General features: G+C 43.5%; 2 protein-coding genes and 2 long non-coding RNA genes across 5 annotated transcripts in view; 2 read left to right on the top strand and 2 right to left on the bottom strand.

Annotated features, from left to right (window-relative positions):
• LOC139817840 (uncharacterized) overlaps positions 1-7,854 on the bottom strand; it is an 8,104-nt gene extending 250 nt beyond the window's left edge. The window contains exons 1-3 of the mRNA XM_071786126.1: positions 7,752-7,854; positions 7,006-7,671; positions 5,967-6,504 (exon numbers count right to left, since the gene is read on the bottom strand). Coding sequence (XP_071642227.1) covers positions 5,967-6,504; positions 7,006-7,671; positions 7,752-7,854 — 1,307 coding nt within the window. The remainder of the gene's footprint in view (positions 1-5,966; positions 6,505-7,005; positions 7,672-7,751) is intronic.
• Positions 7,855-29,043: 21,189 nt separating this feature from the next.
• On the bottom strand, positions 29,044-29,961 carry LOC139817838 (uncharacterized). Its single transcript, XM_071786123.1, has one exon. The coding sequence runs from the start codon at positions 29,944-29,946 to the stop codon at positions 29,044-29,046; it is 903 nt and encodes a 300-aa protein (XP_071642224.1). The 5' UTR covers positions 29,947-29,961.
• Positions 29,962-35,922: 5,961 nt separating this feature from the next.
• On the top strand, positions 35,923-41,110 carry LOC139817517 (uncharacterized). Of its 2 annotated transcripts, none has more exons than XR_011733248.1 (4): positions 35,923-36,120; positions 37,865-38,048; positions 40,470-40,619; positions 40,742-41,110. It is a non-coding gene; the product is annotated as an uncharacterized lncRNA (long non-coding RNA). The 2 variants fall into 2 exon arrangements; XR_011733249.1 differs by lacking the exon at positions 40,742-41,110 and adding an exon at positions 40,694-40,704.
• Positions 41,111-45,053: 3,943 nt separating this feature from the next.
• Positions 45,054-46,427, top strand: LOC139818075 (uncharacterized). The gene is made up of 2 exons (XR_011733376.1): positions 45,054-45,709; positions 45,814-46,427. It is a non-coding gene; the product is annotated as an uncharacterized lncRNA (long non-coding RNA).
• The last annotated feature ends 25,662 nt before the right edge of the window (positions 46,428-72,089 follow it).

The following is a 72,089-nucleotide window of genomic DNA, read 5'->3' as shown; positions in this document are numbered from 1 at the left end:
TAGTCAGTAAGCTCATAATCGTAAGTTACCGTCGGTTTGAGACTCGCGCGAAACGTTGGCGGACCGCGACAGGTGTCAATACTCGCGCGACTCATGTAGGGAGCAGCATATCTGTCTCCCTTCTGATTGGTCAGCCCCCTCTCCTGCGCTAGCAAGAGAGGTTGAGAGTTACGAAGTTGGCAGAACTGAGTTACGACGACCGTTAGAATTATACTGACTCTCGTGGCTGTTGCGTGGTCTGCAATAAAGTATTATATTATCAGCAGTAATCGAGTGTGTAATTATTCCTTGATACCTCTCGTCAAGACGTCGGAGGCATAATCGACCTCCTGAGGTACTGAATTCCTACATTGGTGACCCCGACTGAAAAACATGCAACGGTTCTTGCACAAATCGCTACCGGAAGCCCGAGTCAGAGATAAATCATCGTGTGGACCAATCTTCCCCGACGAACGGACGCAGAAGTAGCGGATCGAATTACCCGCAAACGCAAGGTACATTCCTATGCCCGCGTCCCTGGCTGTTAGTTGCCCACGCTGCGGCCAGCCAGCCTTGCCGCGCCGAAACATTTTTCGGGCGGCCATTTTTCTTGCCGCGCTTTTTGCACGAGGCACGAGGCGTGCACGTGAGACCCCACCGGCGCCCGGATGGCCTCAGCGGTTCTGCCGCCTTACCACGACCATCCCCTGGTGTGCGTCTGGCCCTTCTCCGCCGCCGCCGTTACCGCTTTCTCCTGATGGTGTGCGACCGGCTTTTCTTCGCCGATGCCACGGATTGACAACGTCGCTGTCGCCTCATTGATTTGATTGCGTGAAGCCAACGACACCGGCGCCTTGGATCCCGTCGTCGTTGAGACATTTAATGCGTGAAGCCAACGTCTCCGGCGCCTTGGGTCCCAGCGTCACCGGAGCTTTGGATTCTACCCAGACTACAGTAATTAAACGAAGGATAGTAATCCGCCCCGCGCCGTCATTTCTTAACACTCGTGTCGTTTATATTGTTTATATCGTTTAACGCCCATGTCGCTTATATTATTTAACGCTCATGTTGTTTATGCTGTTTATCGTTCTCGTTTTGCTAGTAGCTTACTATAAATTTAAAACAATGTCGGACGCGGCTCTTCAAACACGCGCAGAGGCAGCGGAAGCCCAGCTAAACGCTCAGGGCCCTGATTCAGTCACCTCGGACGCGATTGATAATAATATTGTAATTCCGTGTATAGATAACCTATGGGTTCCCAAGCTCCTCCCGTTTTCACAAGTTGACCCAGAATTGTGGTTCATCCAGGCTGAGATTCTCATGAGAAATTCTAGGATCACTGCAGAGTTCACTAAAGCCGATACCGTGCTCGCTGCACTCGATGCCGAAGTAGTGGGACACGTAAGGGACATAATTGCTTTAAACCCTTCCCCAACGGATATTTATAAGCAGATTAAAGCTCGAATTATCGCGGCATATGCACCTTCGGTCGAAACAAAATTGCGAAAACTTTTAACGGGACAAGTCGGGACCGACGGAAAACCTTCGTTAATCCTCAGTCGACTGCGCAGTCTTAATGACGGGAACTTAGATGATAGTGTAATAAAATCAATTTTTTTGGACCATCTACCACCCAATCACCGCGCGATCCTGATAGCTACGGAAATTACCGACCTCAACCGTTTAGCCGAGACCGCCGACCGAATGGCTGAGAGCAATATCGGAGGCGAGTCTTACGCGTCCGCCGTAATCAAGGGGAATTCACCCCCTCCCGCAAAAACTGAGATGCAGCAACTTCGCGATATGATGGCCGATATGCTTACTTTATTTAAAAAAGAATCCGAAAAGCTGGGAAAAACATTAAATTTGCATTCGCGATCCAACTCCCGCTCCGTGAAAGATCCAAAAAACCAAAACAGCCTTTCCGTTCGGAGACGGTCGGCAAGGGCCTTCAAATTTCTAACCGTCTCCACGTCCGTGATCGTACCAGCGGCCAAATGTTCCTTGTCGATACAGGCGCAGATATCTCTCTTGTACCCGCTATCGATAGGATCAAGGGAAGGCCCTCCGAATTAAAGCTCTTCGCAGCAAATGATTCGCGTATCGACACGTTCGGGGAATCTCTTCGTGAGCTTGACCTCGGTTTAAGACGGCCAATTCGATGGAATTTTTGCATTGCCGCAGTTCCGTACCCCATCATTGGCGCTGACTTACTATCGCACTACGGGTTAATAGTAGATTTAAAACGACGACGTCTTATAGACTCCACTACTAAATTATATACCCTCGCGATTAAAAAACCAGCCCCGATACATTCGATTAATACGATTAAATCTTCCTCTGAGTTTTCTAAAATACTCAAGGAATTTCCGCAAATAACAGGAGCACTTCCCCTCGCCCCGCCGTCCAATTGTGACGTGTTTCATCATATTATCACCACTGGCCCTCCAGTCGCTTCGCGCGCTAGGCGCCTTCCTCTTGATAAACTTAAAGCCGCAAAGGCCGAGATTAGAGCTTTAGTCGAAGCAGGCATTTGCCGTCCCTCTAGCAGTCCATGGGCCAGTCCCATTCATTTAGTCCGTAAAAAAGACGGCACCTGGCGGGTGTGCGGCGATTACCGCGGTGTTAATGCAATCACGCGACCTGACAGATACCCCACCCCCCACCTGCATGACTGCTCCGTTAATCTACACGGTAAAACAATCTTTTCATCTCTCGACTTATATAAAGCCTATAATCAAATTCCAATGGCCCCCGAGGACATTGAGAAAACAGCTATCATAACCCCTTTCGGGTTATTCGAATACTTATTTATGACCTTTGGCCTTCGTAATGCCGGTCAATCCTTTCAACGTTATATAAATCGCGCCTTAGGCGATCTAGATTTTGTTTTCATTTATATGGATGATATCCTAATTGCTTCCTCTTCTCCAGAGGAGCATGCTAAACATTTACGCATTGTATTTCAAAGGCTTAAAGAGTTTCACCTCCGCCTTAATGTTGAAAAATGCGTATTCGGCGCACATGAACTAAAGTTTCTCGGGTATATAATTAATGGTAAAGGAATCAGTCCCATCCCAGAGAAAGTTGAGGCGATTACCAAATTTCCTAGACCCAAAACCATCGCCGACCTACGCCGTTTCCTCGGCATGATAAATTTTTACCGTCGCAACATCCCTCGCGCGGCAGAAGCTCAAGCACCACTAAATGCATTACTAGTCGACTCGCGTAAAAACGATAAGTGTGTAATCGTATGGTCTGACGAATTAATCGAAGCGTTTGAAAAGACCAAAAACGGCCTTGCTAACGCTGCAATGCTGGTGCATCCCCATATTGGCGCGGAACTCCGTATAGTCGCGGATGCCTCCGATTTCGCCATGGGGGCAGTTCTTGAACAGAAAAAACGGGATACTTGGGAGCCCCTAGCATTTTTTTCGCATAAATTCTCCCCCGCGCAAACTCGGTATAGCGCTTACGACCGAGAACTCACGGCAATTTTTGAAGCCGTTAATTATTTTCGTCATTTTGTAGAAGGACGTGAATTTAAAATTTTGACCGACCATAAACCGCTCATGTACGCGTTTATGCAACGGTCTGACAAGGCGTCCCCGCGACAACTACGCCAATTGTCATATATCGCGCAGTTCACAACGCATATTGAACATGTCGCTGGTTCACAAAATGTTGTTGCGGATTCGCTTTCGCGGATCGATTCCCTGCGTTTGCCGGTTGAATTTAATCTTAATGAGCTCGCCGAGCTACAAAAGAACGACGAGCAACTCAAGTTGATTGCTAACGCCCCCGATCATCCTTTAAAGTTGAAGAAAATTCAGTGGGGCCCAGATCACACAACTGTATATTGCGAAATCTCGGGCGAAGCTATTCGGCCATATGTCCCCGATAGTCTCCGCGTTAAAGTATTTCAAATGTTCCATAACCCAGCCCATCCGAGTGGCAAAATTACCGATCGCACTATCCGACAGCGTTATGTCTGGCCTGACATGCACCGCGATATCGCTAAATGGTGTAAAAATTGTATCGAATGTCAGCAAGCGAAAATCTCTCGTCATGTAAAACTAACTCCTGAGCACTTTGTTGCTCCCGACGGGCGATTTGATCAAGTGCATATTGACATTATCGGCCCATTACCTCCTTCTGAGGGTTACTCTTATTGTCTCACTATGATCGACAGATTTTCGCGTTGGGCCGAGGCAATTCCTCTTAAAGATATCTCTGCACAAACCGTTGCTAGAGCATTTTACGACACGTGGATTTCTCGTTACGGAACCCCTCGATTACTAACTACGGATCAGGGAGCCCAATTCGAATCCCGCCTATTCGAGGCGTTACTTTCATTAATCGGTTGCGAACGAATTCGTACAACCGCCTACCACCCGGCGTCGAACGGCATGATTGAACGTTGGCATCGGGTGCTTAAAGCCGCAATCATGTGCCATGCCGATGCGTGCTGGACGCGTACCTTATCTACCGTTCTATTAGGACTTCGGTCGCACGTCCGTGCTGACACAAATGCGTCCCCCGCCGAATTTATGTTCGGGACGACTTTACGACTTCCCGGGGAATTCTTTCTTCCCGATGATTTTACACCTAACCCTAATTATTTCCTTGAAGAGTTTCGCGAATATATGCGCCAAGTCCGGCCGGTTCCCGTCGCGCACAAACATAAAAAACGCGCCTTTTATTTTAAAGATTTATATAATTGTACTCATGTGTTTTTACGCAATATGACTAAAAGGGCGTTAGAGCGTCCGTACACCGGTCCGCACAAGGTAGTGCAACGCATCTCGGAGCGCGTATTCAATATTGATATCAACGGAAACACAAAAAGCGTGTCCGTCGATTTATTAAAGCCGGCATATTTCGTCCCTGATGACCCCGCCGACCCCCCATCAACCTCCGAGAACATATTCAACCGGAATGTAAATCCGAACCCAGCGCTTAAAACCTACTCTCGTAAGACTGTTACATTTGCGCCGTCCACTAAACCAAAGTGATTTAATTGTAAGCCAGAATTCTATATAATGTTATTAGATATAAGTCGGCTCAAATTACATTTAAGCGTATAATATATTTTTTTGTTAAGGTATTGTTAACCTCGTACAATAGCACCTGGCCAAACACTTAAGCTCATTCGCTTAGTGCAATATTACTTATTATTTATTTCGTTAACACTCGGGGGGGAGTGTGTAGGGAGCAGCATATCTGTCTCCCTTCTGATTGGTCAGCCCCCTCTCCTGCGCTAGCAAGAGAGATTGAGAGTTACGAGGTTGGCAGAACTGAGTTACGACGACCGTTAGAATTATACTGACTCTCGTGGCTGTTGCGTGGTCTGCAATAAAGTATTATATTATCAGCAGTAATCGAGTGTGTAATTATTCCTCGATACCTCTCGTCAAGACGTCGGTAGTAGGCCGACACCCGGAGGCATAATCGACCTCCTGAGGTACTGAATTCCTACACTCACCCGACTCGTGCTGCCCGCCCACGGGTGGCAGGCCCAATTATTGGGACAATAGTACTCGTTCGCGCCGTACTTCCAGGAGCGCGAGCCGAGAGAGTTCCGGAGCACGCGGACACTCCCGTAAGAATCGCCGACAAGATAAGACGGAGTATCAGCCACAGTCGAGTGCTCGAAGAAATCGTTATAACGGCGTGTGCCTGCTTGCCCGTTTTGTGTTGCTTGCTGCTCGCTTGCTTGCTTGCCCGCTACCTTGTCTGCCTGCACGCCTCCCGCTTGCTATCAAGGAGGATTCGCCACCCGAGAGGACAGACGAGAACGGCCGAGAGACCATCCCAGGAGGGCGCCGGGCTGCGATACGGTGAGTCGCTTCGCTTGATTTATCCCGCTTACTTGTATTTAATTTCGCTTGTATTCGTGAGGGGATTGCCCCTCTGGTCCTTCGAACCACCCTAATACAGGCCAATCGCGAATCCGGGGACCGATTGATACCCCCCCGAGCAGAGGAAAACATAACTGATTTACATTACAAAATATTTCCCGTTCATTTGCCAACTTTGACGCATACCATGCAAATTGTATCATATTTTTAAATAGTGGAGCAGATAATAAATAATGTGTTAAAGATTGTATCTTTATAGCATCATAACGCGAATTTAATTCTATTTTTTCTCCGCCGACAAAAGTATCTGGACAGTTTTGAATTCGCTTTATGATAATTTTTACTTGTTTATAAAAATAAACATCACAAGGTTGGCAAATTGGAGTGCATTTTGGAGGTATAATTTGCAAGTTAAATGTTGGCTTATTTTCATCATTTTTAAAATTTTCATTATACATATGAATGTTTTTTTTACCTCCCCAAGAATCGACGATTATTAAAAATGGATTGTTGCCTACGTAAGGTTTCAAAACTGTTATCAGATATTGTTTATATAAAGATGAAGTTAGTTTTCCTGATTTTTGACAGACAACGATTACATTTTTACACATATTTAATAATTCGTCTACTTCTTGCTTGACACGCACTCCAAATAGTCCAGGAGCTAGCGGAATTTTAGGTGACTGATTTTCTTACGCCTGAAATTTTTTCCACGAGTTATTATGATCATGTCTGCCAAATGTAAACAGGTGGCAGAGTCTGTCCGCGGGACATAGAGCGAACAGAATTTTTGTAACTTGTATTAATTTCCAAAGACATTGACTGATTTTATTACAGCTGATTTTTTTACAGTTGATTATTTAAACCATTTCAACAAGAAAAAATGAGTTGTCCGACAAAAAAGTTGGGACATGACCCGTGTCTGCCATTTGGAATTAGTAATTTTTTCTTTGACTCTTGACTGATTTTCTTACAGCTGAATTTTATTTTACAGTTTAATAATATATTAAGGATGAAGTATATAACCTTGTCCGACAATTTTAGTGGGACAGAACCGTTCTCTGACGTCTTTGTTATGTTAATTAATCATCAATTAATGACTGAAGTATTTATGTCGGACAAAGGGGTCAAATTGTTCGAAATTTTATATATTTTTGATTTTCACACGTGTCTGACGAAAATATCGGGACATATGTGCTCTCTGACAAAAATAATGTTGAAAATATGGTCGTGTTCATGAAATTTGTCATCCACCTTGGAGATGCCACAAAACGAAAAGCGCATTCCTCTTCACTTTTTGAGCTATCTTCCTTCCGAAATTGTACTGCAGCAGCCATAGCCCACTGTTGCAATTGTTGCCTTGTAACTAGCTGCTTACATGCACGTGCTTCGGTAAAGCGATCATAAACATTCCTTTTTATTGCATCCATTTTATCCATGAATGTTCCACCTGATAAAATCTCGTTCTTGAAACGAGCAACTTCGCTATTATGTCGTAAATGAGTCTTAAAACGCTGTTGTAAAACTTTGAAACTCCAGTGTGGATGTTCATTGGCAGTCATTACAATTTTTAATTTGATGTCGAATGGCACTCTGCACACATTTCTGATTTTTTCTGGTGGCTTATATTCTTCGTCATGTGTTGATGTTGTCACCTCTACTACGTTTTCAGGTGTTTTGTCCAGAAAGAAATATTCTGTTTCTTCAACAAGTGTACACTTGCCCAACATTTTAACAAAATTTTCAAACAATTTTCCAGCAACTTTTTTCGCACATGTATTAAATTTTCTTAATGGATCAGCGTTAATTAAATTAAATTGTAATAGCATGTCTGCAAAAAAAATGTAATATTACATCTCTAATACTGACATTTACACAAATACTGACACAAAGAAACAAAGAAATATTTACCTCGAAAATATGCAATGCTATCAGTTAAATCGTCTTTTGATATATCACATTGTGCTAATAGCTGTATGTGTTCTATCAATGTTGGATCCACAGATGTTTCCATTTTTATATGTTTACAAATTTTGTGAGAGTGCACTAACGTAGACTTCTTTACTGTTAGAAATTCGTAAGAATTTTAACCACGAAAAGAAACGAAGGGGTCCTCAGACCCTACAAGTCTTTTGTTAGAATTTGTCTGCGCATGCGCAAATAGAAAAAAATACCTGTTCTGGAACTCGAACAAAGGCACAAAAGATTCGTGCCGTTATACCGTTACATTTGTTTTATCTGTGTCTATCTTCTCGAATATTCGAAATAATATATAAATAAATACTTCCACTTTTTTTGCTATTTATTCTCAAGATTTTAAAATAAATAATTAATACATAAATTCGTATTCTCTTTTATTACGTACATATAAAATTATATTTTTTATATATAAAATGTTACTTCATTATTAGAATTTATTCCAAAAAATAATTTACACAAAAATTGATTAAAAGTATAAGAAATAAATGGAAAAAAAAAAAGATTGCGAGTTGACTCGAACTCGAGCTAGCCACGGACAAAAAGCATACGTCAACGCCTCAGTCCGCTCAGCCACCGCGTTTCATGCTATTAGAGGTTATGTTTCTAAACTTGCCTTACAGTGAGCCGGATGCTCAACTTTAGATGCAAATTTCTCAGCAACCAGGGCCCATTCACTGTAATCCCTTTACAGCGTTTATGTACTCGACATCCTCTTTCAAATGAGCTATGTCTCAATCCATAACTCATTTTACACCTCGTGCCATCTCCTTGTCAGATAAGACGTCAGTTTTTAAGTGAGTAAAAAAAATTTACCTGATTATTTTGGTGACAAAGCTATCGCATAACAATACAAATTTCTAATCTCACTTTTAATAATACAGTAGAAAGGACATGGTCTCAATTGTGAATAAAAATTTATTGAATCTCACTTGCCATCAGCATTAAAAGGAACGTGCATTCAACTGGCGTCACATGTGAGAATTAACTGAATTTTGATGTAAATAGAAAGCTATTTATGTGTCTTCTTAAGTAGATAGATAGATAGATAGAAAAGATACTTTATTACCCCAAGGGGTCTAAAAGGGCGTTTTGTAGGGACGTACCCAACCCTGTACATCCAATTTACAATAACATATAATTTACATACAATTAAATTACATATAACTTTTTATAGACATATTCCTCTTCAATCCTTTTCGCTGTCTTGTCCTCCTTGGTCCTCCTTCGTTAGATTGTTGGATCCTCCCCCTTCCTTTCCCATTTTCCTCCCTCCTCTATCTCGTCTGATTTCCTCTATTGCTTTCATCCATTCCTCTCCCTCTCTCTTTTCTCCCAGTAATCTCTCCACCACATCCTGCCACCCCTCTCCTTCCCACTCCTCCCATCTCGTACATTCCTCCCATATATGTTCCCATGTCTCCTCTTCCCTCCCACATAGCCTGCATTTTTTATCCTTCTCATTTCCCCAGTATAGTCCCTCCCTCACTTCGTTACCAAGTCTAAATCTTGCAACCCTGCTCCATCTCGCTTCCTCCCATCCCTTCCTTGGATAGTCCGGAATCCCGTCCTTCCTTATACTCTTATACCACCTATTGTAATTCGATCCCATGATCTTTTCCATCCTTTCTTGTTTCTCCTTTTATTTCTCTTTCCTCTTCAATGCCTCCTCTTCTCACTCCCCCTCCCCTTCCACTTCTACCCCGATCCCTTCCAGATAGTCCTTTCTCTCCTGCTCCCATCTTTCTATTATCCTTCCCCTCTTCTATCTCTCTTTTATTTCTTTCAAAAATTTTCTCGCTATTTCTCCTCCTTTGCCTTCTTTCAGTTTTTTTCGAACTTCCATGCTCTCTTACTTGCTCTAGCTCTCATCTTTTCCCTTTCTATTTCATCTCTAACCATATATCCTGGCGTCCTTCAATTTAATCCAAGTACCCATCTGAGATATCTCTCATGAATACCTTCTACCTCCCTTCTTTTCTTCCATCCCCATATTTCTGCCCCATATCCCACCGTTCATATCAGGGTGTCATATAGCCAGATTCTTCTTTTTCCACATCCTTTTCCCTATCCCCCACACTTCTCTCATTACTCTTGCTGCCTTCCTTCTTCTCTCTCTAATATGCGCCTCCTGTCCTCCATTTTTCTTCAACGTATACCCCAGGTATTTAAACTCATTGACCTCCTCTAACTTCTGCTCCTTCCATCTCTAGTCATATTTCTTCTTCCTTCCTCCTCCCTTTCTAAACCTCATTATCTTTGTCTTCTTTATACTCAATGTTAAACCTTTCCCGTCTAGATATCCCTCCAACCTGCTTATCATTGACCTCATGTCCTGTCCCTCCTCCGCCAACAGTGCTATATCATCTGCATACATTAGCGTGTATATCTTCTCACCTCTTAATCTTATGCTTCCCCATCCGCCCTTCTTCATGTAATCCTCTATGTCTGCGATTAATAAGTTAAACAATATTGGGCTTAGCGGGCATCCTTGTCTCAAGCCCTTTGCCGGGATTATCTCACCTTCCTTCCATTGCTCCAGCTGGCCAGCCTTTCCCCCTCCAGACCCGTTTGCATATTTCTCATATTCATTTCACCATTTTTTCTCCTCCAAATTTTCACGCTTCATTCGGTATCCCGTCATTGCCTATTGTTTTTCCTGTTTTCAGTTTTTTTATTACCATTCTTACCTTTTCCAGTTTTATTTCTTCCTCTTCTTGTCTGCCCCCACCTCCTTCCCCTTTTACCACCCTGTTCTCCACTCCACCCATTAATTCCATAAAATATTCCTTTCACTCCTTTGGTTTTATCTCTTCGTTTATCCTCTTCCTTCTCTTCCTCACCCTGCCTATCAATTCCCATACCTTTCCTTCCGTTCTCGCTTCTCCTATCTTTCTAATCATCTTTTCTTTCTCCTCCTTCTTTCTTTTGGATATTTTTCTATACTCCCTTCTTCCTTCTCTGTATCTTTCCACCTCGCCTTTTTCTTTTCTCCATTTCCTTAGTTCTCTCCTCACTTCCCTCTTTCTCTCCCTGCATTCTTCATCCCACCACCCTCTTCTGTTCTTGTTAGCCCCTCTTTTATTCTCTTTTTCATTCTCCTCTATTACTCTTCTTATCTTCGACGTTTTTTCCTCTATCTCCTCTTGCAGATCTCTTTTTCCTCCAATCATACCTAGCCTCTCCTTAAATTGTGTTCTTCCCTCTTCGCTCCATATCCCTCTTCTTCTCATTCTTTCCGCTTCTCTCCTTCTCTGCTTTCCTTTTGGGCTACCTCTCACCCAGAGTATTAATGGGTGATGGTCTGAGTTTACCCTTTCTCCTACTTCCAATCTTTCTACTCTTTCTCTAACCCCCTCGTCCCCTATTACGCAGTCTATAACTGTCTCACCTTTCCCTCCTGTGTATGTAAATTCTTCCTCCTCATCCCCCTTTATGCCTCCGTTTAGTATCATCCATCCTCTTTCCTCGATAAATTCCAGTAGTTTCCTACCATCCTTATTTACCTTCTTGTCTTTAGATTTCCTCCCTCTTTTTTCCCCTCTTCCCTCGACTTCCTCTTCCCATCCTCCTTCCTCTCCTGTTCTCGCATTAAAGTCACCACCTACTATGGTCCTTACTCCTTTTTCCCCCTCCTCCGTCCACTCCTTCAAACTTTCTAACTTCTTGTCTATATCGTTGTTTACATAAGTTCCTATTATTCTCCATATTTCCTCTCCTATTCTTATCTTATCTTCGATTTTTCCTTCTTCCTCTACCATCTCCCTTCCTTCCTTTACCTCCTCTACACTTTTCCTTATTCCTAATAACATGCCTCCGCACGCTCTACCTTTCCTGTTCTTTCTGGTCGCTAACTGTACTCTCCATTTATATTCTCTTGGTAGCTTCTCTTTCTCTTTCTCCCATCCTTTCTCACATCCCATTCCTATCCATTACAATCACATCCCATTCCTTTGTCCCCTCCCAGAAGTCCTTATCCTTGTTTTTTAAACCTGCTACGTTCCAAAAAGCCACACTCCACGTCTCTTCCCCCCCTCTGCCATTTCCTTTCTCTTCCTCTTCATATCTTTCGGCCCCCACCCCTATATCGCTTCCTCCAACGACTTCCTCTTCCTCCTCCTTTGTACTTTCTTCTCCCATTCCAATCTCTTCGGTAGCGTTCCACCTTTCCTGTATTTTCTTAATCCCTTCCTGTCTTCCTTTCTGTGTCTCCTCTCTCCTTCCCTCGTTCCTCACTCTTTCCATTTCTATATCCTCTTTCCTTTCTTTCTGGTCTGCGAAAATCAATCCTCTCTTCTAGCTCTCCTTTACTTTCATTCCATCTCCATTCCTTATTATCCACCCATATTTTTTGGTAACCGACCGTGATTCTTTTTCCTGTCTCCCTCTTCTCCCTTGCTATCCTTCTTATTTCTTTCTGCACCTGTCTTTCTTCTTTGGTGAGATCGTCATCCAGAAAGCATACATGTTTCCTTCCTAGTTCCCTCCTTCTTATTATTATCTCCCTTTTACTTTCCCAGTTCTTGCATCTCAACATCTTCATTTTAATATCTCCATAGCCAATTTCTTGTACTTCCTCGATTACCACTTTCGTTTTATTCATTTCTTCTATCAACTTCTCGATTTTTTCTTTTCTTTCCTTATCGCTTCCTATTTTTTCTTCTCTCACGATTATGTTATTTCTCCTCTTTCCTCTTTCCGCCATCTCCATACTTCTTTCTATCTCCTTCACTTTCCTTATTACTTCCCCTCCCTCATTCCTCTCCGCGAAGTTAACCTCTATTTTCTCTACCTTCTCTTCCAAACTCTTAATTCTTCTTTTCAGCGCCTTTTTTTGTTTCTCCCATATCTCCTCGCTCCTTTTCAATTTCTCCTTCAGTCCCCTAATTTTGTTTTTTATTTCCTCCTTATCTTTCTTTCTTCCTTTCGCTTGTTCCTCCTTATTTTTCTTTCTTTCTATCTCTTGCTCCTCCATTTTCCTTAGTATTTCGTTTAGTAACTCTTCTGTCGCCATGTTTCCTTTATCCTTCTCATTTTTTAATCTTCGCCGGCGGTGATCTGTTGGTCCTTCTTAATTCGTTAAATTTATCGAGAATTTCTTTCTCTGCTGTTTTAGTCGCTTCTTCCTCTAACTTTTCTTTTCCTTTTCAGAATGAAGTCTTTGACCGATCCTAGGCTGTCCGCTCTTCCTCTTTGTATGGCAAGCTCCTTCTGCCTTTGTACGCCTGCCTCTTGCTTTCTTCTTCCCTTCGCCTTCTCTCTTCTTTCCTTTATCTCCTTGCTGTTTACTCTCTGTTCCTATTTCCTTCCCTGTCTCCATCTGCCGCACTTACCTTTGCCTACCCCTCTCACTCGTTATCTATCCTATGGCACTTTTAGTAGTTATCCCTTCTATATCCGAACTAGCCTATGCTTGTTTGCGCGTCACTGCCTTCCGTTCTATCGTCCCCCTATATTACCTCTCGTCTATGTCGCAACCGTCACCTCTCTCCGGTCACTTTTCCTTATCTTTTCACCTTCTTATCAACTCCACCCCCTCTCAACTCTTTTGCCTCCGCCGTCTCACACCTCCACCCCTTCTCGCTCCGCTGTTCTCGCCCCTTCTAACCCTTTCCGAACCACACTTTCGCTACCACTTTATCTCTGCTATACTCACACCTGTCACTATCAACGCTCCGGAACCGGAAGTCCATGTGTCTTCTTAAGTAAAATTGCACAATATATAAGACTCGGATTTATGATTTATTTGTGGTTATCGAATATATATTAGATATTAAGGTAAATATTAAGATAGATATTAAGATAGTGGAGAATGTAATCTGCTTTACTTGACATGCAGTAGTCTCCCTCCTGACTTTATCGCTAAGTTTATATTTATGAGTGCAAGCAACATGGCTTAATAATACGAAAGGATATCAAATCTTTTTAAATACGTCTTGTGTATTTCACACATTAAAAAATATATTTTTAGGCAGTATTGCACGTACAAAACTTATCACATCTCAATTTTGTAATTGTTTCATGTTACATAACATTACGTACATCTAATTTTATTGCATCAAAAATTACAAAATACGTTTTTGGGTAACTTAAAAATACTGAGAATACTATAAACGACGGAATTAAACAGAACTAAACAGAATTAAACAGAACTATTGTTTCCGCCGAATAAACTTAAATCTGTCACTTACTTATTTTTATTTAGCAGTACGCATAAAAAAATCTTCCATTATTGATACACATTATGTTATTTTTTATAGTTATAGATATTAATAGTATCACGCTCAAATGCATAACTGTTGTGGCAGGATCGTTCCGTGAAGCACAGCCAGGAAGAGATTCGGGCAAACAGACTTTACGAAGTCACTTACTAGATTATTTCAAGGCTTTATTACTTGACCGTTATGGCTATTCTACAATTGCGTAAACGTAGGGTTGTAGGAGTAGGAGTAAGAAATTGACCAATCCACAGTCGATTAGTCTCTTCAAATTCGACTGTGATTGGTCAATTTCTTACTCCTACTCCTACAACCCTACGTTTACGCAATTGTAGAATAGCCTTAACAATTGTGCGTCCGCACGCTATTACTGCCGGAGATCGAGAGAGAGCGACCAGCGCCGCGCATTGGTCGCTCGCGAGTCGCGACACATTAGGTAGACACGTGTCGCACCTGTGAGCGTACACGTGGCTTGGAGTATAGGAACAGGAAGCGCGAAAACTAGATACACGATACTTCAACATTCCCGCCGTTTGAGTGCTTTGTGTACGCTTCACTCAACCCTAAGCTAAAACATAGTGAGCGGAAACGATTATTTGGTAACGCTTTAGTGAGAATGTCTACTTTCTGAGCATTAGTTGGAATGTATTCCACACGTAGTTCGAAATCCTCAACCTTCTCTCGAATTTAGTGATACCGGATGTCTATGTGCTTGGTGCATTTATGGAATTCTGGATTTTTGACTAGGCGTATTGCACTCTGATTGTCAATGTAAAGAACAGTCACACCTTGGCACTGACACCCGATGTCACTGAGTAATTTCCTCAGCCAGATAGCCTCTCTGGCAGCAGCCGCAGCAGTGACGTATTCGGTTTCCGTCGTGCTCAGAGTGACCAGCTTCTGCCGCTGGGATGACCAGGACACAGGTCCGCCTGCTAAGCAAAAGACGTAGCCAGTGGTTGATCTTCTGGTACTAGCGTCGCTGGCGTAGTCGGCGTCTGAAAAACCTGAGAGTTCAAGCTCGCTCCCGCCGTCTCCATAACGGATACCTAGCCCAGTCGTTCCTACTAGATACCTAAAAATACGCTTTACAGCTTGCCAATGTTCGTTGTTATAACAATTCAAATGTCGACTTGCTACATTGACCGCGAACGCGATATCAGGTCTCGTGACCATCGCCAAAAACATGAGTGACCCGATCGCTTCACGATACGGTACTTCGGTTTGAGAGGCTTGGTCCTTCTCAGCCGAATCCAAGATCACGTGTGGCTCTGCAGGCACGCTCACGGCCCTGAATTTACTCATGCGGAATTTCCTGATTATCCGCTCGATATACGCCTTCTGGTGGAGGAAAATGCTCCTGCCTTGCCTGTCTTGTTCCAGCTGCAACCCGACAAAGATGCTGGTGTCGCCCAACGTGATCTCGAAGGATTCCTGCAACGAGTAAATTATGAAGTTTAAGACAACCCGGGATTTTGCCGCGATCAGTCCGTTGTCCACAAAAAAGGTCAGATAGACAGTGGAGCCTTCGATGGTGCCGTAAAAAATGCACTTATCTGCCTCACTTTCCACTAGGTTATGTTTCTTCAGGAAGCTGGAGAATTTCTTGTTCCAGCACCTGGGGGCCTGCTTGAGGCCATACAGAGACTTTACTAGTTTGCAGATCATCCGTCCTTGTCCTTGGTCTTCGTTGATGTCTACACCCTCAGGAATTTCCATGTATACTTCCTCCGTGAGCTCGCCGTATAGGAAGGCAGTTCTTACGTCGAATTGTACGAGTTCTAAATCCATCTTAGCCACTATGGCCAGCAGTGCTCGCAACAAGTTGTATCGCACAACACGCGAGAAAGTTTCCACATAGTCAAGACCCTCTTTCTGTTTGAAGCCTTGAGCACATAGTCTCGCCTTAAAGCGGTAAACTTCTCTAGACGTCGTCCGTTGGACTTTGAAAACCCACTTCGAATCAATGATATGCAATTCTTTCTTCTGGGTACTATTTTCCAAGTACCATTCTTTTCGTGAGCTTGCAGCTCGTCTTTGATTGCCTTAGTCTATTGTGCTGAGTTGGGCCCCGTCATGGCCTCTTGGTACGTGTTCGGGATATTGATCTCAACAAGATTGGCATCATACCAGACCGGTGCTCGAATAGTCGCCCGATCCCTTAATTGAAGTACCAGGCAATAGGCGTTCTTCTCCGGCTTTGGGGGCTGATTCGGTAGTCTCATCTACTGCTTCATTCTCATCCGTTTTTTTCTTCACGTCGGCATCCTCTTTGTCAACAACGTCCTCTTCTTTAGGTAGCGTAACCTTGAACGTTGTGTATTCCATCTTCGATGGGGACTTGCACACATATTTTTCATTGAAGGTGACGTCCCTAGACACCGAGACGCTTCTAGTACTTGAATCAAATAGCCTGTAGTTGGCGGAATCTCCTTGGTAGCCCACCAAGACCATTTTCTTCGCTTTTTCATTCAGCTTCTTGCGGAGTTGCTTGGGCTCGTGCACAAATGCTTCAGACCCGAAGATTCTCAAGTGTGAGAAGCCAGGCTTCTTCCCAGTCCATACCTCGTATGGTGTCGTTCCCAGCGTTTGACTGCACGTGGTCCTATTCAAAATATAGACCGGAGCATTTATTGCTTCCGCCCATAGCGGAAGATCAGAGGTAGATTCGCCGAATGTATCATAGATCGGGCACTCTCCACGATCGTTCGGTTGTCGCGCCCTGATTTCTCGTTCTGTTCGAGTGTTTAGGGAGCGGTACTTTCCAATTGGATCCCATGAGTAGTGCAGTACCGCTTGAACTCCTTATTGCAGTACTCACAACCATTGTCCGCGCGCAACAGCTTCATTGGACGTCCGAACTTATTGACCACCAGGCTCACGAACTCCTTAAACCTGTCAAAAACGTCAGACTTATGCTTTAAGAAATAGTCATGTCAAAAACCTGAAGCGTTGTTCTTAAACGTTGCGAAGAATCTGGCGCCTCCGAGCGACTCCACCGACATCGGACCACACACGTCTGTGTGTATGAACTCTCCGGGCTTTGGTGACTCCCTTGGACCGTTTTGGCCAGACGGAAGTCTATGCGCCTTTCCGAGCTGGCATGCCTCACAGAAAAAGTCGTCCGAGTCGGAAAGTTTGACTTCTCGAACGAGACCTTTCTGAGCCATCTCTTCCAGTGTCCGCTTCTTGATATGACCAAGTTGTTCGTGCCACATTTGAAGATTGGTCGTGGATACGTTGGCCTCCCCTCGGACCTTGACCTTGAAGAACATTCTATAAATTTCGTTTTCTTGTTTTGCACCCTGCGCTGCAATCTCCCCATTCCTCAGGACCGCGACTCACCCCTTCTGAAAATTGACAGTAAAACCTTTAGACGTACAGACCCCTACAGAAAAGATATTCTTTCGCATTTCAGGGACGTAGAGCACATCGTCAATGCGTCCTTCACACCATTTGCCACTAATGAACTTGTCTATGTAGATCGTTTCCGAACCTAGGGCTTGACACACCTTATTGTCACCCAATGACACGAAAACGTCATTTATATCACACGTGCGTGGAAAGTGGCCCATTCCGCGCGCACCATCTGCGTGACAAATAGCCAATTTCCCACGCGAGAAATTCCCGAGTGAGAAATCTTGCGCGTGCGGAATCGGCCATCCGTCGCACAGATGGCGCGCACGCAATAGGCCATTTTCCACGCACTTTGTAATATAAAATAGGGTGTGTAACACGTGCGGGTTGAGAATTGGACACGAGTGCGGAGTGGACGCACTCGTGTCCAATTCTCAATTTCTCATTTGTTACACAAATAACTATTACCGAACTGAAATCGTTAAACCAATCGCGTCGGTATGTCATGTGCTTGGAGGCCCCACTGTCTGTGAGCCAGACTTCTGATATGTCCTTTCCCAACAATGTCGTTACCTGCTCCCTCGTTGATTCGACACACCGACTGCCACCCTCCGGATCACTTCTGCAACCAGAATTTGTGACAAGAAAGGCACATTCCTGTGAGCCACCTTTGCCTTGTCCTGAGCCTTCGTCATGCTTCTTCTTGCGACAATTACGCTCGTAGTAGCCTCTCTTATGGCAGTAAAAACAGAGCCTTTTCTGGCTCTGTTGCTTCTGATGTCCTCCATCGGCGGGTGCCGTCGATTTCCGATTCTTCTTGACACTCATGGCAGCAAGCGCGCTCGTGGCCTCATCCTCGACCGTTAGACGACTTTCCTCCTTTATTAGTCACTCTAATAGATTGTCCACGGTTTGAGCATCTGAGGCCACGCCGGGGCCGGTAAACTCCCATTGTTCTCGCGTTGCCAGTGTTTGTAGCGCCTCTACAAATCATGCCCCACCTTTGAGGAATTAAAATTCAATATGGCTATCGAACCGCTCGATTTAAATACATAATAGCTGATTTTTTCATATTATTATTATTGCTATTTATAAAAATTATGATAGAAAAATGGCTAGGAAGCAAAAATTAAGCTAGACTGCTACTGTTACAATTTAATTATTACAAGTTTTATTGTAAATATTTTGAAATAGGAAAAATATAAAAAATAATAAAATAGATATAGAATGTGTACATATGTGTATGTGTTTATATGTATGTGTGTGTGTATAAACATATTTCAATTTAGATGCGTATACAGCCATGTAGAATTGCGGAAAGGGCGTGATTGTTGTTGAGGCATGACAAATCTTGTATTGTACTGAGTATTTAAGATAGAGAGAAACATCGGTTGAACGTACGCTGAGGTCAATCGCCCCTGGATCCATTCGTCTCGGTTGCACTTTTCATACTCCGGTGCTTCCTGATCCTGCAAAGTGCATTACGTAGACTCCTAATCAGGTTCGCTAATTTTAGCTGCACTTTTTTTCATTTTCAGTATTTAAACGAGTGTACGATTCCTGCTGGATAAAGTACCTGCAAGAAAAAAACATTATAATTGTTTTTGTTTTGGAGTACACAGTCTCCTGCGGAGCTGGTACGCTCTTATTGAAGAACCGGGAATGGAGGAAACCGGATGTTGGAATGAAATGCGGCGTGACCGTTGACAATATCTTTATTGAGACGATCGAATCGGGCGATGTCTTTTCGACCGAAGATCGGACGCAGGGGTCACGTGGTAATCTCCGCGAATAGTCTCTAGAAGCTTCTATCTCTCAATGCGTGCTCTTCGCTTACTATATGTGTGGTTTGGAAACGCTCCGACGACAGACTGAACATCGGTATGCGCGAGTTCGACGGCCGAACTCTCGGGTAGTCGCGCCGATCATCTTGTTTTCGTGTGATCCCCGCGCGATCATCGCATGCTCGCGGTTCGTGTGCCGAGCCCGAAGACTCTCCGATTCTCCCCCGTTAACTTAACTCTAATTCATTCCGAAACACATCGCCCGCCTCAAATTTTATATTCGATAACAATTATTAACTCGCTTTAGGTACAATAAATTTTCGCTACATTTGGTCGCAGTAGGTGTTATCGCCTTCGCTCTCGTTACATGGTTCCAAGTTGACGCCGCCCGCCATGGCGGAACTTTGCGAGGAGTTTATGTCGCTCGGAAGAAAACATAATTTTACAATGGGTCGTTTGTACTGAGAACGCGCGGTTTGCACTGTGACTACCCGGGTGAGTCCATCATCTCCGGGATGACATGCCGTTATGCGGCCAAGCTCCCATCGACACGGGGGTGCAAGCGCATTTCGCATGAGCACTGAGCGGGGGGGTGTCAGCCCCCCGGAGGCGAGATTTGCAATATTAGCAAGTTTGCTCGAAGGACCAGAGGAGGGTAGTTAAAATCCCCTCACGACTAATGATAAAACGAATAAGCGAAAGCGACTCACCGTTCGGTCGGCCGTCTCCCGGAGGGATGTCTTCCTTCCTCGGCAGGCACGTGCAGCAAGCAAGCAGAACAGCAGGCAGGCGGCCGCAAGCAAGCAAGGCAGCAGGCAGGTAAAACAAGGCAGCAAGCAAAGCGAGGCAGCAAGCAGTGAGCAAGGCAGCAGCAAAGCGAGGCAGCAAGCAGGTAAGTAAGAGAGCAGGAGAAATTCACACTCCAGGAGGATCGAGTGGCTTTCCGGAGGTTCGAGTCGGCACGTGCCGCAGGTGTGTACCCCGAGACCTCTTAGGGCCTAAGCAGAATGGCTGTCTTGGCAGTGTTTTATGCCTTAAGTCTTTGTCTTATGTAACGGACAATACTGTACAGTAAGACTTAAGGCATAAAACACTGCCAAGACAGCCATTCTGCTTAGGCCCTTAGCGATGAGTGCCTTAGGGCGGTGTGACGATGAATGTGTGTGTGCCGTAAGACGGCTTGATTGTGAATGCCCGCGGTTCTGTGAAATGTCGCGAGCGAGTAGGTGTTCCCTTTTTCGGGAGTAGTGGTGCCGTCGGTAGACGGGTGATGGCAGCACCAATAGGTGAGTCGCTTGTTTTTGACCGCGATCCACCGACGTTTCGCGCGATAAACAAAAACGATAACTAAACTAATGATAATTTTAACAATTATTTACGACTATATACAAGGCGATACGCCGAACAAGCACCATTTGGCCGACTTTGGCGAGCTCATGTGCGACCCTCCATTTTGGCCTCTACTGCAAGGTAAGCATATAGTCATTCGACCACGATTTCCAGAATAGTTCGGTAATGCGTTGTAGGAGCTGCCACCGTAACAATCGTGCCTCATTGAGTTCGAGAACACTGGGTTCCAGAGCGGCTAGAAGGGGGGTTCCGATAAGGAAATGTCCCAGTGTTAAGGCATTGAAGTCGTCCAGATTCTCGGACATTGCCACGATTGGGCGGGAATTCAGACAAGCCTCGATGCGACACAACACCGTGGCGAGCTCCTCGAACGTAAGGGTATATGATCCGATACAACGCTTTAAGCGATACTTCACGCTGCGTACAGCCTCCCACAGTCCTCCGAAATGCAGAGCGGAGGGCGGTAGAAAGTGCCAGGTAGTGCCCTTGGAGACATCTGATTTAAAAAATTCGGATCTTCGGTCGCGACTTTACCTGCGGCTTTTAGCTCACGATCGGCACTCTGGAATGTGGTTCCATTATCGGAGTAAATTGATTTTGGAAATCCGCGACCAGATACGAAGCGGGCAAATACAGCAAGGAACGCGGGGGTGGAATAATCACTGACTAGCTCAAGGTGTATCGCTTTTGTAGTCATACAGATAAATACGGAAATGTAGGCTTTATGGGCCTTATGGCCACGGCCTTTCGCAGTACGGACTAACACGGGACCGGCGAAGTCGACCCCGGTGTGAGCGAATGCTCGGATGGAGCGATTTACGCGAACGCGTGGGAGGTTGCCCATGAGTTCGCTTGGGATGGGCGCTCGTTCTCGAGTACAAACGACGCACTTGTATAGGACGGCGCGGACGAGCAAACGCGCTCGTAGTATCCAATACTTTTCGCGGAGCAAGGACAGTGTTAACTGCGGTCCGGCATGCAGTGCTCGCAAATGAATGTCGCAAATGATCATTTTTACTAATGGGTGATCCCTTAGGACGATCGGATGACGTGCGTTCTCGTCGATGTCTGCGTGACAAAGTCGGCCTCCGACTCGGATAAGCCGTTTGTCGTCGAGAAACGGATTAAGCGGAAGAAGGGAACTCGATTTCGGGATAGGAACTGCATTTGTTAGTAAAGCTAATTCGATCGGGAACAGGTCGGCCTGGATTGACCGTAACCAAAAGTTTTCCGCAGAGTCGATTTTGATGGATTGTAGGATAACGAACGGACGAAGGGGGTATTGGCTGCGCAGCTCTTTGATGAGCTCGGAGATTCTTGACGAAGCGCTGAATGTAGGCGGTGACTCTTAACAATTTCGACCACGACGAATATCGCGTTGATAGGTCCCAAGATTTAACGACGGTCATGGTGTGTACAGTCGACTGTAATTGTCGCTCTTCGAGCGTGGTACTCGATTCTAAAGGTGAGGCGTCATTGGGCCATTGTTCTGGAGTTTTGGTCAGCCAGGAGGGACCTGACCACCACAAGTAGTGTGAGGCCAGCTCCGCGGGGAATATCCCACGTGACGCGCAGTCGGCAAGATTTTCATCCTTGGACACGTGACGCCAGGGTGTGTTTGGGAGCCTCGTTTGAATATCCGCGACACGATTAGCCACGAATGTCTTCCAATGAGCGGGTGAACGACTCAGCCAGGCCAGAGCTACTTTGGAGTCGATCCAGCAGTGTTTCGGTATGTTCGGCATATCTAGCGACATGCAAACGAATTGGAGGAGTCTGGCGAGTAGTTGAGCAGCATAGAGTTCAAGTCGAGGGACGCTCATTGGTTTTAGCGGAGCGACCTTGGATTTTGCTGCTAGCATCATCACAATCACAGTACCGTCCATTGATACGACGCGAAGGTATACTACCGCAGCATAGGCCTTTGTGGATGCGTCGGAGAATCCATGTAATGCCTTCTGGAGCGCATGATGTCCGCATTGAGTCCAGCGTGGAATAGTTACCCTTTCAAGTTCCGGGAGATGCTCATAATATCGTCGCCATTGCTCGAGAAGATTGGACGGGACTGGTTTGTTCCAATTACACTTCAACACCCAAAGTTGTTGCATTAAAATTTTAGCTTGAATGACGACAGGCGTGGCCCAACCAAGAGAATCGAACAGTTTGGCGACAGCAGATAGAATCGCTCGTTTTGTTTCTCCTGGCGCGTTCGACCTGTTCACTTGAAATTGAACTACATCGTGGTCCGGATTTCAAATAAAGCCGAGGAATTTTATCCTTTCATCCTCGTGTAGTTCTCGACTTTGAGCAAGGCTGTGATTATTAGGGTCGATATTCTCGAGAAGGTCGGGTGAATTGCTTGCCCATTTGCAAAGAGCGAATCCGCCTTTGTCAAAGAGAGACATGACTTGGTCTCGAGTTTGCCGAGCGAGGACTTTGTCATCTGCGCCAAAAGCAAAATCGTCTATATATCGTTCCCGCATGACCACTGGAATGGCAAGCGGAAAGGCGGCTCCGTGGTCGACGACGAGCTGTAGCATGACTCTCAGGGCTTGGTTAGGAGCGGAGGCGTTACCATATGTAACCGTGCATAAGATTATACTAATACAGGAGAATCTGGATGTGGCCGCCAGAAAATCCGTTGGTAATCACGATCGGGAGGATGGACAAAGATCTGCCGGTACATTTTAGTCATGTCGGCGGAATAAACGTACTGATAGAGACGCCACCGCAAAATGACAGAAGCGAGATTTATTTGGAGCTTGCGGCCGACAAGGAGGTGGTAGTTAAGAGAAGTGCCGTTTGTTGTTGGGCTTGATGCGTTAAACACGACACGAACTCGGGTTGTCGCGCTACTCTCCCGAAAAACAGCGTGATGAGGGATGAACACAATCTGCGTCGGATCACGAGGCTCCTCGTTATCTGGAACTCGTTGCATATGCCCAAGATCAGCATATTACTTGAGGAACGCGTGGTATTCGGCGGCTTTCGTCGGCTCCCGCTTTAGGCGGCTTTTCGCGCGGAGGTAGCTTTGAAGGGCCGAGTTGCGTGATTCTCCGATGGAGATGGAAGGCCCGTTCTTAAAGAGTAGTCTGACGACGTAGCGCCCGTCAGGGTTTTGATAGGGTTTTGAATTAACTGGGCCGTGTAGGGTATCTCCTCCACCTCCCAAAAACGGCGAATGTTGTAATCAAGATCTTCATCTACGGAGGCATGATGTACGTCAATCCGTTGGCCGGGTCGCTCTCCTCCCGTTGGTGCGGAAATGATCCACCCCAATACAGTATTTTGCGCTATAGGTTTATTCGCTGCGCCCTTACGGACTCCGTCGAGAATCAATGCGCCGAACAGGTCGGCGCCAATGAGGACATTGATCGGGTCGGATCCCGCGAAATCCTGATCGGCCAGGTTGAGATCCTTTAGGTGTGGCCATTGAATCCGAGCATTGCGACAATTGGGCAAGTACCGTGTTAGCGACTTTAAAATGAACGCGGAAATGGAATAAGCAGGGGTGCCCGACTCGCTCGGAGTGATCGTGATGAGAGCGGCCTGCCAGACGGAGGTGTGCGTCTCTCCAATGCCGGTCACTCTGATTGACGTGCGAATCTTCGGAAGGCGCAGAGATTGAGCCAAGTTCTGGGTCATAAACGATGCCTCTGATCCTTGATCGATTAAGGTGTGCACTGTTTGAAATCGACCCTGATCGGAATAAACTCTAACTCGAGCGGTCGCAAGGAAAATTGGCTGGGTTGGCGGAATGGATTTGGCGACAACATGAGATACGATATTGACAGTGGGAGCTTCACCTTTTGGAGGAGACGGGGATGCGTCAGCGTCGGATTGTTTAGCATTTTCCGGAAAGTGCAGCAACGTGTGATGCTTCTTCTGACATTGCTTGCACGTGTGGGGACTCGTGCATTCCTTTGCTTGATGCTTTGCATTAAAACAATTTAAGCATCGTTTGCATCGCTTAACTAGATCATGTCTCTGACTAGGCGTTTTATTGAGAAACTCGGAGGATTGATACAACAGATGTTGAGCGGCGCACACGAAACACGAGAGTTTTGTTGCGCTTATAGTATGGGAGACAATTGCTTTCGGTTTCGCTTTAATTTTTGCCGCAGAGTCGGTCGGTTTCTCCGTCGCAAACGGTCATATCGAATCGAGAGCGCGGATGCGTGAGTCCATGAACGCGTCGATTTCGGCGTAAGTCGGATAGTAGACGCTGCTACCTAATTTAAGTTCCTACGCTTCTCGCGACGATTGATCGAGTTTCTGTGTAATCAGAAATACGAGAATGTCACTCCACTGATCCACCGGACGCGCTAAATTCCTTAACGCGGCGATCGCGGCATTTACTTTATCTCGCAACGCGCGCAGTTCTGGAGCAGATTTCGCGGTGACATTGGGCAAGGTAAATAGTTTATTGAGATGTGTACTGATAAGATGCCGTTTATTTTCGAATCGGGACGAGAGGATTTGCCACGCAACGTCAAAATTCTCGGACATTAACGCTAAATGCTCGATGGAGGCGCTCGCTTCACCCTTCAAGCATGAGAACAAATGGTGTCGTTGAACGTTTGACAAGCTAGTTTTGCATACAATCATCGCAAAGAACCTGTCGCGGAAGCTCTCCCACTTCTCGTACGATCCATCGAAGTTTGGCAGGGCGACCTTCGGCAGGTTGAGCTGCGGCATGGGACGGAAATTCCACCGCCCGACTTACGTTTACGGAGGCGGTGAGATTCTCCCAATGAATTCTTCCAAGAATCTCACCGAGCTGTTCGTGAAGATAGTCCAACGCAGCGTCGTAGGCTTCCTCACATTTCTCGAACTCGCGATCGATGAAATAGGCGTATGACGCCTGGGTCGCGGCGTCGGCGATTACATGCAGCTTCGCATTTAACACTCGGCATTGCTCGAACCTCTCCTTCGTACTGTTGATTCGCGCCTTTGTAGCCGCAGGCGTCATCTTCGCCTAATTTTTTAAAGTTCGAGATTGTATTCATCACGGAATTGAACAAGGAGCGCTGTTTGTAGATCATCTCCTCGAAGGAGAACATCGTGGTAGCAATGATTTTGCACACGGGTACGGTCACTCACACTTCACGACAATCCCGATCCGACTCGAAGGACCAATGTTTCGGAGTACACAGTCTCCTGAGGAGCTGGTACGCTCTTATTGAAGAACCGGAAATGGAGGAAACTGGATGTTGGAATGAAATGCGGCGTGACCGTTGACAATATCTATATTGAGACGATCGAGTCGGGCGATGTCTTTTCGACCGGAGATCGGACGCGGGGTTCACGTGGTAATCTCCGCGAATAGTCTCTAGAAGCTTTGATCTCTCGACGCGTGCACTTCGCTTACTATATGTGTGGTTTGGAAACGCTCCGACGACAGACTGAACATCGGTATGCGCGAGCTCGACGGCCGAACTCTCGGGTAGTCGCGCCGATCATCTTGTTTTCGTGTGATCCCCGCGCGATTATCGCATACTCGCGGTTCGTGTGCCGAGCCCAAGGACTCTCCGATTCTCCTGCATTAACTTAACTCTAATTCATTCCGGAACAGTTTTAATAAATAACGCATTTTATGTTCCCTTATTTGTGAGTGTAAACATAATACTTCTCCTTCTTACCTTTTTTAACATATCTCATTGCCATTGATTTAGCTTGATTATACATATAATTTGGCTGGAATTCATCCAATATTTTATTTAATATTTTATTAAGAAAATTGCACCACTGCTGGATAAATTCCACAAGCAGAATTATAGTGCATTGTTAAATAATTTGTCTCCGTCGCCATGCTATTTAAAACTTGTTCTTTTAATCTGATATTGTGACAAAAGTTCGGAAATTGCACTTCAGCTATATATATCGCTTGTTGTAATATATTATTATTTGTTCATTTTCTAATTCTTTTGCACAATCACTGCATATAGGTATCCATTTTTTACGCATAAAACTCAATCTTTTGTGCACATTCACAAAAACATTTCTTGCTTCTATTATTGGTACAGCAGCTTCAGCACAATCTATGTTAGTGTCATTATTTTCCATGCATGCAATTTCCGCTGCGCGAAACATAGTCATTAATGCTAAGGAACTATCCGTTTCGTTTTCTTCACAATTAGAAAAGACGGAATGCTTGGACGTAATATTAGCACTAATTAGTGTTTTAAATGCCGTTCCAAATTGGTAAGGAATTGGGTTGACATTCTTACGTCCTACGTCTCTTATTTGGCCGAAAAAAATTTCTAGTACGTCTTGATTTATATATTTTAAATTAAGATGTGTAAATCCACTTCTTTGGAGGACATTCCATAGACGTGCAGCACCTCGGATCGTTCACATCCAATTTTTTAGGCACTTTGGTGCATTTCTTCTTATTGGTTTTAGTGTTGTTTTTTCAATAAATTGCATATTGTCCAACGTAAATAATGCCTTTTGCCAAAAACGTTTATGCGTGCTTTGTGGACTAATAACATTACTAAGGCCTTGTCCTTGTTTGCCATTAAAGGAATCGAATAATTCATCAAAGAATAATAGCGTTTTTGATATAGCAGCGGCGCTTTCTGGCAACTGTATCGTGCCTTTTATAGTTTCAACTACACCTGCAATATAAATAAATGATGCGTAAAATCAGAATGTTTTTTTGCTTCTACAGAGCATGCAAATTAAGATTTTCCAGCGTTTTTTTTATGAATGACCATTATTATTTTCCTTGTTTATAAGATACGACTATAGCCATGTACCGAGCCATAGTATGGCTTAACACTTGGACAGCATATTTTACTCTCATCTTTGGAATCAAAGCTGGATAGATATGCTTATCCACTAATTTAGGCATCATCTGTTGTTGAATATCTAAATATTTGTTCAGTTTATCGATTGTATACAAACGTTTGATAGCATCCCATGTGGCGTATGGACATTTCAAATCTGTTGATACATTTTTGTTAAGCATTAAATGTTTAGTTAGTAAGTTATTCCGGACGCCTTTTGCAAATAATCAAAGAGTGGTATAATTTTGTGATCTTTAACAAAAATGGTGTTATCTTTTATATGTCCTCGTGATTCTGAAAAGAATTTAATGCATGTTTAGTACTTATACAATACAGGTACACACATAAAAACATATATTAATACATACGTAAATTACTCACGATTATCATGTAGTGCAGGTCATGTTTGTTGTATCAATAAATTGATCGCTGCAATATTAGTTCCCGTTTGATCGCAAACGCTTGCAACTGGTTTAAAACCACACTTTATAAGTGCTAGCAACCATTCTTTGATGCATCTGGCTAATTGGCAATTGGCATGTGCTTTCCAGAGGTAAGACATCTTACATAAAAAACAATAGCATGATCTGGTATCTTTCTATAGTTCGTTTTGTACCCCAATCTTCCAAGCCAATTATTTTATCATTTTTTGGATCATATTAGACAGCAAATTGTATAGACATTTTGTCCCAAAGTATCACATATAAATCTTTAGGATCAATCTCTTTCTTAATTAAACATAAATATTGTAGAATAGTTTTATTACACCCGGTATCAATAGGAATATTTCGTAATTGTTTCTTTAAAGTGACATGAGAAGGAAGGTGTAGATATGTAGAAAGAAAATTATATGATGTACGAGATCTTTTAAAGAGACTTAAGCAAAACATTTTTCCTTCAAGAGTATAACGTCTAGCCTGTTGAAAATAAAGACATAATAAACATATATAAGAAAATAATCATAAGCTAATATTTGTAGTTCGTTCTTATTTCAAGACCGTCTTAAGGGCTTACACCTGAGTAAAGTGACCATATTTTGGGAATTTTTTTCTCGGGAAATAATTGCTTTATTCAAAAAATTTTTTTCTGTTAAAAAGAGCATGTATTCTAATACGTTTGTGAATTTTTTAATTAAAATTTATTAACAATAAATATAGTTTATTGGCGTCAGCGTAAGCCCCGTTTTTTTTCGGTGTTCACCATTTTGGGTTGTCACGTCATCTGGAACAAAAATAAACATTAAATCCCTAATTAGTGATATATAAGACAGTTAGCTACGGGCCGAAAAAAATTAAAAAAAATTTTTCAAAAAATGGCGGCTGTTTGAAGTTTGAAGTCGATTTTTAACCTATTTTTTCAAGTTACCAATGCATTTTTTAAACATTTGTCACAAAAATTTATAAAAGTCTAATCGTAGCTAATTAGACAAAGCATCCAAGAATATCGTGTCCAAATTTCAAAAAGATCTATCGATCCGTTCTCGAGATATCGTGAACACCGGTTTTTAAAACCATGTTTCGAGAAAAACGCGTTTAAAGTTTGAGAAGAGGTTTGGATATCATTAATTGTTTATAATGCTATAACTTGAAAACTCGTCTTACGAAAAAAATGCAAAAGGCAAAAAAGTTTCATTTTGATTCAAAATTATTAATAATAATTTAAAAAAAAATTTTTTTGTTAATTAACAATGAAATTGTTTAAAAAAAATTTTTTTCTAATTTTACTTTTAGTCGGCGATTCCGGGGCCATATAAAAGTCCTTCAATTTCAAGCAGGTTCTCAGCATCAGCTGCTCGCAATTGTTTACGACGAATTCTTCCTTCCCGTGTTGCATTCGCGGCTTGGATCTCGGCCTGATGAAGACGATTTCCATCTGCCTCCTCACAGTAATTATTGGCATTTGGTCCAACTTTAATACCCAAGTATTCCATGACTTTCAGATATGATTTGCTTCCTGCATTGAATGTACAAGCTGCTATGTAAGAAGCAATTCTCATAATACAGCAGCCGCTGTGGGTGATTTTGGGTGCTATGCGCCAAAGGACGTTATTAAAGCTCTCGTTATTGTTCTGTGTAAAACCTCCCACGCATTTTTCTAAAAGTTCGTCTAAAGATAAATTCTTGTATATTGGCTCGATAGCTTTTACAACATCTGGATGAAGCGCGGGTGCATGGTGAAAACTGTCTAGTTTATTCAAAGCTTTTGCTTTTTGCCATTTACACCAAGAATCTTTTCCTGTCGGACACAAGTCATGTTGCGGCTTCTGGTCAGTTGATTGTAAATGATAAAAAGTAGCCATAACAGCATTTTTCATTGCTTCAAGTGAGTGGCAATTACGTCGTATTGCAAGGCCATAATAACGAGTAAGTGCATCGATTAATTTCCCTGTCAATTTGCCCTTTCCACCAAGTCCTGTGGTTTTTTTCTTCAAATTTCGAAGTCTCGTACCCATTCGTTTCTGTACATGTCCAATACATTCTTTCTTTGTTATTATTATGCCAGGATAAGGATTGCTATTAACTATTGCTGGAAAAGTCTTGGAGTCTCCATCGCCTATGTAATTGACGTATTTGACACCGAATTTTTCTTCTGATCGTTGAAACATGTGACACATTCCTTCTACCTCCATCTTTCCAAAGGACCCTGTGTGATTGATCTGACAATTGGGTGCATGCTGCTCTCGAAACTCTTCATAATCTGCTGTTCCTTCCAGTCCAATCCATTGTTCACATGCCTTGCAAGTTTTGGAACTTATAAACAAATCAAGAACTCTGCCAGTATAATGTCCAATAATTGTTGTAACTCCATATAAAGAATCGAATCCTCGCTTACGCCACGAACCATCCCCGGACACGGTTATTCCCGCATTTTTCTGATTTTTTTTTCTTCTGTGACTTTTTTTTTCTTCCTGTACACTTTCTTTTGAAATTAAATAAAATACAGCCTCTGAAGCAGTTGAAATATGATTTACAACCGTGTCATACGAGGACTGAGCTATGGGCTTTGCAAGGTCCATAAGTCCACAAAATTTTTTTGCTCCGCTTAATCCAATACCTATCATCCGCATTGCAAAGATAAATCTCGTATTTATTTCGTAGGCATTTGATATATACGGACACGAAGATACGCTTTGAGTCACACAGGAAGGACACAGAATTTGCACTTTGAAACCGAGACCACGTGTTGATGATTTGGCAAAACTAATATTACTCCCACATGTTTTGCACTTCACATGTTCGCTAATAAACGAAAAAACTGTTGCAAAATTTAAAATTACGTAACCAATGTTATCGTTTATACTGGGCTCTAACACATGACTGGCTCGCAATTTCTTCGCTGATGTACTCAACTCATTATTTTCTGCTTCAATTTCATAATGATTCTTGGGAGGTTTTCTTTTCTTTGATCGACATTTATATGCTCCTGTTGACTTTCGCCTTTCCCTTGAAACTTTTGAATGGAGGGTAAAGTTTGTATTTTTTTCCATGTTTTACAAAAAATTTTACTACGAAACAACGCAACGATGTTCACTACTGCAAAGCTACAGAATAATTGGCTTGTGGCGATTACATCGTCACATATATTTAACCGCTGAAAGACCTTAAATCTCAAATAATAGAAAAGTAACAAATAACAAAAGACTAAAAAACATGTAAACACGTTTATAAGAAATGTAGATAGAGTAACATATAAAAACAATATAAATATCAGCGAGCGAAAATAATAAAGTCGAGATACAAATAATAAACATTCGCGGAACTAATTTTTATTGTTAAACCGATGACGACTTGAGGAGAGGCTTCTCGAAAAACACGAAGTCCTGAGAGGAGAGAGCTATCTCGCGATACCGGCGAAAAAGGCGCGATACCGCTACGCTCCGCTACGCTCCGCTCCGCCCCGCTTCAGTAAAACCTCCGTAACTTCCACAATTCTTCGAATTTCTTAATAATATTTTAACACAATATTTTTGAAACTACATATTTTCAAGAAATGCAAAAAAAAATCGATTTTTTCAAAATTCTACTCAGGTGTAAGCCCTTAAAATTGTACTTAAGACGGTCTTAAATATAAGAACCGATTATACAAATATCATCCATAAAATGCAATAATCTCTATATATAAAGGAAGATGTCCTGAGACTGACTGACTCACTCACTGACTCATCAACGCCCAGCCCAAACTCCTGAACCGAATTTTTACCAAAAGTATATGAAATAGGGGTAGAATTTTCCGGAGAGTGCCACTATGTGCATAGTTTTTTGTTACCGATTTTCTGGAAACCGGTTTTTCTAATTTTTCTAATTTTTTGGGAAATAATTCACCGAATTTCAAAGAATTGTAGATTAAACAGGGGTAGAATTTTCCGGGGAGTGCTATAAAGTGTATAATTTTTCGTTACCGATCTTTTTGAGCGGTATCAGAAGTTTGACGAATTTTTCGTGAAATAATTAATCGAATTTTAAAGAATTGTATTGAGAGAGAGAGAGAGAGAGAGAGAGAGAGAGAGAGAGAGAGAGAGAGAAATCGCTATTTATTGTACGCTCTGGGACAATGTCCCCTCAAGCGTCAAAACTTATACAATAAAATAAATTGCCATTACATACAAAATATAACAAATATTGTGTAAAAGATAAGAAAATAATAAGAAGTGTATGTATATGTATATAAAAAAGTTCTACAATGAAGCAAAAGACGTCAGAAGTTATTGCTAAGCAGATAGTCGTACAATTTTAGTTTGAATGCGTCAAGGGTAGGTGCACGACATATGTCAGTTGGAATACTGTTCCAAAATTCGACCGCTGAGCAGATGAAAGAGCGTCTATAAAATTCCGTGCGGCATTGCGGCAGGATGAGAGCATCAGCCGATGCCCTGGTATCACGGGAGACTATGTCGCGTCTACGTTCAAATCTACAAGAAATAGCATCAGAGGTTTCAAGATTCAAGAGTTTGAAAGTCAGACAGCCGATAAAGTAGTTACGCCTGGATTTAATCTTGAGCCAATGCAGTTTCTCAAACTAAGGAGTTATGTGCTCATCCCGTTATACCTGGAAGATGAACCGAACACAAGTATTCAAAGACCTTTGTAGACGAAGGTTGTGTTCGGTAGTGATGTCGGAGAGTGCGGCGCAACAGTAATCGAACAGTGGCAGAATCAGGGTAGTTATAAGCCGTGATTTGAGATGAGGCGGCAGTTGGTGTTTACAGAGCTTTAGCTGATGGAGAATTGCATTTGCTTTAGCTGATGTTTTTGTTACATGTTTCTCCCACGAAAGTGAGCTCGTAATATGCACACCCAGGTACTGCACTGTGTCACAATAAGAGATGGCTGCGTCGTTGATGTAGAGAGAGAGAGAGAGAGAGGGAGGGAGGGAGAGGGAGAGGGAGAGGAAAAGGGGGAGGGGGAGGGGGAGAGAGGAGAGAGAGAGGAGAGAGGGAGGGGGGAGAGAGGGGGAGAGAGAGGGAGAGAGGGGAGAGAGGAGGAGAGGAGAGAGAGGAGAGAGGGGGGAAAGGGGTAGAGAGGGGAGAGAGGGAGAGAGGGAGGGAGGGAGGGAGAGAGGGAGGGAGGAAGGGAGGGGGAGAGAGAGAGAGAGAGAGAGAGAGAGAGAGAGAGAGAGAGAGAGAGAGAGAGACTGATTACATATGTCCTCCGGGGCGAAGCCCGGGTAACCAGCTAGTACAAAATATATGCATCAAACTTTCAATTTTATGTCTAATTTTATATATACAATTTTTAATAATTTTCCAATAAAATAAATACAATTGCAAACAATATTATTAAATAGCATGAAAAAAAAGTATTAACTAAAACAATAGAAAAAATATTGTTAATAAGTTTGCAAACATGATTGAAGAATGATATAAACGAAGGATATACAATATTGATATTAATGTATAGGGCCCGGACGTTCGGGCACGGAGCCCGGGCACGGGCCGAGAACCGCTGCGCGCTCGTCAAACATCGAGTCCGATCGCCGAGCGTCGGAGCGCTCGGCGATCAGACTCGATGGTGGGGCGAGGCTCGATGGTGGGGCGAGCCTCACGAGATCTACTACTTAAATAAGCGAAGACCGCGGAGACTGACTTTTCTATTGTTCGCGATCGCACGAGAATACTATTTTGTACATCGAATTGCAAACATAATTAAAAGAAAAAAATGACTTCTTTGTCATATAAATATGACAGGAATATATATGATTCTCTTACAGAGCCGAATCGACTTTATTGTAAAATATGTTCCACGTTCTTATATAAAGTTACTTCCTATTCTTTAATACGGCATGAGCAAACCGATAAACATATACGTAATCTTTACCGATCGCGATTTTCGTTGGACGATGCTCCACCTACAATTCAAGGAAGAAAGTCCACATTTTCGCAAGAAATATGCGAAGTTTTCCTTGCTGCCGATATCCCGCTAACAAAACTAGACAATCCTAAATTACACAAGTTTCTTGAAAAATATACTCAACAAAATGTGCCGGAAGCGTCCACATTACGAAAAAATTATGTAGAACCAAATTACGTCGAAACAATGTATAAAATACGTAATATTGTAAACGAAGATAATATCTGGTTATCGGTAGACGAAACTACAAATGCAGAAAGCAGAGCTGTTGCAAATTGTATAATAGGGACCTTACATTCTGATAAACCCAGTAAAATTTTTCTTCTTAATTCTGCAGTATTGGATAAAACAAATAATGAAACTATTGTTCAATTTGTCGAAGACTTTTTAAAAGAATTGTGGCCTATTGGAATACACAACGAGAGAGTATTATTGTTTTTATCGGACGGTGCTGCTTATATGAAAAAAGCTGGAAAAAAACTACGCGGCATGTTTCCGAAATTGATCCACGTAACTTGCTTTGCCCACGGATTACACCGTGTAGCCGAAGAAGTTAGGTGTACATATAAAAAAGCAAACTGGATTATTTCGGAAACAAAAAAAATATTTCGCAAAGCTCCACATAGAGTCGACTTGTTTAAAGAAATGCTTCCCAATGTTCCTTTACCGCCATTGCCAATTACAACTCGTTGGGGTACTTGGATCGAAGCAGCAAGTTACTATAAGAAGCATTTTTTGGAAATAAGATCTGTCATTGAGGCTTTGCCAAATGATTCCGCCGCTATTAAAAAATTAAAATTTTTAATTGCAAGCACCAGGCATTCGAAATTTGTATGAATCAATTCGAACTCTTCCTGGATCTTTGTCGACTTAAATAGTTTCTTAGCTTTTTTAATAGCGGCGGAATCATTTGGCAAAGCCTTAATGACAGATCTTATTTCCAAAAAATGCTTCTTATAGTAACTTGCTGCTTCGATCCAAGTACCCCAACGAGTTGTAATTGCCGTAATTGGCGATGGCGGTAAAGGAACATTGGGAAGCATTTCTTTCAACAAGTCGATTCTATGTGGAGCTTTGTAAAATATTTTTTTTGTTTCCGAAATGATCCAGTTTGCTTTTTTATATGTACACCTAACTTCTTCGGCTACACGGTGTAATCCGGGCAAGACAAGTTACGTGGATCAATTTCGGAAACATGCCGCATAGTTTTTCTCCAGCTTTTTTCATATAAGCAGCACCGTCCGATAAAAACAATAATACTCTCTCGTTGTTTATTCCAGTAGGCCACAATTTTTTTAAAGAGTCTTTGACAAATTGAACAATAGTTTCATTATTTGTTTTATCCAATACTGTAGAATTAAGAAGGAAAATTTTACCGGGTTTAGGAATTGAGGCCGGGAATTGAGGAAGGAATAGAAGAAGAAGAATGGAAAGAACACTTTATGAAGTTGTTGGGAGGAGTAGAGAGGAGGGTAAGGATGGGGAAAGAAGGTGTGAGGGAGGAAAAGGAAGGAGAAGAGGAAGAGGAGATAAGCCTGGAAGAAATGAGGAGTGTGATAAAAAAGTTAAAAGATGGAAAGGCAATGGGAAGGGATGGGATTCCAGGTGAGGTGTGGAAGCGAGGGGGGAAGTTGGAGTTGGAGAATTGGACATGGAAATATATCAACAGGATATGGAAGGGGGGAGGATGGCCAGAAAACTGGGAGGGAATAATCGCGCCTATCGTTAAGAAAGGGGAAGGAAAAAGGGCGGAGGAGTATAGAGGGGTGACAATAATGTCGTTTTTATATAAGGTGTGTACGGCGATTTTGGCGGAAAGGTTGAGAGAGGAGATAGAAGGAAAAGGAATAGTGCCACAAAATCAGACAGCTTTCAGAAGGGGGATGGAAACTATAGACAATATATTTGTGTTGAATTACTTGGTGAACAGAAGGATAGAAAAGAAGGGGGAAAAACTGATAGCGTGTTTTGTGGACCTGAAGGCGGCGTTTGACTCGGTGGATAGAGGAATACTGATAAAGTCAATGAGAGAAAGGGGAATAAGGGAAGGGCTGGTGAGGAGAACGAGGAGAAAGAGCTAAAAGAATAATCCAATCTGAGCTCAGAAAACTTCCAACAGTTGCAAAATAAACGTTTTGTTGAACGCGGCCACTCTCGCGCTCGCGGTTTTTGCGGCAAATAGAAAGAGAACTGAGAAGAACATCGCCATTTGAACTTTGCCTCTGCTCGTGTCGTATCGGTCAAGCTTTTGTTGTATCAGTCAAGCTCTTGTTGTATCAGCTCGTATTGTAGTAATTTTGCTCGTGTTGTATTAATTTTGCTCGTGGTGTAGTAATTTTGCTCGTGCTCTCTTCATATCCTAAACTATGTAACTTAATATCCTACAGAAGTTGATAGGAAGTAACATCTTTTTCTTGCCGTACACTTTTTTTCCTGGTTCTTGAATCGTTACCGGTGTAAGTACAACGCAATAAAAAAAATATTTGCTGTATGGGCCTGAGCATAAAGATTGTCATAACCGTTTCCGACGAAATCGCGAAGTCGGCGTCTTAAGTCAACGCACAAGAATTGACATAAACGTATGTCGCATCAAAGTCACGTGCAACGCGATGGAAATGGACATACGTATGGACATACGCTAACTTCCGACTCTGACTTACGTTTGCGATTTCGTCGGAAAAAATACAATAATCTTTGTGCTCAGACCGTGTTGTGGGTCGTCTACAATACACGGAGTAAGCGTGGAGTAAGGAGTAAGAGTAGGCAGGAGTAAGCATTAAAAGCGTCGTCTACAATGGCAGCAGGAGTATGCAGTAAGACGTAAGCAGTAAGCTATTTTGACCAACCACAGTCGATTATTCTTGAATTGTAAATATATTATAATTAGTCAATAACTTACTGCTTACGTCTTACTGTATACTCCTGCTGCCATTGTAGACGACGCGCGACGCTTAAGGTGATCCTAAAGCCGTGATCCTAACCGGTTTTTTTCAGTTTTTTTCTTAGCACTAATCTTTTAATTGGCTTTATAGAAATGCAAAATTCTTGTCTAGAATTAAAGTACGCATCAAAATCTAGGTCATGGTGGTCGAATTTATATCGAAAACGAAAAAAAATTAATATTTTTTGTTATATGTGACGACCACCACATATAAATTCGACCACCATGACCTAGATTTTGATGCGTACTTTAATTCTAGACAAAAATTTAGCATTTCTATAAAACCAATTAAAAGATTAGTGCTAAGAAAAAAACTGAAAAAAACCGGTTAGGATCACGGCTTTAGAATCACCTTAATAGTCTGATTGAATCACCTTAATGCCCGATCTACAATAGCTGTAGTAAGCTGTAGTAAGCAGTAGTAAGCCTCAAGATGTAAGAAACTGACCAATCACAGTCGATTATTCTCCTCACATTCGCCTGTAATTGGTCAATTTCTTACGGCTTGAGGCTTACTACAGCTTACTACAGCTATTGTAGATCGGGCATAATAGTCACTTACGCCGAGCGTAAGTGTAAGAGTAAAAGTAGGAGTAAGAAATAAAATTAATTTATTTCGCTTACGCCCTTACGTCAGCTCTCTTAAACCGAAAATAGCCCTCTTACGCCTACTCTTACTTCTTAATCCACGCTTACTCCGTGTATTGTAGATGACGCTTAGCTTAGACTTTGTAGGTGTGCAAGTGTGAAACAGTAGACTACAAAGACTACAAAACCTCATCTTGCAAATGGACTTTAATATATACTTAGCTTTTGTTAATAATGTACATAAATAGTTTCTCTAATTTATTCTTTGTATATATCCATTAAGAAGAAAAAAATCGTCAATTTATTTTGACAAATTTAATTCCATTTTGATATTGCATTTATTTATATATAATCTATAAACAAAATGTGTAAAAATGATAAATTTTTTTCAAAGATTTTATTATTTAAAATTTTTAAATATATTTGAGATAAAGTTAATAAAACTTTATTTGATGTAACAAATTACCTATTACTTTTTACAGTAAAACGTATAAGTTCTCGCATTGTTATTTATTTGTCAACAAGACATTAATAAAATATAACAAATTAAAATTGAATAATATAAATTTCTCCAATTGAATAATAAAGTTAACAAATAAAAATAAATGTATAATTTTTTCCCATAATGTATTGTCATTAAAACTTTTATCAATTTTGTGAACATTTTACAGGAAAAAGATGTGAGAAGTTGCAGACCTATAGACCTGTCTCTGTGTGAGTTGGTAGAAGTGGCTAAGACTTGTTCTACAATATATTGCATGTTGCTGTCGGATGTCGGAATGAAAGAATTTCTGTTTTGAAAAGGAGTTTTTCTCATATATATATAATATTTAAATATAAAGCCATTTTGAAGCTGTAAGTTTTTGTGTCAATCTCTTTTAATGTATGTGTGTATGTGTGTTTATACATATCAGTACATATATCTGTACCACAGGAGTAAAGGATCATATGTCCACTTTGTCAAAATTGAATTAATACTTTTTCCAATATGCCATGAGCTTAAATTGTGATATAGTAAAAGGTTTTATGTCTATTACAACTAGTTTTTAAAATACAACGCCTAAAAGAAGTTATATTGAACATTTTTATAGTGCCTAATTTTTGAACCAAGAACAGCGTGTTATTGGCAGTTGTACTATTAAACATGTCAATTAATAAATTAACCTGCTACTTTTATTTTATATCTAAAAAACATATATCATTTCTCTATTTAAAACTTTAAATCTTGTTTTCTTAGAATCTATAATAATGAGGATACAATTCTTTACCTCTAAGATACAAGTATATATATACATATATATATATTTGCACACCTAGAACATGTTTACAAAGCAAGTTATAATTCAGCTATTATATAATATGCAATCAAAAATTTTCTTCTGCTTATGATTATGATTAAAATCTTAAGTATGAGTCTCTTTTAATGCTTAAACTATAATTTCTATATATATATATATATATATATATATATATATATATATATATATATATATATATATAAATTACATATTACATATATATGTTACGGGCAAAGTCAGCATGGTGTGCAGTGTCGGCATTGCCCGGGCAATGTCAGCATTGCACAACGCGACTGGGCAAAGTAGTTTATTAGCGGACATTGCCCGGTTTGATGTGGGCAAAGTTAACACTGCCCATCCAGCGATGGCAATGTCAGCAACGATTATCACATTACGGACTTTGCTCGGTTCCAAGTGGGCAATGTCGACAATGCTAAATCTCCGTGGGCTAAGCTGCGCTAAATGTATGGTTCAGTTTAGCTACCTCAGCACAGAAATCGATGCAATTAGGCTTAATCGACGCGTTTTTGCACGAAACGAACGAATCTGGCAGAAAAAAGTGTCGCTCTGCCCCGCGACGCGAGATATTAATCATTAAAGTTGACAGGAATCAGGTTATGATTCCTGTCATACCGACGACATGTAGCAACACTGAACGTGCCCTGCGGCCATATGCGCATGCTCAGTGGTCGCACGCGCATGTAAAACTGCGCCAATTTTAAATGAATCAATCGTGCAGAATAACCAAGCATCTCGATTCAAGCAATTAGGTCTCACGCTGGGAGTTTTTTTAGTTTAATTATGCGTGGAAAGCACACACACACACACACACACGGGGGAATGCGAGGGGGGGGCCTTCGGCACCCCTCCATGCATGTGCTTTATAATTTCGCTTTACAACTTAGCATGTACTTTATGTTGTAAAGCGAGGTCCACGCTGCCTACCGACGGGGTGGGTGCGGGGGAGGGGGGGAAGCCGAAGGCCCCCCCTCGCACCCTCCCGTGTGTGTGTGTGTGCTTCCCACGCATAATTAAACTAATGAAACTCCCAGCGTGAGACCTAACTGCTTGAACCGAGATGCTTGGTTATTCTGCACGATTGATTCATTTAAAATTGGCGCAGTTTTACATACGCGTGCGATTACTGAACATGCGCATATGGCAGCAGGGCACGTTCAGTGTTGCTACATGTCGTCGGTTCAACTTTGACGATTAATATCTCGCGTCGCGGGGCAGAGCGACACTTTTTTCTGTCAGATTCGTTCGTTTCATGCAAAAACGCGTCGATTAAGCCTAATTGCATCGATTTCTGTGCTGAGGTAGCTAAACTGAAGAATTACCCTTATTTAGCGCAGCTTAGCCCACGGAGATTTAGCATTGTTGACATTGCCCACTTGGAACCGAGCAAAGTCCGCAATGTGATAATCGTTGCTGACATTGCCATCGCTGGATGGGCAGTGTTAACTTTGCCCACATCAAACCGGGCAATGTCCGCTAATAAACTACTTTGCCCAGTCGCGTTGTGCAATGCTGACATTGCCCGGGCAATGCCGACACTGCACACCATGCTGACTTTGCCCGTAACATATACATATATACACATATCTATATATAGAAATTACATATTATATAATAACTCAATTATAACTTGCCTTGTAAATTATACTTTTTTAATTAGCGCGGACCACACACACACACACACACACACACACACACAGGTCAAACACAAAGCTGTTATGCCATAACTTTTCTTTTTCTTTTCTTTATTGTATTTCATGGAATATTATATTGTTTAATAAAGGACACGAATATCTTCGTGGTCGATTACATAAATCTGTTATTTTTTTTTTCCATTTTTATAGATACATTTTTTAGTTTTTAACATCTCAGTTATCTAATTTCACTTTTTTAAAAGTCTATTATACTATTGCATGAAAAAATTTTTTATACTAATTATTGCATTATTTCTTATTAATAGAAAACTCTTACAATAAACACGGAAACATGCATGTGCGGAACATTGATGTGACGAAGTTACCAAAATTGGTTTTACGTAAAATTAATCGACAGCTGAAGACAAATGGACGGCAGCATTACAAAAGCTGAAGACTTGAAACTCAAATACGAGGTAATCTTCTCACCATTTAGTAGTACACAGTACTGCCGTAAATTGTAAAATTAAAGTTATTTTTTTTCGCACAGAGACATATAAGCAATATTAAAAATTTTATTTCCGTTTTCTCTTCACAGATGAAGCAATATATGAGGTGCCAGGTGACGATTATAGATATTGGTATTCGGATGACAGTAATGCCTGTGAAGAACTTCCATTCCACATTGTAAATTGGGATCTTCAAAACAGTCAGAATGTATCAACAGAGAAGTCTACCGAAGATATCTGCACGCTGTGTACTACAAATGCGCGAACACATATTTTTGTACCCTGTGGTCATCTCGCCTGTTGCATTGAATGTATCGAACGTTTGGAACATAAGTGATGTCCGATATGCAATACTACTTATGAAACTTGTCTTATAGTTAGAAAACCGTAAGAAGCTGTCTGCTTCTGAAATGTCTTAGCATACACAAATTTCAGATATTTTAAATTTAGTGAAATTACGTAGCACGCATTATTGAGTTTTCCTTAAATCACTTTCTTGATTATTACTTGTGACGTGACATTTGTCGCGTCCTCCGTCCAGGCGGTAGCTCGGACGAGGGGAAGGTCAGGGATGGCGCCTCGACTCGAGTCGAGGAAGGGCCGTCTGCGTTAACTAACCTTTTTCGCCAAGCTCCGTAGAAATGACAGGTAGTGCCGGAGCGGGGGATAACCGACTACATGTAACGACGAGAGTCGCGACGAGGGAAGGACGGGCGTTCGGAGGACGTACGGCGGAGTGGTCGGCCGACGGGCGGGCTACCGGGGCCTGCCGCTGGAGAAGCGCCGGAAATGTCTCGCACAGCATGACACGGCCCCGCCGCAGCATAATCACGGGTGCACCACCGCGACTGCAGCGCGGGTGGACGACCTGCACACTTCACCCGACGGCGCCCAGAGGGCCGAGCGGCGCCGCCACGGCCTGGCCAGCCGGGCGGGCAACGCGAGGGGCCCAAGCACACTCAGCAGCCAAATCAAACGGGCCGCGGGAAAATGGTGGAAATCGTCTGCAACGTCGCGAACAGGGCGACACACACGACCAATCGGCGGAGCGGAAGAACCGCGAGCTTGAGGGCGCGCGTGCGGGGGCCCGGCGTGGTCCCGCTGAACCGACCACTCCTCACTGTCGATTCAGCCGCTGACGAGGAGTCACCCCAGGACGAGCGCCCCGACGCCGCCAAGCAGCAGCGAGCAGCCAGAACTGTAAGATCTCCACTCCGGTGCTACCAAGTAATTGAGGGCTCGATCTCGGTCGCGACCCGGCGCAACTAAACGTCTATATCGATTCGAATACCGTGTAAATCGGCCTGATCGCTTATTGCATTTAGATACCGGCTCCCGTCGTAGTGGATGCCGGTTAGCTTATCGCGGCTATTTGCCGGGACCGCGGGCGCGTGGCCGGCCGAGATCGTAGCCAGGAATATTTAGGAAAACCCTCCTCGAAGCTCGTGTGATCGACAGTCAATTCGCGGTTATTGTGGCGTGTATTTTGTGAATCGTGGACGGAAGCGTGCCGCGGGCGGTGCGCTTCGGCGGATATTGTATTTAGCGTTGCGTATTCGTGAGTATTGGTGCTTGCCGTGCGAGGAAGCATACTGTGCGCGTCGCGGGAGATCGCATCGGGCATATTGCATTGCATTACGAGCGTCACAGATATTTTGCATCGCGTGCGCGGGCAAGTATCGTCGTGCTTGCTCGAGAGGGAGTCTCGCGGGCGCACTATTGCATAGCGTTACGTACTTGCGAGTTTGCGTTTCGCCTTCGGGCATTATGTCGTGCGTATGAGAATCGTTGTGTATTCGAGATCTGGGGATTAAGGCGGAGGCAGATTGACGATATCGCGTGGTCGCGCTTATATGAATCGAAATTACCGAGCTCGCTTGAGAGCTTCGCGAGTACCGCGCGGCACGCCTCGTTCGAGAAGAGAGTCTCGCGCACGTGAACATCACGCGCTCCGTGCGTGCTTGAACCGTCAATTCGACTACCGCGTTGCTACCGACCATTTGAGCGATATCTGGCCTTAGTTTCCCGCTATGATTTACTTGTCTCCCTTGTGAAATATATTTAGTTTCTATTGTTCATCATCGAGCTTTATTTGTGTGTCGATTGCGTTACGCTCTCTCTCCACCTCCACCTCTATAACGCGGAACTGCGCCCTGAGCTTGCGTTGAGGCCGTAAGAACGGACATTGTCGAGACGTGGTGCGCGTCTCTAATCGCACCTGGCGCCCAATCGAAAGGTATCGATAAAGATCCTGGATACAAAAGTTACGGTAAGGAATTTGACATTGTTAGCCTCCTAGAGTCTGGTCACTAGACGACTAATTTGCAGCTGCGCCCCTTCGGCCAGCGAGACCGAGGGAAATCGGGTTGCATACTAGTACATAGTTCTTGTAAAGAAAAAGTCGAATATCCGAGAACGTCAAATATTTTTCAATTTTACAAATTCAGTCTTTGTATTTATAATTAAATTTAGTCTTTGTACATATAAATATAAAGTAATTTCCTAAATATTAATGGTATTACTTTTTGAAAAAGGCCAAAGTTTTAATATTCTTGATTCAATTATACATATATTAAAGTGTAGAATCAGTTTATACAATAAAAAATATAAGTTTCCAAATTTTTTTTACGTATCTTCAATTTTTTGAGACATGCAGATAGGAAACTTGTAAAATACATGGCCCTTCTTCTTCTGCAATAGCTTGAAAAAATTATACTCTTAAATAGTGCGAAGCAGGTCAAACACAAAAGCTTACTTATGCCATAACTTTTCTTTTTCTTTTCTTTAATATATTTTATAGAATATTAAAATTGTTTAATAAAGAACACACGCAAATACGTTTGTGTGGTCGACTACATAATTTTATTTTTTTATTTTTATAGATATTTCCATTTTTTAATTTTTTACAACTTAATTTTTAAATTCCACTTTTCTTTCAAGTTTATTATGCTATTGCATTAGACAAAATTTTGTATACTAATTGTTGCATTATTTCTTACTTATAGAAAACTCTTACAATGAACATGGAAACATACCTGAGCGGAGTATTGATATGACGAAGTTTCCAAAATTGGTTTTACCTAGAATTGATCAACAGCTGCAGACAAATGGACGAATATATTCAAATATATTCAAATAAAAATTATCGATTATTTGTTTATTAAATGATAAAGATATATGTTTTTTTTAATAAATAACAATGATCTGTTGCCGATAAGCCTGAAAAAAAAATTTATATATATTTTTCAGCATGGATAAATAAAAGATGGAAATTAAAAAATCGAAAAAAAATAGATCCCGTCATTTTCTCATTATAAATTTAGGCTTAAAAGTTGTGGAATCGATGATAGCTTTTTACAAAAAATTTTGGAGAAAATCGATCAGTACGTGTTTTTTGTAAATTAACAATTTGTGTCAAAAATTTGAAAATCTTATAAAAATACAGTTTAAAAAATTTTTTTGATATTTTTTATCAAAAGTGTTTAAAAAGAAAAATTTTGAAAAAAAACGTCCCATTTGGCCCATTTTTCGTAAAATTATGAGCGTTTAAAAAAAAGTAACGTAATTTTTCAAAAATCGATATTTTGAAAACGGTTCGACAAAAAAATTTGAAAAAAATCATGGAGGCCTCTTTTAACCAATACTATAACATAAAAATTTTTCAAAAAAATCGGAGTTGCAAAAGCCAAATGGTGTCCAATTTGGCGTGGAACGCCCCATATATATATGTATACGTAAAATATATATGTAAATATATATTTTTGTCGGGCGCTGGTGGTGACCGCAGGTCTCGGCGAATCGTTAGTGAGGGTGATTCGTGGCACTTAGCGCGCATAGAATTTTTTCACAATATTTTAAATTGGCGAACAACAGAAAATTGCCTTTAATAAGTAAATGAAAACTGCAATGGGATGAGTATGCGGACTCAGAAGTAAACTATCTCGTGCCGGATCGGAAGTGTCTCCAAGTGCGTAAAGTCGCGATCTTTATACAAAATTAAGGAGGCGGGATTATTTTTTAATATGATTTGATTGGTGGAGTTCTCTTCCGATCGTAACGTAACTTTCGGTTTTTCGCCTATCCCTTGACGAGCTAGACATAATTATCCATTTTTACGATTGTCCATTGGCGAGTTTTGTCGTAAGGCCCACCCCCACCGTCTTATTTTGGGGGTCTAAGTTATCGATTCTTCCAGTGAGGCTGCCTTCCCATGCGGCGTAAGATGCGTACGCCAGCGTACACGTAACTTACGCCAAACCACGTCAGCCAATCAAATCATCTCAGCTATCATACGCAAATCTGTCTAGTTATTTTACACGTTTCACGCTATTGCCGATATGCCAAATCCAATTTCTCGCGTAACTGATGAAGTGACGTATGTGTGTGTGTGTTTGCGGACAATCGCGCCGAGAGTAACATTCGTGACCAGACGGATTGGACGGATATAAAGAAATGGATGAAATTCGGGTAAGTCAACAAATTCTTCTAACAAATTCTATATAAAGTTTCTAAAAATAATCCATTCAATGCTTAGAAGTATTCGGTAATCACTTGCCAGTATGACAAAATAATTTCAAGGTTATGCTCGATAATTATGGTATTATTCTGTCATTTGCATGTTTGGGCTAGTTTTAGCAATCTGCTGTGGCATATACATCTTGACTTATATATTTCCTTTTTTTTAATTTAGCACAAATGTGGATACTGCGGGTGGTTGTTTAGGTTTACCACAAACTTCACTGATCACGAATGCTTAAAAAATTACATCGAAGAAGTAGACCGCATCAACATTGACGAAAACTACGTCGTAACAATAGGTATGATTGCTGTATATAACTCTTTATGTATATTTTATTCTATTAAATGAATTAATTAGTTTAATTATTTAACAGTCAAAAATAATCCAACGGTTGTTGGCAAAGAAAATTTAAACGAGCTATTGATCGAAGCAGTTAGAAGCAAGCGTGGGCTTTACGACTTCCGTCATGTACCTGCTTCAGAGAGAACTATATTGCGTAAAAATGCATTATGGATGGAAGTTTCAAATATACTACGAGGTATATTTTACACATGTAGAAAGCCTTTTCTTTTATTTTATTGTATATAATGCTTTAAAATGTAAATGAGTAGAATGAACTTTAAAATCAAATTATTTATTAAGGATCCCTTAGTCCAGAAAAAGCTAAGGCTCGATGGAAATATTTACGAGATAATTACATAAAAGCCCGCAAGAAGGTTCGAGCGTACATACCCAGCGGATCGGCAGCTACTGTTGCTAATACCAATTGTAAGTCAAGGTTTCAATATTACGAGATTATGAGATTCCTTGACGATTCATTGGAAACACGGCCGTAAGTTCTTACTTTTTAATATTTACATAACTATCATTCTTATTTAGTCAAAAATAAAAGAAAGTTTGTCACAGGTGTGACCCATTCATTAATATATGTATTTCAGGACAGTGAGTTCGTTGACAGTTGCCAATGAAAGTGAAGTAGTAACTTCACTTGACACACAAAACGAGCAACACGAGAGTGATGTCATAGCTGGGTCTTCGACGACACTTCAGATTTCAACTTCAGCTATCAACAAGTCTCCACAAACACATGCATCCCCCTATGTTCCTTCACGAACCCCGACACCTACAAATACTTCTCCACGTGCGCTCGATTCCATCGACGTCCTTTTACAAACCCCGACACCAACGAAAGACTTTCCATTGACATCAACTACAAACAGAGTGCCTACACGACCACGAACCACAGGATCGAAACGTTTGTTCATTTATATTATCATCTTTCAGTTTTTTTAATTACCGCGCAAATAACATTTTAATATCTTTGTAGAATCAGTACAAAACTCCATCGACGTTTATGAGCCGCCTGTTGTAAAAAGTATGAGTTTTTTTTACTTAAGTTCCTTACATAGTGTTGCGTGCGTGACGCCCGGTATGCTTCGAGTCCGAGCTGAAGCGTGCGACGAGCCGTCTTTTCGGAAATATCCTTGGCAACGAGCTTGTGGATTTGTTAATTTACTGATTTATTGATTTCATAAGAAACAGCTGTAGATTTTGTCTCGAGCTGCTGGACCGTGCGGACGTGGTCCATGCTCCTCTCTGTATCGCGAGCCTTTAATAAACATTAAGTTTGTTCTCCTTATACCGCAGTGTCTCCTTTATTTCCGCGAGCGTCGGGAGTGCGAGCGAGTGAGTGACTGTGAGTGATCGAGCGACGCGGCGAGCGCAACATTTTGGGGGCTCGTCCGGGATCGAAAGGACGAGCTGCGCTTGTAAGACGAGATGGCCTCGACCGCTCCCACGAGGAAACGGCTCAGGATAGCGACTCCACAGTCGGACGCTGCGGAGATGACGGCGGAAGTCGTCACACTTTAGGCAGTGATACGGGAGATCCGCGAGATGCGCGAGGAACACGCACGAAGGGAGCGCGAATACGCGGAGAGGTTCCGCCGCCAGGAGGAGGAGCTACATCGTCTCCGTGGGACGAACTCCAGCGATATCCCACAGCTAAGTCCCTCAATTAATAGAGTGCCTGGAGACTCGAGAGCGCGAAACGCGAGCGGCGCGGAAACATGGGGCGCGCACGCGTGGGAGACAGCCGCGGTCGCGAGCGGCGCGGCGCGAGTGACGGGCGCGGGTGAAGACGCGTTCGGAGACGGAATTCCTCGCGGTATTAAACTAAAGCCCGATACGTACGACGGGACGGCGCCTTTACGCGAGTTTCTTTCGCAATTCACGCTTATTGCCGTTGCGAATAAATGGAGCGAGACAGAAAAAGCGGTCGTATTGGCGTCAAGCTTGCGGGGGAAAGCGCGTTCATTGCTTGATTCGTTCGCCGATGGAATCGAGTCTCTCTCTTACGCGGAATTAAAGGCAAAGTTAGAACTGCGTTTCGGTGAAAGTGAGCTCGCACAAAACTTTTATCTGCAATTTACTAACCGGAGACAGCGCCCGGGCGAGGATTTCGCAGCGTTGGGCGCGGACTTAAAGAGATTATCGCAGAAAGCGTATCCCGAATGCTCACATAAAGTTCGCGATAAGATTGCGAGCTCTCAATTAGTCGCCGCGTTGACCGACGGTTTTGTGAAGCGTACCCTTCAAGTCGAAGGAGTAACGTCACTTAGAATAGCGATTGAGCGTTCGAAGACGCTCAAATTTGTAAACCAGAATTGTTTTTTGGAAAAAAGAAACACTACGCCGGGAGAGCCTCGTTCCGGCCAAAATGAACGCCGAAAAACAAAGGAGTGTTGGGGATGTGGGGCAACTGGGCACTTCCGTTCGGAGTGTCCCGCGCAGAAACAGGAAAACTAGCTTCTGTCGGGTTGATCGGGGCTGGCTCGACAGGCGAAGCCCGGGCTCCGGTTTACGCGCGCGGCAGAGCTAATGTTATGCGCCGACTCGGAGGCGTGGGCGCGGACCCGCGCAGACGTTGTTGTGTTAATAGATTTTTAGATAATAAATCTTGTATTCTTAGAATTGTTCGATTTTGCTGCGTTTTTAAATGTTTTATTGCAGAAATTAACATTAAACGGAAAAGGTATGGCGACAGAGGAATTACAGTTTTCTCCTGGGGAACCTTTCTGGACTGCCTCTCTCACGGTTTTTGACCGTGGTTTTCCCGTGAGACTTAGGGCGAATGCCGAGGCAGGGGACAGACAGCTCTTAGAGCGATGGGTCCACGGAAGATTTCCCCCTCTGGTCCCGAAAAAAGAAGACCCAAGCGCGCAAGACTCAGGAGGAAAGAAGAGCACCGGCGGCGGAAGGCAGGGGTCAAGCGGAGTCTTCGTCATGGAGCCTGGCCAGCTCTATGAGAAGAAGAAGCTCCGGAGTGCGGTTGGGACCAAGCAGAGGACGGCGCCCGGTAACCTGTGGCGGCAGCCCGGGGTAGGGCAGGAGGCCGTCCCGGTACCCTGGAATCGCATGATTGAAGAGGACCTGTTGTGGAAGTTGGGATGGACGGGGCTCGGTAACTCGGTGCAGCAGCACGAGGAAAGCAGGAAACCGTCCAGTCAGCGGCTTCCCTAGTTGCAGCAAGCTGCCTCCCTGATTGTCGGGACGACAATCTGAAGAAGGGGGGCAGTGTTGCGTGCGTGCCGCCCGGTATGCTTCGAGTCCGAGCTGAAGCGTGCGACGAGCCGTCTTTTCGGAAATGTCTTTGGCAACGAGCTTGTTGATTTGTTAATTTATTGATTTATTGATTTCATAAGAAACAGCTGTAGATTTTGTCTCGAGCTGCTGGACCGTGCGGACGTGGTCCACGCTCCTCTCTGTATCGCGAGCCTTTAATAAACATTAAGTTTGTTCTCCTTATACCGCAGTGTCTCCTTTATTTCCGCGAGCGTCGGGAGTGCGAGCGAGTGAGTGACTGTGAGTGATCGAGCGACACGGCGAGCGCAACAATATTAATGTGTGTCATAAAGAAACATTTTCAGTGTCAAAATGTACGTTGACATATTTGCGTTCGTGTTTTAGAAAAAAAAATAATGCTGCCTTGCAAGAAGCTTTGATAGAAGCCATAAGAGGCGGAAATGAGCCAGCAACACAACCGATTGATCCGCTGGACGGATTTCTTATCCGCTTGGAAGAAGGGATGCGAAAACTGCCATATCGAAACAGAGCCAGACTAGAAATACAGTTTTTGACATTGCTAGGTGAAATGGAAGATCGTTGCTTTAATCAAGATTCCGACGATCGAGATCAACGTAACTGTTCAAAAGGCACGTTTGAAAATGTTCGATAGGTCGCGCTCATTCCACATCATCATCAAACCAACACCTTTGAATATGTGTTTTTTTTTTAATCAAAGATTTTGTGCCAAAAAATCCGTGCAATGTACAAGCGTAAAATAGTCCGTAGTCGTATAATTTTTTTCGTGCCTACGCTACGTTGATCAAAACATTTTTTTTTGTTAATACACTTATGAAATTTGATTTTATCGTCAAATCGTTCATTGCAGTGGAAATGGACGAGATTATTGGCCGCCGATAGATTCGCCATCGTGCCGCCAGAATTCCAAATGCACTTTCGATCACTCTTCTCGCTCGACTCAGACGATAATTAAGTATTTTTTTCTGACGAGTTAATCGGTAACTTCGAGGGTACGGTCGCATCATATACAGATTCAGTGCGAATGCCTCATCTGCCACTAACACATATGGTAAAGGGGGTCCGCTAGGTTCTATTTCACTCGGTTGTGGCAAATTTATTTCATTTCTTTCAAAACGTTGACCAAACTTTGTGTTCGCAAAGATACCTCCATCACTTTGTCTACCTTCGACTCCAATGTCGACTAGTGTGAAGCAGTAATTGGCATCCGAAACTGCTAACAAACTAATATTATGAGCCCCTTTATAGTTATAATATACCGACCCGCTATGCGGTGGTGCCTAAAAAGCAAACAGAAATGTTGGTAAATGCATAAAAACACCTCACCCGCCAATGACCTTGACCTTGACATATGTTGTCAAGGTCACCCTCCTAAGTGACATTCAGAAGTTTTTAGCTGGCGGTCGTTTTTTATTAAAAAGTTATTAACAATAAAAGTTTGAAAAATATAGCAGTTATTTTAAGTATTGAGAGGCATAAATGACTAATATTACGTCTTTTTTTTAAGTAAAGAATACTTTATTTCGCGAGTGTTTGGCGCTCGCCACATTGTATATATTGTAGTTATTAGTCTCACATTATGTTTGTATTCGCTGTATATAATAGTTTTTCTAGTACCTATAATTTTTACGTATTTTCGGTGACTCGCGCGAAACGTCGGCGGATCGCGATCGACGCATAAAATCGATATTTTCGCGACTTACCAATCGGTGCTGCCCTCGTTCACCCCACGAGGGCACCCGCAGGAGGAAAGAGCAAGTACTCGCTCGCGACACTTTTCCAGCGCCGCGGGCACACGATTCACTCATCGTCAAGTATTCTGAGAGGACACACCTTTCATCATTACGGCTCATCGTCACGACGTCTCGGGGTGCACACGCTATACGTGCACACTCGAGCATCCGAGAGGCCACATCGAGCTCGCTCTCCGGAAGTGCGATCGCTTTCTCTGCCTGCCTTGCTTTGCTTGCCTTGCTGCCTTGCATGCTGCCCACAAGCTTGCTAGAGAGACGAATTCTCCAGGAGACGACGGCCTCCCGAACGGTGAATCGCATTTCGCTTAATTCGTTAATTCGCTTTGGGGAGACGATACACACCTCCTCTGGTCCTTCGAGTCACGTTTCGCATTTTCGCAAATCCGGGGAACGCTTAAACGCCCCCCAAGCAGCGAGAAAGTCGCTGCTTTACCAAAACACAACATTTAAAGCAGTAAATTGTTGATAAATTGAGGTTATCACATTTTTTAATAAAAAACATTTCTGAGATTTCTCGTTTCTTGAATTGTCTCTCTTTATACAAAATTTTCGGTTGTTGCCAATTAAAGTTGTGGTTGTGCGTAAGACGGTGCTTACTAATGATTGTTGTGAACCGAATGAACCGAATGATTGTCACTATTTTTCCTAATATCACAGAAATGTTCTTTTATGTGTGTCTCTAGGTGTCTCTTTGTTTGGCCCACATATGCAGCATTACAATTCGCACAATCAATCTTATATATCAACTCAGTCTGTTTAAGATACGGTAGCTTGTCCTTTCCCCTTCGAATAATGCAATCTAATTTCTTCGGAATGGTAAGGAGAACCCTGAATTTTGCATCGCGCATTGTACGGCCAACACTGTCACTGAGACCCTTAACATACGGTATGGTGATAAACTGAGGATCACGGGCCACACTGTCACCGCTAGAACCATTACTATCATCGTGACGCGTCTGTAACTCGTTAAGTCTTTTTTTTTAATAACTTTTTAACGAATAACGACCGCCGGCTAAAACGTTCTAAAGGTCACTCAGGAGGGTGATCTTGGCAACATATTTCAAGGTCAAGGTCATTGGCGGGTGGGGTGTTTTTATGCATAATTACCGAAATGTTTATCACGGATTAATCTTCTAGCACTTCTCAGTATAAACAAATAACAAATAAATTCTGAAAAAAAGAACTCACCTGAATCACAATGTGTTTGCCATCTATTGCACCTATACAATGTGGAAAATTCCATTTTCTCTCAAATTCATCTGCGATTCTCAACCAATCCTCTTTGTTCATTGGTGGCATTACAGATTCGTGGAGACAATTCCACAATACCTCGCACGTTTCAGAAACAATTTTTGAAACAGTGTTTACTCCAATTCTAAATGCGTAGCATATTGAGGTCTGTGACGTGACAAATGTCACGTCCCTCGACCCAGATGGGAGCTCGGCCGAGGGAGGCGTCAGGGATGGTGCCTCTGCCCGAGGCGGACGGAGCGCTAGCGTTATTTGAGGTTAGGGTTAAGATTTTCTGGCGAGACTTACAGGTAGCGAGCGGATGCGGAGCAGATGGCCAGGGCACGGGATTTTGTAACGGCGTATGCCGCACCGAGGGACTTTCAGGTGGACAGCCGGAAGCTTCCGAGGACGGGATGGGAGCTCGGCCGAGGGAGGCGTCAGGGATGGTGCCTCTGCCCGAGGCGGACGGAGCGCTAGCGTTATTTGAGGTTAGGGTTAAGATTTTCTGGCGAGACTTACAGGTAGCGAGCGGATGCGGAGCAGATGGCCAGGGCACGGGATTTTGTAACGGCGTATGCCGCACCGAGGGACTTTCAGGTGGACAGCCGGAAGCTTCCGAGGACGGACGGCCGACGGACGGGTCACGCTAGAGCCCACAGCCGGAACAGCAGAGGGCCTGTCAAGGCACACGATCAGCCCGCACTAGAGCACTGCAGCCCGAATACGGGGGACCCGAAATGGGGGACGCCCCGAAGAAGATCCCCGTCGAGGAACGGGGCCACCACCGGGGTACCGCTACCGGTCGACAAGCCATGGCCCGGCCAGCCTGGCCGTCGAGTAACCGGGCGATGAGTCGCGGCCTGGACAGCCGGTCTCACGTAGGCGACAATTTGAAACTGCCGCCGGCGGAGGAACGCAGCTGAGAGGGGCGCTCTAGGCAGGCGCGGCGATCGCCGCGAGACTAGGGAGATCGCCAACGTGCCAGCACCGAACGGGCTAGGGACACCGGCGCGCGGGCACGCGCGGGCCCAGCGTGGTCCCGCCGGGCCGAGGGAAGATCACTGTCGTGCGAGCCGCCGCTAAGGTACCATCCAGACCTGCGAACCGAACGACGAGCTGCCGGATCGAGAGAGAAATTGTAAGGCCACTGCTCACGCCTCTTCAAAGTAAGATCTTCGCTATATACAGGCCCTCCTGGCCCTCCCGGGAGTCGCGTTGTGCCGCGGAAGTATGGAAATCGTCAGGTAACAGATCGAGCGAGAAATACCGCGGGAGGGCCCATACGGGAAAGTGATCGCGAGTGCCCGTCTTAGGAATTCGAGCGTACGGCCGCCGACAGTCAGCGTGCGTGTAATTGTGTAGTCTTCGTTCGTATAATCGTATCGCCAGTTCTGAGCTAAGCGTTGAATGGCGGCCGAAGAGGACGACCACGACGGCTCGCGCCGCCACGGAAGCCTCGCAACAAGGAAGATCCGCGGGAGGCCAAGGCACGGGACCGAGCTCGGATCCCCGGGACCGGCGCGAGAACGCCGATCGGTTCACCTCGCCCAGGCCCGGCACGTCAGCCAAACCCGCTTCCCGACCAAGCCCGACACGCCCCGCTCCTCAGAGCCAATCCTGTGAGAATTGTGAGAATGTTGCAAGGATTCGCGTTGTAAAAATCGTTCACGTGGAGGATACTATGCGTAGCGGGACGAGCTCTTCGTGAGCATCACGTGATCACGCCGTGGCGACGGGCGCCTTTGAGTTTTGCCCTTTCGGGACTCGCGTAATCGAGAGATTCGCGGTCATTCGGGACTCGCGTAATCGGAAGATTCGCGGTCATTCGGGACTCGCGTAATCGGGAGGTTCGCGGTCATTCGGGACTCGCGTGATCGGGCGATCCGCGGTCAATTCAGAAAGTTACTCTCGCGCGTGCGAGTGTCTCACGGTTATTGTTTCCGATTATGTTCGCGTTAATTATAAGTAGATGTTCTTGCGTTTGTCGGTACTAACTTTTGCGTTAATTGTCAGTGAATATTTTTTTTGCGTTCGTCGGTATTAATCCTGTCGCGTTATTTGTAAGTAATTGGCGTTAGTTGTAAGTGCGTAACTTCGTGCGTTTCGTCGGGAGTAACTGTGCTCGGTTATCTCGCGTTCGAGTGACATGGTAGAGTTCGTTGCGGTTTATGTCGGGAATTCTTTATGTACGAAACTGATTGGAATTGCTGTGCAATTTGGCGACGGAATGAGTATCGCGCTCGTGGGGTGACACGGGACGCTTGCTCGGATTCTACTTGGTCGCCGTGGAACACGCCTATCTTCTTCCACCTGTTATCGGCATTATTTAAATATATTTTTCTGTTTCTTGTTAATCGAATGTGTTAATTGCGCTACGCTCCCTCTCTGCTTCCAACTACGATTCCTCGATTAGACTCACGCCTGAGAAAGAATTACGTTTTGTGTATCGTGGTGCGAGGAATCGCACCTGGCGCTCACCCTAGGAGGAATTCTTTGGTCGAGCTTTCATCTGGGTTTCTGAGGGTCTGATCGCGATTTTGGAGAGTGCTTAAGGAGACCTAATAGTAAGAACAAGCGACAGCGCGCTCCTCCACGGCTGGCGAGACCGTGAGGACATCATCGCTGACGTCATAGGTCATACTGTCACCGGAGGCTAAGTAACGCAAACACACCAGAAGCCGTGTGCGAGCCGGTATTGGGTCTCGAACAACAATCTGTTTTTTCGGAAAAGCCCAACTATACTCAGCAACTGATCAAACATTTCTGTAAACATTCTACAGTAATTGTTGAACATTTCCTGGTCTTGTAGCTCCATTTCTTTGACCAGGTTGTCACTTGCTCCTTGTAAATATCTTCGAAATTGTGTGAATATTGGGCGAACCCATTCTTCGCCTTTCTTTTTCTTCACGCTCTACTAAAAGTCTCCATAGTGCAATGAGTTTCAATATATTCAGTTTTCTAATTTTCCGGTGTTGAAGCGTTTGCTTCGCCTTTTTCCACTTTTTCAATCGTATGCCAATAAACGCTAATAGGATGTTGGAATCCATATTCAAAGCATTCTATGAATTCCCGAAAACGAGTTCGTCTAATATACTTATAGCCTAATAAAGATTAAGAAATAAAAAATTTAATTTTCTTTAGAGCAGAGGGACTAAGTATATGTGACAAAAGTACTAGAAAAAATAATCTTTCCTACCTTCAGGATTTCCAGTAGGCAACAAAAAATTTAAATCCGCAAATAATCTCAAGTGATCTCAAATGATTGCAAGTAATGCCAGTGACAATAGGTTATGAATACTATTCTTTATTGCAATCCTAACCCCACCGTGCATACCGTTACATATATTGCGCTTTCACACATTCGTACATGCAAAGTACCTCAATCACATGGCGCGTATTTAGCAATACGCTTAAATATTAACAACCAATCAAAAATCACTTTAGTATTTCTGCTCTGTTGTACAATAGAAGGCCTGATCTGTAATTGGTCAGGATTGTTACGCTTTACGCGAAATTTAACGCAATACGCTCCATGTGAATTGGGTACTTTTTAAATAGCGTAAGTTTTGGCACATTACTAGAATACGCAGGTTACGCGTACGCTGGCGTACGGATCTTGCGCCGCATGTGAAGGCAGCCTGACGCATCCATTTTTTTTTATTATTGTTGATTTCTCTTTTATTAAGGCTTTAGGTTCTTAGTTTATTTTGCGACCCTGTTTTTAGCACCGACAGACAAATGCATTCCATCTAATCTTAATTGCAGTTCTATTGCAAACAGAAACCTCCGCCACGTGCCCTTACAAAATTTCTAAACGCACGTTAGACCTCGTTTCTGTTTGTCGGAACATTGCGCGAGCAATTTTGAGCTAGTCGCGCGATGCAATAAAGATCTTCAGCAAACTTTGTCTGGGAGAAGGCCCTTTTGGCGGGTCATATCGCCGTGTTTTATAGTAGTGAGCCAGACAAAGTTGATAAAACGTAGTCGTATATGTTTTGTCTGTACGAATTTTGTCGTCTGGAAGTTTTCTCTCGATTTTTCGATTTCGTTTAGCAAACATAAAGGAAAAATAGGAAATAGCGTCGAGATCATAACTCACTCGCCAATGGACAACCGCTAATGCTCGGTTCTGATTTTAATCTTAAAAGCTACTCTAAATTTTTAAGAGGTTTTCGCGAAAAAGGGAAATCGTGGAGCCCACAGGACGTAACACATAATAAGTTACAGTTATAGTTTTTACACATTCAAACTTGACTGCAAATTGTCCAAATCTATTTTTCTTGACAAAGTGTCATAAAAGGTATAGAACACTGTAATCAGAAAGTGAAACATAAGAGTATATTAAATTTATTATATTTATCATTATTTCTCTGTAAATATTCCGTATTTAAATATTTCTCAATAAGGCAAGAACACAGTTACGTGTTATTTCAATAAATGTTCAAAGTTACCTTCTGGGGTGCAATGAAAAGTATAATTTATTCACAACAAGTCAAATCCGAAAAGGATTTGGCCACATCGTTGATTGAGGCATCTGAAACCATCCAACACATGTCTACAATATTCCAAAGAACGCGGCAGTCATTGCCCCGTCGCGGTCGCTGTGACTTTTGTTGTAACGTTGGCGATCGTAATTTTGAACATTTACTGTAAACTAGAGACTTTCTATACAGAATCTGGCCATAAGCGATTTTGTCAAAATCCTGCGAGAGAGACGGATATACATTTTTTCTTTAACCTAGCTTCATCTGATACGCTCAACCACATTTGGCAGCGTGAAAAGTGTTATAAGTATTGCAGCAATGGGTAGACAGCGAATAATAGCGATATTGTAGAGATAATGTATATCCTTCCTCTCGCAGGATTTTGACAAAATCGCTTATGGCCAGACTCTGTATAGAGGGTCTCTACTGTAAACATGTCAAATTGACGAAATAAAATTATTGCATCGCAGTCGTTGTGACAATTTAATTAAACGCCCATCACGCCGTAACAAAGCGTCGTTGACCCATGGTTCCTATTCCTTCTTTCATTACACAAATTTACAAAACTTGGTTTTTCTACACCGTATATATCTCAGAAGCCGCTTAATATTGTGACGCGGCAACAGTGTGTTGCAACGACTTCAACTCTCTGCCACGGGGTAAGCAGAGATCGATCTGCCGCCCGAAGACCCCCGAGAAGACCGTCAATGGTCTGGAATGGTGTAGCGTCGACCGCGAATCCAGTGAGTACACCGAGATGACGGTAAGACTCGCCCTCTGCCAGATGATGAACAGGCTGTCCCTGGATTTCGAACGTCGTAGGCAGGATCCTGCTGCCTATTCCTGCACCGATGTGCAAAATGGCACATTTAGCAGAGTTAAACCGTAACCCCGCCAACGACATTGCGTCCTCTACGGCAGCGAGAAGCCGCCGCATTTCCTCTGGCGAATCGGCAACGAGTGCAATGTCGTCCGCGTACGCAATGCTGTTAAAGCGTGAGCCCAACAGTTCCAACCCCGCATCTGTGACTGCACGCAATACTACGTCGATTCCGAAATTGAAACCGATCGGGCTCCACGGACAACCTTGCCGTACTCCCGAGCGAACAGAGATGGGCGCGGTGAGCCCGTCGACCGTTTGCACCCACGTGGAGCAGCCATCATACATGGACTTCCATATATTGATGACGCCCCCCGGCACGAACGAAAGCGCGGTAGATCGTCGAATAGGGGATCGAACCAAAAGCATTGAAAAGATCCAACCACGCAACGACCACCTGCCGCCGAGTCCTCCGGCAGTGCATCAGGATCTCTTGAAGGACGAAGTTGTGCTCGTAACACCCCTCGTCTCGCAGGAAACCCTTCTGCGCCGGACTTAGTTTCCTGTACTTGATCGCCCAATCGGTCATACGATCGGCGATGAGCGCCGCAAAAAGCTTGGGGGTAGTGTCTCCCAACGCGAGAGGGCGCCAGTTATCTAGATTATCCCGGTCGTCATGACCATGAAGCTAGCCGACAGAAATTACTAAATTTGATAATTTTTAATTTTTCTAAGTGTATTTCGTTTGTAAATCGTTTGTAATTAATTGTGAGTCAGTTTTTAACGTTTGTGACCAATTAGTTTGTTTGTAATTAACAATTTTATTTTGGCCATGATGTCAGCCGACACTTTTTAATAACAAACCGATTTTTGATTTCTGATAGCTGTAATTAATAGGAAATCGTTTGTGATTTACGAATATACCAGTGAAACGTTTGTGAATTAATAAGTTTCTGAGTTATTTGCAAAATAAGTTCAGTTAATATGGTTAATATACTGCGCAGATAACTGCGCAGATCGCTGCGCATGCGCGAAATGTACTCAAGGTTCCTGCGCACAAAGAGTGCGTCGACGTATTTCGCATGGCGGAAGTCGATGCGGTGGCCAATCACTTCTCACCTTTCTGTAACTAGCGGGCGATTATTGGCCACGCATTGCCTGTATGAAGCTAGCCGACAGAAATTACTAAATTCAATTAGTTTTAATTCTTCTAAGTGTATTCCGTAATTGGTCACAAACGTTAAGAACTGACTCACAATCAATCACGATCGATTTACAAACGAAATACACTTAATTTACAAACGGAATACACTTAGAAGAATTAAAACTAATCGAATTTAGTAATTTCTGTCGGCTAGCTTCATACAAGCAATGCGTGGCCAATAATCGCCCGCTAGTTACAGAAAGGTGAGAAGTGATTGGCCACCGCATCGACTTCCGCTATGCGAAATGCGTCGACGCACTCTTTGTGCGCAGGAGCCTTGAGTACATTTCGCGCATGCGCAGCGATCTGCGCAGTTATCTGCGCAGTACATACATTAACCATATTAACTGAACTTATTTTGCAAATAACTCAGAAACTTATTAATTTACAAACGTTTCACTGGTATATTCGTAAATCACAAACGATTTCCTATTAATTACAGCTATCAGAAATCAAAAATCGGTTTGTTATTAAAAAGTGTCGGCTGACATCATGGCCAAAATAAAATTGTTAATTACAAACAAACTAATTGGTCACAAACGTTAAAAACTGACTCACAATCAATTACAAACGATTTACAAACGAAATACACTTAGAAAAATTAAAAATTATCAAATTTAGTAATTTCTATCGGCTAGTTTCATGGTCATTACCGTCGGGACCCGGCGCAAAGTTCGTCATACGCCGGACCCGTCGCTCGCCCGGATTTGTCTCTCCGCCTCATAGGGTCCGCCACGCTCCTTTCTAAAAAATTATTATCATTAAACTCACGCAATACACTAAAATTGTTATTATCAAAATGATTCGCCGGCGTTATTGGGGGCGGGCTGCCGCCCCCGGAAGAACCACCGCTCGGCCGTCGCCCTGCTTTTCTCCCCAAGCGTACCATCCTCCACGGCGCACCAGGTGAATTCCCCTCCTCTTCGGGTGATGGCGCCGCGCCATCCTCCTGCCGCTGCTCCTCCTCCCTGGGTGGTGGTGGAGTCGTCTGAGGCCGCGTCCATATCTCCTCGCACGGTGACGCCACCCCCTGGGTCGTCGGGAGGGGGGAGAACGGGGCGGTGTGCTCCGTCTCCCCGTGGTGACCCCCGTCGACATGACGGGGGACCCACTCATGGTGGTGGACACCGTGCACGTTGTCAGGGTGGCTGGCAGTGATGTCGCGAGCGTAATTGGTGGAATTAAAATCACGCTTAGGACCCCCACCGGGCTGTCGCTGATGTAGATTGGTGATCCGGGGGTCCCTCTGAGGGGCGGGGTCCTTTGTTGTGGGGGGAGAGTGTTTTCGTCTCCCCCCGCCTTTCTCCGCGACACCCCTGGCCTCTGATGGACTGGCCAGGGTCGCCCGCCCTGCGCTCTTCTCGATCGACACGCTAAGCGCCCGAGATCTCGTTTCTGCAGCGGGCCCGGCTGTGATTGGCCCGGGCCCCTCGGGCGTCTTTTTCCTCCGCTGGGTGTCCCCCTCCGCTGCCGCACGCGGATGGTGGAGTTACGGCGGCGGGTGATGTCCGAGGGGACACGCGTGCCGATCTGGGGGCGCGCGTCTTCTCGAAAGGCACACTTGCCAACCTCCGACTCTTGGTGCCCGTCGTCGTGGACCTCGCCGTCGTGGTGGTGGGTGGCGAGGTCTCGGAGGTCGGCCTCCTTTTCGTTGTTTCCCCAGAAGATGTATTTCGGGGGAATATAGCGCGTGCCTCTCTTGCTATTGGCGGGTCACTGCCATTGGTCGAGCCGTGTACCATGTGCCGCAGCAACTGTCACCGGCGACGAAGATGGCTGACGTGCCGCCGGGGATGCTGCGGTGATGACGGTCGCATGCCGCATACGTGGGGGACTCACTTGCTTTTGCCGTCTTTGCCGATGATGTTGTTGCAGGTGGTGGTGTGCCTGGTGCTGGTGGTTGTGATGCTGCCGCTGGTGATGGTGCGGCAGCCGTGGAGGTTGCCCCAGGTGGTCGCGAGTCGCACGTGCGGCGTCGCGGCGGCACTCCGGAGGACGACTGCGACGGAGATGGAGTCGCCGTGCGCGACGACGATGCCCGCCCCCGCGTTCGCGACGATGTTGTCGGCCCACCATTATCGCTCGGAGTGCCGCTCGGCATACGACCCGGCTCCTGGGGGACACCGTGCTCCTTCTCAAAGTGAGATTTTACGTTCCGTAAAGGCACGGTTGTTCTCCCGATATAACCACAAATTGAGCACTTATATGTTATGGTGTTCCCCGGGTGCATTTTCTTGAGATGTTTTGATAAATAAGCCGGGTCGCTGAACTCGCCCCGCGATTATGCGTCCTCGCCCATCCGACTCCGGGGACAGCGCACTTTCTCCGATATTGGATAGTCGAGAACGATGACATGCGGCTCTTCACCGCGCGCCTCTGCCATGTTAAAATATTAAATATGAATATAAATAAGTAAATAAATAAGTTATAATATGTAAGAGACGCGAGATGGGGTGACGGCGGTGGTGGCGCGGTTGCCGACCGTCGACTGTTACATACCGCGAGGATTTTTCCAGAATTGTCCTGGCGCGCGGTTACTGTCTGCATTGATTCACTCAGATTTTCAGTAATTTCCATTTAGACTTCGCTACGCTAACAGTGATGCAGACTTTGTTTAATAAACAGTGACAAATCTGGCCAAAATTGTCCGCTGAAAAGCGGCAGGCGCCAATTTCATAGAAGAAGAAAGAAGAAAGAAGTTCTGGCGCGCGAAACGACAAGAGTCGGTCGTGCATTTTTTTAAAAAGCCACGCATTCGAGAAGCTATCCTAAGTCGTTTATGTATTACGATTTGAGAAGTTATGTATTACGCGAAGTTATGTATTACGCGAAGTTATGTATTACGTGAAGTTATGTTTCTTTTAAGTTACGATTCAGACCGTTGTGGTATTCATATGTATTGAGAAAATACACGTATTAAGCAAACGTGACCGGTTCGACCCATCCTTTACCCTTACAGAACATTTCAGAAGTGGGATCGATTGATAAACCTCTGTGCGATTAACTTTACGCCACGTGCCGGTGCGTACAGGTTAAGAAAACGTGACGGATATGCGAGGGTTACGTCGAGCTGTGTCGAGTGCTTCTAAAGCATGGAAACGATTGAGTTTACGAACCAGCAGTTGAGAGAACTGCTAAAGCAGCTGAATTTGAACTCGTCGGGAAACAAAACGGAATTAGTGGCAAGGTTAGACGCCGTTGTTACGAGGGAGAAGTGGCTTGCCATGATGCAGAAGAAGGATACGGTGGAAGGTGCCGAGGGTTTTTCGGATGCTCACGAGACTTTGAATGTACAAGATCCTCAAGCCCGTCCACCCCAGAGCGATTCCGGATTTCTCGTGCGTGAGCTAGAATTTATGCGCCGAGAGAAAGAGCTGATGCAGCGAGAGCTCGACCTCATGCGGAGAGAGAACGAGATATTACGAGTTACCCCCCGTTCTGACACACCTGTCGCGACGTCGAAAGTCACTTTAAAGTCAATAAGTGACTATTTATGTGACTATTTATGTGAAAAAATACATTTCAAGTGTGGGAAAAGGAAATCAGGAAGCTGCGAGCTATGTACGATTTAGACGACAATTCCGCCAAGCTTTTGATCGGTGCTAAAGTCAAAGGCAAAGCTGCGACCTGGTTACACTCTAAAGCCGAGTACGTTGAGATGGATGTAGACAGTTTATTAAATGAAATGAAGATGTTTGACCACAGGCCAGACAGGCTCCTGCAAAAACGTAAATTCGAAGAAAGAAAATGGAAGGTCGGCGAGCATTACAGAGAATATTATCATGACAAGATTATCCCTGGTAACCAGTTGTCCCTTGAGGAGGATGAGCTTGTAGAATATGTAATCGATGGCATCCCAGACGTACGATTACGGGATCAGGCCAGAATGCAACAGTTCTCTTCACTCAAACTTCTATTTGGAGCATTCGAGAACATTACGTTACACAGTGATGTTAAGAGGAATACCTCCCCCCCCCTTTCAACGAGGCCAAAACTTATGACTGAACGAAGAGAGGCGCCAAGTTCCCAGTCGGTAAAATGCTACAACTGCAACCTGGAGGGGCATTTAGCTGGATCGTGCCCTAAACCTAAACGAGAAAAAGGTTCCTGTTTTCGTTGCGGTAAAATGGGTCACCATTTTAAGGTGTGTCCCGTGACGGAGAAAGAGTCGAAATCTGAAGGCGGTAGTACAACAGCGCTAGTGGAGGCACCAGCGGAGCGAGAGTACAAGCAGGAGATCAACGCTATTTGCCAGGAGGAACCGAGCCCTCAGCCGAAGGAACCGTTGACGAAGCCGACGAGGAATTATTGCGTCCTATTAGCTAAGGAAACCGAAAAGCAGTATTATATAGAGGCGTTGGTAGATTCAGGCAGTGCGATAAACATCATAAGCGAGAGTACGTATTTAGATTCATTCAATGATGTAGAGTTAATTCGCGATAAGACTGAAACTAACTATGGAGGCATAAATAAGTCACCGTTGTGTATTCTTGGGTACATTACGCCTAAAGTTCGATTACATTTAATACCTAATCATACATTCCTTTTAAGATTTATAGTCGTTCCAGATTCTACTATGACATATGACGCTTTGTTGGGCCGCGAATTTATAAGCATGTCTGGATTAACAGTTACTTTTGATCAAGCTTTGCAGATGTCATATGGCGAACCAATGAGCGATATACTAAATATTGAGGCTATAGAACACACTAGTCCATTGGATATCGTTTCCGATAATTTGGATTCGTCACTTTCCTACGAGGTCAAGGAAAAACTATTTGAGTTATTGAGCACTTATATTCACCCTGCGGAGGAAGCTAAAAATATCCCATGGGAATTTGAGATACAATTAACGGACGCGAGTAAGCCGTTTTATTTCACGCCTAGACGACTTTCATGGAGCGAACGAGCCGAAGTAAGGAACATTGTAGATGGTTTGCTGCAGATGGGAATTATTAGGCCTAGCAATTCTAACTTTTGCAGTCCGATCGTTCTCGTCAAGAAAAAAGACGGCAGGTATTGAATGTGCGTTGATTATCGAGCTCTGAATAAGATTACAATAAAAGACAGATATCCTATCCCATTGGTGGAAGATCAAATTGATCAATTGTCCGGTAAATTATATTTTACTACTCTCGACTTGAAAGATGGATTCCATCATATTCCGATTGCTGAAAACTCAATCAAGTTTACTTCGTTTGTTACTCCGGATGGCCAGTATGAGTATATAATGCTACCTTTTGGATTGTCCAATGCTCCTGCACCATTCCAAAGATGCCTTAATCAATTGTTTGAGCGGTTACTTAAGGACGTTCTCTCGTCCTTATATGAGAGAAAATCGATTTTCTTAGGATTTTCTTGAAACTGTGAATATACGTTAATTTAGGTGTGCTTTATGCGTGGTATAAATTTCAGTACCTCTTCCGGGATAAAAAATCAAGATACTGAGCCTCAAAGTTTCAACTTTTACTAATGAAAAGGTTTTCCAGGCCAAACGGTAAGAGATACGAGGTTGGCCAAGAGGACCAAAGTTGCTTCTCTCGTCCAGTTCTATAAGGAAAAAATGCCAAAACTAAAAAAAATTAAATTTTAAATTTTTTTTTAAACTTTGAGGCTCAGTATCTTTATTTTTTATCCCGGAAGAGGTACTGAAATTTATACCACGCATAAACCACACCTAAATTAACGTATATTCACAGTTTCAAGAAAATCCTAAGAAAATCAATTTTCTCTAGTATAAAGACGAGAGAACGTCCTTAAATTAAGAAAAATACAGTTATATTTAGATGATATTATAATTGCAACAGTTACGATTGAAGATAATACAAGACCACAAAAAAAATTTTTCGGAGAGCAACTGGGACCGCAGTAGACGATTTTTATAGATTTTGGGTAGCTAAAATCGAAACAAGGCCCCATTTTGCTCTAACACGTCAGGATTTTCAAGAAAGTAAGGTTATGTAGGTGAAAAACAGCGATTTTTGGCGGTGTAACAGTGTAATCGACAGTCCGTTACGAAAAAGGTGTGCTAAACAATTTCAACGCGCAAACATGACCTAAAAAAGAAGTTTGCGTGCATGCGCGTGTGTCGCATTGGTTACCGCCGGCGTTAGCGTAACCCAAGATGTACCGCGAGGAGGTCGCACGGTCGGGTTTACATCTCATTAGGGTGCTTGATTAAAGTGAGTCCCCTTGCCTCTCACTTCTGTATGTGCTTTTGTGTGTGTGTGTGTGTGTGTGTGTGTGTGTGTGTGTGTGCGCGTGTGTGTGTGTGTGTGTCACTTGCAGAGATAAGGACCCCGTAGCTCGTCATTTTTACGGTATTTACCGACTCCAAACCCTCTCTGCTCAGTGTGTGTGTGTGTGTGTGTGTGTGTGTGTGTGTGTGTGTGTGTGTGTGTGTGTGTGTGTGTGTGTGTGTGTGGAGGGGGGCGGCGAAAGCGAGAGAGTAACAGACAGCACAAAAGAAAAGCCATTCGAAGATCTTTTGAGGAAAAAAGAATCCGTGCGTTTAGAGAGCCGAGAAGCGATGCATTCAACTCTAGATTTCGTACCTCTTATATAGCATACGTGGTTGAATTTTAAATATGAGTTATGGTTCTGCCTCATGCGCGACGTAGCGGTGAACGCTGATACTGTATACCAGTATACCTCTTGATTTGTTGGAGTTGGAGGACTCTAACCTATTGATCAGTTCATATGGCTGTAGAGTTCGGCTCGAACCGCCGTGAGAGACGGACGTGCGTGTCTTGGTGGCCTTTTCACTTTGCTTATTGGTAGCTTGTAGTAGTGCTTTGGTTTTTGAGCTGCGCTTAGATAATTGACGGGGCTCTTTTCGGGAGGGTTTTTTTCTTTTTTATTAATTATTGCTCCCCTTTCGGAGGAGGAGCGTGGAAAAAAAGCTTGATCAATTAGATATGGAACCGTCGGATTATGTCGCCTGTCGCCACGCGGAATCACGTGATAACCCTCGCTTCTCAGACGAAGATCCACAGAACAGCAAGAGGATGAAAGTTTCTGTTTCTGAGCAGGAATTCGACAAAATTACGCATGATTTAAGTCTGGAGGATAACGCTTTGGACACGGACTGGAAAGAAGTGAGAAATCGTAGAGACACATCTAAAAAGCAGAGAGACGAGGATTTGTTCAGGCGGCGAGGTTTGGCTGTGAATCCGGGTATTCCGTTCGTCGGGGACATGGAGATTGATGCTGAGAACGTGGGGGATGACCGGGGCCGCGAACTTTTGATAAATCAAGCGACCCCGCCTAGCGGTAATGGTAGTGATATATGTGACGAGTCATTGGCTAGCAACGAACACGTGGCCATATCAGATAATACACGTGATACAGTCGTGGATAACACGGCGCCTTTTGTTGACAAGGAATCTTATACAGTAAACAATTCTACTTTAAGGAAATGTGACCCTGGAAACTTATTTATATCTGACGCGCAACGTTTTGCGAGATTTGACGACGATCATAAAGGTATAGCTAGAATCCCAGCAAACGAAAAAAGATTAAAAAGAATTAAAACGGGATTGCCAGGAATTCCATTTTGTCCAAAAAAGGGATTGAAATGGTTTCCATTGAATTCCATTGAATTCAATACGGAAATTTTTAATTCCTAGTTTGGCATTCAATGGTATTCATTTCGTTAACGAAATCAATGGTATTCAATGGAATTCATGACTAAACTTTCCAATCCCTAACCTGGCATTCAGTAATTCCACGAAAATATTCATTTTGTTACGTTTTTGTGGAATTGGATGGGATTCAAAAAAAAATTCTTTCCAAAATAAGGAATTCCATGATATTGAAACTATTTCAATCCCTTTTTTGGGCAAAATGGAATTCGGAAAGTCCTTACTTGAATTCCTGGCAATCCCGTTTTAATTCTTTTCAATCTTTTTTTGTTTGCTGGGATAACTTTACGTCTCCCCCCTGAGCATACTACGATTAAAAAGGAACTGTATTAAAATGTGGATGGTTCTCACAGAGTTGCAAATCTGTCCCGTCTCAATCAATATGATTAACCATTTTTCGGCAGGAGCGGAATTTAAAGATTTCAGAGAAGCTAACCGCGCATTGGAGATTATAGAAAAGCTTAAGGAGCCGATAAAATTAAAAGCCCATTTAGAACAACGTTCGATAATTTGCAGAGGTGTAATTTCTGACTGGCCGACGACGATCCCCGAATTGTGGTCGGTAATCTGTGATAGATCTAATATCTTAAGACTAGATCGTATGTACCGACAAAAATGGGACCCTATCACTAAGAAATCTTCCTTGCTCGCAACCGATAACATATAATCGTTACATTTAAAGAAAGTAAAATTAAAGACCTTAAAATCTTTACTAATGGAGTCGGACTTAGAGTTAGACCTTATGTACCCCAAGCAAAGCAATGCTTTAATTGCTTCCGATTTGGCCACACGAAAAATACATGCAAAAGCGAAACACGATGTATAGTTTGCGGGGATAAAGCTCACGATCAATGTGACAAACCCTTAAGGTGCTATAATTGCGGTGGACAACATAAGTCTACGTTTAGAGGTTGTCCTGCTTATGAAAGAAATAAAAATAATAATGTTGTGATGGCTTACAAAAATGTGTCATTTCACAGTTCTCGGCGGATTATTGAGGGCGAGGTGCGGATCCCTTCAAGGGCGCACGACAGGTACCTGGATCCAGATGCCTGGCCAAGTGTGCAGTCTTCTTCTGGGAACAGATCGTACTCTGAGGTGGTGTGTGAGGATGGTGATCCCCCGCGAGAACCGGAGACGCGGGTTCGGCGCGAGGATGGTCGACGGAGCGCCTCTGGAGGCATAGATAGAGGTCACAAGAACAAGGACACGCGTTCCGCCTTCCAATGGTACACGCGATTATTATAAACAATTTGATGTTCGTGAGGGAGACATCTCGAGGGATAAGAGAGGTATTCTCTTCTCTGCGTCCTGCAATGGCACAGCATGGTCGAGTGTTGTCCGGGAGGATACGGACAAAGCGCGGGGAGACTCTTCTCGGTCCCAAGAGGACCTCTCGGTTAGAGAGGCGATTGACAGCGTTATGCAACTGTTGCAGAGAATTCCTGAAGCAAGAGAATTACTGATTGAAGCCCTGATGGTGAGCTATAATGACTATGACTCGAGGAGTAAGTTTATTCCCCAGGATACTGTACGATTTAAGCCTTGGTATGAGCGTGTTTCGAATGGAGGAGGACATGATAGAACTAGAATTAGGAGAACCTTCGCTTCTTCGTAAAAAAAATTCCAACTCTTACTGTGGAACTGTCGAGGATATAAAAGCAGCAAGAATGAGCTCTCTAAGCGTGTGCTTGAGTATGATATGATTGTTCTTACAGAGACAAAATGCTCTAACCGGAGACCGGGAGGCGTGTATTTCCCAGACTTCAGGACGGTGAATAGCAGGAATCTGCTCGGGAGTGGTGGCGTCTCGATTTCGGTCCGCGCCCACTTGGAGTTCGACATCTTGCCGATCACAGGCCTACCGCCCGGCTACGACGCTGTTGGTATTAGGACCAAAAATCTACTCAGAAACCTTAATATTGTTGCCTTATACAGACATCCGCGTGGACGCATATTTCGTCGTGACTTCCAGTCTATTTTTCAGGCTGTCTCTGATAGCGCTCATGACACTATCATTCTGGGCGACTTCAATGCCAAGAATGTTGTATGGAATTGCCTTTCCACTGATGACAGCGGAGACGTGTTGCTCGATCTCATGTCGGATGAAGATTTTTATTGCGTCAACTCTGACACTAGATCTCGAAATGGCTTCCGCGGCCAACGCGATTCTAATTTAGACCTTATGTTCGGTACGGAGGGCATCTTAAATAGGATTGACTATCGTCAAATGGAGGACACGTGGGATAGCGATCATTTTCCTATCTCATTTGCTTTTAACAACCCTACGCAAATTTATAGGAAAATCTCTAATAGGTTATCTTCTAAGAGAACGGACTGGTCGCGCTTCCGTGACTTGGTGGAGGACGAAATTATCTCTGCTCTTCTTCCTAACATTGACTTTTTTAAACAAGATTTCGAATTCTATTGTTGCACTCTGGCGGCTTCCGCTCACTTATTCCGCACTCCCGCACACGCTCGCGCGCTCACCCGCGACCCGCGGAATAAGGAAACACAGATTAGTAAGGAAAGAAAAGTTTATTGCGTATGTTTACAGTCACGAAACGGGAACCGAAACGTCCGCTCGAGTTTCAGTTAGTCGAAAATCTGACAGCCGGGTCGAATCAACAACACATAGCAACGCCCGTTGCTAAAGACGCTCCGCGGCGGGAAAATACCGGGCGAAGCTGACGAACTCAGCGCGAATGCAACACTGCCCCCCCGTTCTTCAGATTGTCGTCCCGACAATCCGGAAGGGCAGTATCCAGGAGATTCCATTTACTTAGCAGGCGCCAGGGCTCTGAAGCGTTCCTTGCCCCATCCCGAGCTGTTGCTACAGGATATCAGACTTCGCCTCCTTTGGGCCCAACCTGCTATCAACTTTCCGTCTTCTTTCCGTCCTCGCCGTTACAGAAGGCTCTCTTCCTCCTCGGCTTTACAAAAAACTTTATCATAATTCCTCCTTGATGAAATTTTCTTCATCGCCGCACTCTCTTTCCGCCGCAAAAGCCATCTCACGGAAGTCTTCGGACAAGGGGGGGAATAACTTCCTGAGGACCCATCGTCTCTAACCGAAATAACTATTCGTATTAGGACTCCCCTAGTCCCTGCCTCAGCATTTGCCCTAGTCCCTCAGAAAAACCTCAATCGCAAAAACCGAGGGAGAGACAGTCTTCTTACAACCGAAGGTCTTACGGTGACAATGAAGACTCCATTCCGTGTCCTTCAAGAAACTCTTTCAATGGAGAAATGAAGACTCTCCCTTAAACACAAACAAAACAATTTACGCAGAAACATTTAACAACTTAAAAGAATAACTTTCTTAACGATAAATCGGGTTTCAATTTCTCTAGCTACCTCCTAATGTTCTCTCATAAAACGGGGCTAACCTTTCCGCATGTACTACTCTTTTCCTATGTCTGGGAGATTTTTGAATGCAAAATACTACGTCACTTAATTTTATTACAATTAGAAAAGGGCCTTCCCAATTACTCTGAAATTTCGGGGCTTTCCCTTTTTCTCTTCGAGGATTATAAAACCACACTTTCTGATTTTCTCGTAAAAGATTCTTCCTGGCTCCACGATCATACCAGGTTTTTACTCTAGAAGATTTAATTTCTAACCTATCTCTGACTACGGAATGAATCCCCTCTAACCTTTCCCTCAGTCTTCTGACAAAATCGCCTTCCGACATAGAACCCTCCTCCCGAAGTTCCGGAGGACTGCCTTGTAATAAATCCAAGGGTAATCTAAGATTCCGGGCACAATACATTTCCGCAAGAGTTACGCCCGTGGTCTCATGTTTTGAAGATCTGTAAGCTAAAAGGAATAAAGGAATCCACTTATCCCAATCTCTTTGATTCTTGGAAATAAATGTAGCTAAGTAGTTTGTAATCGTCTGCTGTTGTCTTTCAACTTGTCCATCAGACTGTGGATGCAAAGCGGTAGTCCTGGTCTTTTTAATTCCGAGAAGTACCATCATCTCTGCGAAAAGTTTCGATTCAAAATTCCTCCCTTGATCCGTATGGACTTCCGAGGGGACTCCATATCTAGAAATGAATTGATTAACAAAAGTTTCAGCTATTATCCTTGCTCTCATATTTCTCAAGGAAAAAGCCTCTATCCACTTAGTAAAACAGTCTACAATAACTAACAGATATCGATTTCCAGACTTGGTCAATGGAAGAGGACCGAGTATGTCCATCTGGACTCTTTCAAAAGGGATCCCGACATTATAGATTTGTAACGGAGACTTTCCTTTTCCCGACGGTCCCTTTTTCGAAACGCAGATCTCACAAGATCTACACCAATCTTCTACATCTCTTTTGCAAGTGGCCCAATAAAATCGATTGCGAATTTTTTCAAGGGTTTTGTTAACTCCAAAATGTCCCCCCGATGAAGAATCGTGTGCCTCTTCTAAAATCCATTTAATTTGTTTTCGTGGAACAATGAGTTGATAAATCCTGGATTTTAGACTAGGAGCCTCCCATATCTTATAAAGAACTTTACTCTTCAAGACAATAGGAAAGGTAAATTTGAGCGGAAAGGTCTCCTACCGAAATCTGAGATCGTGACGGCCGTACCCCCATTTCCTTGCCTCGGTAAATAGCCGCGATACTTTGATCCTCTAGCTGGTCTTTTTTCCAATCATCTAAAGTTTCTCCCCGCAAAATTATTCGCGCGACTGTCTTCTCCGATTCGACCGAGTTCTTCTCCTCTACTCTAGCACAAAACGCTCAGCCGTCAATTTCGCACTGACGCCTGGATAATCCATCGGCGTTTCCGTGCGAAAGACCTTTACGATAAATAATCTGAAAATCATATTGTTGGAGTCTCTCCAACCAGCGAGCTAATTGCCCCTCCAAGTCCTTGAAGAACATGAGCCATTTAAGGGAAGCGTGGTCTGAACGAATGATAAACTTGCGCCCCAGAAGGTAATGTCGAAAAAATTTCACCGAGTCGACTATCGCTAACAACTCACGACGAGTAACACAATAATTTTTTTCCGTCTTACTCAACACACGGCTGAAGTACGCAATAACCTTCTCTAACCCTTTTTGCCTCTGGGATAACACCGCATCAATCCTGATGTTAGAAGCGTCAGTGTCCAACACAAACTCACCTTCCCCTCTCGGGAAAGAAAGTACGGGAGAGGATGTTAACACCAGTTTTAAGTTCTCAAAAGAATTCTGACACTCCTCTCCCTAAATAAATTTCACTTGATTTCCGGTAAGCACAAAGAGGGGCTTCGCTAAAGAAGAGAAACCTTTAATGAACTTCCGATAATAAGAACAGAAACCGAGAAAACTGCGTAATTGTCTTTTGGAATGGGGTACCGGCCATTCCTTTACAGCGGAAATCTTATCAGGGTCTGTAGTAATGCCCTCTGCAGAAATCACATGACTCAAGTATTTAACCTTCCTTTCGAAAAGTACACATTTTTTAGGGTTGATTTTTAAGTTAGCTAAACGTAATCGAGAAAATACTTCTTTTAAATTCTTTAACATTTCCTCGAAACTTTTTCCAAAAATGATAACATCGTCTAAATAGAACAAACAAATCTTTGATAATAATTTCTGAAGAACTTTTTTCGTCAAACGTTCAATGTGGCAAACGTTCAAATGTGGCAGGGGCGTTACAAAGACCAAAAGGCATTACAACAAACTGCCATAATCCGTTTCCGATAGAAAAAGCCGTCTCTTCGCGATCTTCCGGGCGGATCTTAATCTGCCAGTATCCGCTCTTTAAATCCAAAGTAGAGAACCAACTACTGCCCGATAAAGTCAATACAAAAGCGGATCGAACCATCTTTCTTTTTAACAAGAACGACCGGAGAAACCCAAGGGCTATGCGACTCCTCAATCACGCCCTGTTTCCTCATTTCTTCAATGATTTTATCAACTTCCTCTCGCATTCGGAAAGAAACACGTCGGGGAGTCTGCTTAATCGGAGTAGGATCTTTCAAATAAATCTCATGATTAACGACTTCACAATTTCCCGCAACGACGTCTTCAGAAAAGACATCCTGAAATTCATTCAAAAATCCAGCAAAAACCTCTCTCTGTCCTGCGTCCAAGTTTTCAGAATCTTTTTTAAATAACTCCTTCAAGAAAGGAGGAATTTTTTCGGAAGAATTTATTACCCGAGAGCAACTGAAAACCCTTTCGACTTCTGATT

Source organism: Temnothorax longispinosus, chromosome 8 (genome assembly GCF_030848805.1).
Source record: "Temnothorax longispinosus isolate EJ_2023e chromosome 8, Tlon_JGU_v1, whole genome shotgun sequence".
Classification (NCBI taxonomy): domain Eukaryota; kingdom Metazoa; phylum Arthropoda; class Insecta; order Hymenoptera; family Formicidae; genus Temnothorax; species Temnothorax longispinosus.
This window is presented reverse-complemented; position numbering and strand designations above follow the sequence as displayed.

Bases quoted from the DNA above. Each gene is read 5' to 3' on its own strand.
- LOC139817838 (XM_071786123.1), bottom strand. From the start codon at position 29,946: ATGGAGGTAGAAGGAATGTGTCACATGTTTCAACGATCAGAAGAAAAA.